Source organism: Sparus aurata, chromosome 23 (genome assembly GCF_900880675.1).
Source record: "Sparus aurata chromosome 23, fSpaAur1.1, whole genome shotgun sequence".
NCBI lineage: Eukaryota > Metazoa > Chordata > Actinopteri > Spariformes > Sparidae > Sparus > Sparus aurata.
In genome coordinates this window covers 2,328,712-2,400,800 of record NC_044209.1, presented here as the reverse complement: position 1 = coordinate 2,400,800, position 72,089 = coordinate 2,328,712, and the positions used below count along the sequence as shown (strand labels likewise).

Genomic DNA, 72,089 nt, shown 5'->3' with positions numbered 1-72,089 from the left:
TTCTCTCCTCTCTCCGTTTCTTGAGTTCCTCGTTTTACTCCGCATGATTGCTCACGTGCTTAAACAAATATGTAGTGTTACCACTGTATTTTACTCCCTTCATTCAAATGATACAGGTTGCCGTTGTGTCATTTTCGGCCTGAAAATATAACCACACGGCTCGGCTTCGGCTCCGTCTCTGTCTCTGTGTTGTTGCTGCTGCTGGCTGAGCTGCTTCAGTGCTGCTCCGCTCTGTGAGGACACAGACAGCAGGTCGCCAACTTAATGAAACCGCCGCAGTGCATAAGGGAGAGAAAGTGAAACTTAAGTATTGATCTCATTACGCTGGTAGCAACTAAATATCAATACCAGCGCTGGTATCAATATTATCAATATTTGGATTCGTTCCGCCCAACCCTAGTTCCCGCTCCCGTCTGCTCCCGTGAACTTTTGATCCTGTACCGTCCCAATCACGTGATTAATAGTAAAGTTGACTCCCATCCCGCGGGAATCCCGTGACCCGTGGGATTCCCGAACAAATGTCAGCCTCTAATGTGGAGGCTTTGTGACGTGTTGATGTGGCAGATGATTCTTTCAGCCACCTCCTCATCTCTGAATCTTTTCCTGAAGTACTCCTCCTTTTGTGGATCAGTGAACCCTCTCACCTCTGTCATGATGTCAACGAAGTCAAGAGGAATCTGACTGGCTGCTGCTGGTCGTGTGGTTATCCAGAGGCGAGCAGAGGGGAGCAGTTCACCTTTGATGAGGCTTGTCAGCAGGACTTCTACTCCAACTGCCTGTGTCACATCTATAGCAGGATTTTTGTTTGAAGTGAAGTTGAGCTGAAGGCGGCTTTCATCCAGCCCATCAAGCACAAAACAGAAGTTTGAATTTGCTTTTGTCATAGTTGGTATTCCCTGAGGCCCAGTGGCGTGCACAGACTTTTTGAAGGGCTTGGGCGAAAAGAAAAAAAGGGCACATACAGCGCGTTCTCACCACTGAAGAGGACACTAACTTCTGTGTGTTGCCGAGGGCACTTTAGACATGTTATACAAATGGCACATTATATAGCCTTAAAACAGACTAACTAGACAGACTACTCAAGTTAATTTGTAGTTAGGATCAGCATCCACGAGAACTGTGTAGATTCAACATTGGACTGTGAAGAACACACAGAGACATGGATGTATAAAGGAAATAAAACCCTGGGGGGTCTGGGGGTCCTCTCCCAGAACATTTTCAATTAAGGAGATGCCATTTCCTGTATTCTAGTGCATTTTAACACCAAATTAGCACAAGAGAATCCAAACTGGTTCTGTGAGATATAGTTCTGGCTCAATATAGATCGAAAAGGGGCCCAACATAAAAGTCATTGCAACAGTAATGTTTCATAGTATTTCTTGATCTTAATAGTCTTCTGGAGTTTAGTGTGTTTTCTTAACCCAATAGGGCTCTGTGATAAAAACACAGGGAACAATACACATTTAAAATATTTATTTGACACCTCAAAAGAAACAAACTATGATGAAGCATGGACATACAGTGTCTTGCAAAAGTATTCACCCCCCTTGAACTTTTCCACATTTTGTCATGTTACAACCACAAATGTAAATGTATTTTAATGGGGTTTTATGTGATAGACCAACACAACACAAAATGGTGCATAACTGTGAAGTGGAAGGAAAATGATACATGGTTTTTAAACATTTTTAAAAATAAAAAACAGAAAAGTGTGGTGTGCAAAAGTACTCACTCCCCTGAGTCAATACTTTGTAGAACCACCTTTCCCTGCAATGACAGCTGCAAGTCTTTCGGGGTAAGTCTCTACCAGCGATGCACATATAGAGACTGAAATATTTGCTCATTTCTTCTTGCAAAATAGCTCAAGTTTAGTCTGATTGGATGGAGAGTGTCTGTGAACAGCAATTTTCAAGTCTTGCCACAGATTCTCAATTGGATTTAGGTCTGGACTTTGACTGGACCATTCTAACACATGAATATGCTTTGATCTAAACCAGTGGTGTCAAACTGATCCAGTAAAGGGCCGTGTGGCTGCAGGTTTTCATTCCAAAAGTGTGCAAGAACACACCTGATTTGGATCAGGTGTGTTCTTGCCTGGTTGGAATGAAAACCTGCAGCCACACGGCCCTTTACTGGATCAGTTTGACACCACTGATCTAAACCATTCCATTGTAGCTCTGGCTGTATGTTTAGGCTCGTTGCCCTGCTGGAAGGTGAACCTCCGCCCCAGTCTCAAGTCTTTTGCAGACTCTAACAGGTTTTCTTCCAAGATTGTCCTGTATTTGTCTCCATCCATCTTCCCATCCAATGGATTGAACAGTGCTCTGTGAGATGTTCAAAGCTTAGGATATTTTTCCATATCCTAACCATGCTTTATTAAACTTCTCCACAACTTAGCCCTGACCTGTCCGGTTGGGCTTGATGATGCTGTTTGTTCAACAATGTTCTCTAGCAAACCTCTGAGGCCTTCACAGATAAACTGTATTTACACTGAGATTAGATTACACACAGGTGGACTCCATTTACTAATTAGGTGACTTCTGAAGGCAATTTTTTGCACTGGATTTTATTTAAGTGTTTCAGAGTAAAGTGGGGTGAATACTTTTGCACACCACACTTTTCAGTTTTCTAATTTTAAAAATGTTTGAAAACCTTGTATCATTTTCCTTCCACTTCACAATTATGCACCACTTTGTATTGGTCTATCACATAAAACCGTGACAAAATGTGGAAAAGTTCAAGGGGGGTGAATACTTTTGCAAGCCACTGTATATGTTTCCAACTGAGCTGTGCACTTAAAAAGGCATTTTAAAGAAAAGCATTTGTAAAAATTAAAATAGAATAAAAAAGCTTTAAAAAGCTATTCCCGCAAGACTTAGCTAGGCTAGCTCCTCAGCCTAGGCTTAAACATGTGATAGGCATCTCTACCTAATAATAGCACTTCCAGGCTACATACACTAGTATTTAGTAATGCAAAATTGGTAACTTAATAGACAGCTTGCTATATTAGCTACCTACCTCACACAGCAGTAGGATGCCGGGTTGCACCTCAGTCAGTATTAAGTCCCCACTGACGTGACCATTTGAGAGAGAGTGTGTCTAAAACTGAATACTTAAATGGATGGAATGGACTTATTTTAACGGGAATGTGTTCTTAAAACTTAAGTTTTTTATCTATCTAGCTGCTATCAATTTATTCCATAATTTACTAAATACAATGAATCTAACTGACCTAGCCTAAATTGTTAATTGAAAATAAAATCTAGAAAGTTTATTAGCCCATCGGCGGTTTGCAAAAAAGAAATGAATAAATACATTTTGAAAAAACAGAAAATATGTGCTAATGGCCATACAAAGTGTATTGAACATAAACAGGGTTTAACTTGTTGAGACCATAAAATGACTCTGGTAAAGCTTGCATGCCTTAATTGGAATCAATATTCTCCATCCAATGGCAGCGCAATGGCAGAGAGCACTTGTGTTTTACCAACCACGAGGGTACTTAAGCACGCGTTCATACCACCCAAGACTAGAGGGCAGGTTATCATGTTTTGCCAACCGGGAGTGCGCTTAAACTTATTTTAACCACCCAAGAGAGCAATTAAGTGTTTTATTTTCACCTAAGAGGACAGTTTAGTGTGTTTTGCCAATGAGGAGGGCACTTAAAGACGCCCTTTTGCCACCCAAGTGGACAGTTTATCATGTTTTAACCAGCCAAGAGGGCAGTTTAGTGTTTGTTTCACCCAAGAGGGCAGTTTAGTGTGTTTTGCCAACCAGGAGGGCACTTTAGCACGTGTTTTCTCCTCCCAAGAGGGCACTTTAGCACACATTTTTGCCTCCCAAGAGGGCACATTAGCACGCGTTTTTGCCACCCAAGAGGGTAGTTGTATTTTGCCAACCAGGTGGGACCTTTAGCAAGTGTTTTTGCCTCCCAAGAGGGCACATTAGCACGCGTTTTAGCCTCCAAAGAGGGCAGTTGTATTTTGCCAACCAGGTGGGACCTTTAGTACGCGTTTTTGCCTCCCAAGGGGTCACTTTAGCACACGTTTTTGCCTCCCAAGAGGGCACATTAGCACGCATTTTAGCCTCCCAAGAGGGCAGTGGTATTTTGCCAACCAGGTGGGACCTTTAGCACGCGTTTTTGCCTCCCAAGAGGGCAGTTTAGCACGCATTTTGGCTACCAAGAGGGCACTTTAGCGCGCATTTTTCAACAACTGGGCCACAAGGAGGGGCGACCGCATGCCCCCCCCCTGTGCACATCACTGCTGAGGCCTGTAGTTTTGTCAATATGTCATTAAGGTCCTCCTTCCTGATGTCATTAGTTTCCATTATACATTTGTGAATGAGCTCAGCAAAACGAAACCTTCTCCTCCTCAGTAAGTTCAGCTGGCGGAAGGTGAACGGGAATGTGAGATGCACATCTTGATTGGCTCGTCCTTCAGCCCAGTTCAGGATGAATTTGTGTACAAGGAATGTTTTACCAACCCCTGCAATCCCACTGGTCACCACTGTTCTTACAGGTGTGTTTTTACCAGAAGGGTGTTTGAAGATATCGTTGGGTTGAACTCTTTGCTCTGTTCCTCCTGGTTCTTTTGATGCCATCTCAGCTTGCCTGACCTCATGCTGCCTGTTGATGTTTACCGTTGTCCCATATGTGATGTAGAGCTCTATGTAGATGTCATCTAGGTGCTTTTTGTCCACCCTGTCTGTCCACCCTTCTTGTGCACACAAACCTGTTCTGGAGGTGTGATTGGAGTGTGCTCTGGTATGATTCAATGAGTTCTGGATGGTCAGGTTTCTGCCTGAGCAAATCTATGAAAAAACAAATTAACATTCAGTAATGACAAATAATCAACGTGTATATCCTCAAAAGGATTCACATGTGGCATCCAATAAAACATATTTCAAGTCCTGTCTTTTCATTCTAAGCTTGAACCAATGATCCTTGAAGACAGAGAAATAAAGGCACATTATTGTGTAATTGGAGCTATTTAGTCATAATAGTTTATTTTTTATTATGACAAATGTAAAATGTTATTTGTTCTCGTTGTTGGTTCAGATGCTAACTATGGAAAACAATATGGACAAGCAACACAGTGGACAGATTTGATTTTGATCAGTGTGCCTCACTTTAACAAGAGAAAAAAAGAAGTTGAAGCAGAAGTAGCTGTTGGCAAACCTGTTGCTATCTGATGCAAGTTTGATGGAAGTTGTAGTGACTTGTTCTTATCAAATTAAAACAAGAAAACGAACCTAAGCCACTGAGGGGCTGCTGTACTGGTACTTAGTAGTAGTTGATGCGTCGTCTTCTGGATCCAATGAATGAATGAATGAAACACTTGAGCGTCGTATGCAGTCACCAAACGTTTATTCATTCTTTGCGCTCTTAATAAGCGACCTCCGCCGAACTGTGCACACACTTACATTTACTCTGTAACTTGAATGCAAATCAAACAAAAGGCTCACATGTTTGCCACAACGCAACAAAAGACGATGAAGATGACGACGGTCAAAAACTGTGTGCTTCCCCAGTCAACAGCACACCTGCTGAGTAATTACCTGCTGTTCAATTTATCAATTTCCTGCACCCCACAGTGCAGAGTGCCACCTACTGTGGCATCCAGGTATTACACCAAAAAACAAACAAATACACACATGAACCAAAAAATGGCTCTAACAGAAGTTTTTGTGTGACAAGGTCCTTGAAGACGGAGCTGAAAATGTCTGCTCTGATTAGAGGGGGAGTTTCCAGTATTATTACATTTGGGCTCTATATTTACATTTTTTTATTTTGTAAATGATTCATACTTAAAGGGATAGTTTGGGTCGTAGTTACTTGAGGGGCGAGAGACGTGGTTCAAAGTTTTAAAATACACTTTATTTTAATATGTTCTTAAAAATCAATTAAACTCATTCACACAAAAGTAAGACAAACCTAATCAGGGCTGAGGCCGAAGTGGATGGACGACGGCTAGTGCAGGGGAGGAATCCACCAAAATAAAGAAACAAACTTAAGTCACCGGGCACACGTGGCAGACACTCTCAGTGAAGAAAAACCCACTCCAAGGGACACAGCAAGACAAGACGAGGGAGGATGCCACCACCAGGACACCAGCAACGCCACCACCGGCCTACAGCAACTGAAAAGGGAGGAAACAACAAATTAGTGGGGTTGCACACACAAAAAGAAAGAAAACCTAACAAAACCATAACAGACAGATCACGTGCCTAAAAACACAATATATCAATTAACTGCCCAATGTAACCAAAGAAAGAAATAAAGAAAACAAAACTCAATTACCTAGCCTACTTTACAATATAACTCAATTCACAAGATTTACAAAATAGATTTACATAAACAAAATCCAGAATGAACTCAAACACACACTCAAAAATAATGAAACAGGATCCACACATTCATACACTCATTCATCCAACATAAGGGGCACCAGTCCCCGGTAAAACAGATAATCGGTCCGGCCTGTGGCGTGTGGCTGACCAATTGCCCTGTACAAGCAGACGTGGCGGTGACACCTCCGATGGCCGCAGGACAACGCCGTAACGGCATGCAGCAGCAGCTATATGAACGATATGAACGTAGTAAACAATGCACAAAGCAGCAGCGGCCCAAGGAGGTTTCTACAGTAACACCTAATTAAGGAAAACCATCATTAGCATTGGCTAAGTAAGTTAAAATGATGAGGTTATGCATTAACGTATAGGCTACATACCTTTTTAGTAGCACAGACACTCACACACTCAAGAGAGGAGGGAGGGAGAAAGGACTCCAGGCAGCCGCCAGCATTTACCTGTGACCACACTAGCATTAGCCACCTAGTAGCATCAACCACAACAGAGAGAGATGACACTTACCACCGCCAAACAATCACAGCGGCGCACACGGACAGGAAGCACAAAGCAGCACACGATCGCCCTACAACACAACACAAATGCCTAAAACATAATGATCGAAAGAAAACGAGCAGCGAGGTGAAGCAGTGTGCGGCCATACCTGTCGGGCACACAACCGCCGACCCGGAAATGACGCAGGTCACAATGGGAGCGCAGAGGACGAACCGGCGGGCGGACGACCGATTTTGTACCGGCCCACCCCAATGCATAGCGGAAATGAGTGGAAACCATAGTAACCAAATGTAAACAAAAAGGGCAAGGGGGGAAACAAGACAAAATGCTTATCCTGCTACATTAAGTGTGCATTCATGGCTATGTGTTTAGTTTTATTTTGACACCTTAACTTGGTTTTTGTTAATTTGTTTTCTTTATCCCACCTGTCTTGACTTTTTGATATCCTTTTTTGTTAATTTGATTTAATTAACTATTGTAATTCATTTGTTTAGGGCAGGTGGTGTTTAATTTTTTTTGCATACAATTTGTGCTATTTGCTTCCTTTTCTTTATAGTTGGTTTATTCTGGGCAATAGATATTTTGTTTGGTTTAATCATAATTTGCCCAGTTTCCATTTTTATACTAGTTCTGTTTCACTATGTGACTATTCTCTTGTTGTTCGTTTTCTTTGCAGAGGCTGGTGGTGGTGGCGGTACTGGTGACCTGGGTGGTGGTGTCCCTTCCTCCCCTGTGTGCTGTGCTTCCCTGGGATTTTTGGTTATCCACAAAGTGTGTGTGAGTGTGTAATTGTCACGTGCCCGGGTGATTTATGATATTTTGTTTGGACCCCTTCCCTCACTAGTTTCCCCACACCAGCGGGCCTCAGGCTGAATAGTCTCTTTTACAATTTGTGGGCGCTGCATTGTTTTAATATTTAATAATAAAAGTGTATTTAATTGAACCACGTCTCATGCCTAATGAGTAACCTTACTTGCGTGTCCTGAGATTGATTGATGGAGTTAAATCTTTGGGTGAAAGTCCCAAGGTGGCGTTGTTGCAGTCCTACTACCCTTTGAACACAGGCTATTCGATATTACTGTGTCTTGTGTCCTCCCTACGCTCGCCACAAAACCTGGCGTTGTCGGAAGGATTTACTCTATAAAGGCAGAGACGTGTGTTCCTTTGTGTAATAATTGTTCTTTCTCCAATTCCTTTTTGTGTCTTAATATTGTTTTCTCTTGTAGGCACATTGGGCAGCTGTAAAAGACAAAGCAGCAGTGGTTTTCAGTGGATCTCCGTGCCGGTTCGGGTGAGGTTTCTTGCTACGGGTTTAGTGTTGGTGGTGCTATTGCACCATAGTATTTACCTGTTGTGTAGTGAGTGTTTGAGTCATGGGGGAAGAGTTACAGGAACTTAGAGCCTTGGTTGCACAGTTAAAAGCTGACAACGACCGGCTGCGGCAGGAGCAAGCTGGCACTAGTGCATCTTCTTCTGCGACATCTACTGCCCCCTCCACTTCTAATGTCCCTGTATCAGAGAGATTAGTCTTCGTACCCTGAGATAGGAAGTGTCCCATCTTTAGAGGGAGGACGGGTATAGGGCTGAGTGAGTGGATAGAAGAGGTACAAGCATGTATGAGGGCGCAGCGTTTATCCTTGTCTGACCGTGCATTTTTCCTGTTTGACCATCTAGAGGGTGAGGCTAAGGAGGAGATCAAGCATCGTTCTTGTGCAGACAGAGAGGACCCTTATAAAATACTTGCTATCTTGCAGGAACTATACGGGTGCACCGAGTCTTATGTCGCTCTGCTGGAGGCATTCTTTTCTAGGAAGCAGCAAGAGGGAGAGACTCTTCAGGAGTTCTCCCTCGCTTTGATGGTTCTCATGGAGAAGGTGAGACGGCGTGCACCTACTGGTATGCTGAATGCCGAAGCTCTTCTGAGAGACCAATTCGTTGAACATGTGTTGGAGGGTTCCCTGCGTCGTGAGTTAAAGCAGTTTGTCAGTAAACAGCCTGATTGCACTTTGTTCGATGTCAGGGCCGAGGCGATCCAGTGGGAGCGTGAAGGTTTGCCTGGCGGGGTGAAAGCCCGCAGTCATTCGGTCCCCTCGGTATTTGGTGTCCAGTATGGCGTTCAAGGTAGCCATCATGGTGCTGTCCGTTCACCCCCAGTGTCTGAGGTGAGTGAGATGAGAGAGATGCTAAAGCGGCAGCAAGAGCAGCTTAATCAGCTCACTGAAAGCATTGCACGATTGCAGGACTCAAACTGGCGCAGCCGTCCTTCTCGTGCAGACCCTGTAATATGCAGGCGTTGTAAACAGCCCGGCCATTTTGCGAGGGAGTGTGACGGTGTGCATGTTCCTTACTCTCAATCTTCTTCACAACCCCCATCTAATCCAGGTAGACAGTCTCGCTCCGCTTCGATGTTGGGGAAATTAGAGCCCACCGAACTGCAGAGCCACAGTTTGGGTGGGGCGGCTATTGGTTCGCAAGCTGGTTCCAGTATTCTAAATGTTCCCAAGTTAATCTCGTCTTGTCCCCACGTCGATGTGGGCATGGGTGGGGTGAAGGTCCCTTGTTTAGTGGATACCGGTTCCATGGTGTCCTGTGTGTCTGAGAGCTTCTTCCGCCGGTATTTTGAGCCTTGGGGTCAGGAGTGCCTCCAGTCATGCCACTGGTTGCAGCTTCGAGCTGCTAACGGTTTAGCTATCCCTTATATTGGCTACTTGGAGCTTGAGGTACAACTTTGTGGGAAGTTGATGCCCAATTGTGGAGTGTTGATTGTAAAGGACCCTCCTGGTGGTGTGCCTGCTCAAGTGCCTGGTGTTCTGGGTATGAACATAATTCGTAAATGCTACCAAGAGCTCTTGGACAGTATGGTGAGGCTTTGTTCTCTCAGTCCTGTGTCTCGGGGACTCCCTCATCGTGCAGGCACTGCAGCAGTGTCAACGAGCGGATGCTCAGACCCATCAGGATAGTTCAGGGAGGGCAAAGGTCAGAGGTAAGAGGGCTTGGCGAATTCCTGGTGGTGTCATGAAGATCGTGGCAGCCACATGCGCTGATAGGTATTCTGGTTCCACAGTGCTGTTTGAGCCCCCTGCTTCTGGTTTGCCTGCTGGCTTGCTTGCGTCCCCTGCCCTGGTTCAAGTGATCAGAGGTACGACTTACATACCGGTCGTTAATGTAGGCTCCACCGATGTGTTGTTGCATGCCCGCACTGTTGTTGGCACACTAGATGCCGTGAATGTCATTAGCCTCCCTTCGGGAGTCAGTGAGGTGCCCCCTTGTGTTGCCACTCTGTCAGCTCAGACAGTTGCCCCTACTGTACAGCAGCAGGTCGAGGACGTAGACCTGTCATCGTTGTCTACAGAGGAACAGCTCCGGGTGAGGTCTCTGCTTGGGCAGTACGCCCCCATCTTCTCAGCCCACGATGGAGATCTGGGCTGTACCAACTTGATCTCCCATGACATCCCCGTGGCTGATGAGATCCCGGTAAGGCAACGTTATAGGCGCATCCCACCCTCGGAATACGAGGTGGTGAGGGAACACATAAATCAACTGCTTTCGTCACAGGTAATCCAGGAGAGTAGCAGCCCTTATGCCTCCCCCATTGTGTTGGCGAGGAAAAAGGATGGTAGCCTGCGTATGTGTGTTGACTACAGACAACTCAGTAGTAAAACTAGGAAGGACGCCTTTCCTCTGCCTCGCATTGAGGAGTCCCTTGATGCGCTTTCAGGTGCCTGCTGGTTTACCACCCTGGACTTGGCCAGTGGTTACAACCAAGTGCCAGTTACTAAGTCCGACAAGCCAAAAACTGCCTTTTGTACACCATTTGGCTTGTTCGAGTGGAACAGAATGCCCCTTGGACTTTGTAACGTGCCCAGCACGTTTCAGAGGCTCATGCAGCGTATTTTTGGGGATAAACAGTGTGAGTCATTACTGCTGTACCTTGATGACATTGTTGTTTTTTCATCGACCGTGGAACAACATCTGGAGCAGTTGCGGGTTGTGCTGGACTGACTCCAAAAAGAGGGCCTCAAGGCCAAGCTCAGCAAGTGCTCCTTCTTCCAGAAGGAGGTGCATTATTTGGGCCATGTGATATCTGGAGAGGGTGTCTCCACTGAGCCCAGCAAGGTTGAGGCAGTTGCTAATTGGCCAACACCCAAGACAGTCTCTGACCTGCGGTCTTTTCTTGGCTTTGCCAGTTATTACTGGCGGTTTGTGGAAGGTTTTGCCAAGTTGGCAGCCCCTCTGCATAAGGCTGTGGCAGAGTTTGGTAACACTAAGATGGGTAAGAAGTCTAAGCATGGGGTCATCGGGCAGTGGACTGATGACTGTGAACAAGGTTTCGGAGTATTGAAGGCTAGGCTCACTACTGCACCAGTATTAGCCTATGCAGATTTTTCCCTCCCTTTTATTTTGGAGGTGGATGCGAGTCATGGTGGCTTGGGGGCAGTGCTCTCCCAAGAACAAGCGGGCAAGGTGCGGCCGATAGCTTATGCTAGCCGAGGTTTGAGGCCCACAGAAAGGAACATAGCAAACTATAGTTCCATGAAACTTGAGTTCTTGGCCCTTAAGTGGGCCATGACGGAAAAGTTTAGAGAGTACCTGTTGGGTAACAAGTGTGTTGTCTACACGGACAACAATCCTTTGAGTCACTTGTCCTCTGCTAAATTGTCTGCAGCTGAGCAGCGATGGGCCGCCCAGCTCACCTCCTTCGACTTCGATATTAAGTATCGGTCGGGGAGGAGTAACCAGAACGCTGATGCCCTGTCTCGTCGGTGCCCACCTGGCCCTGTGGATATGGAGGCTATGCTCCCGGGTACTGCCATGCCAAAGCCTCTGCAACAAGCACTGAATGTGAGAGAGCCTGAGGTAACCCAAGCTGCCATTGTTGCTCTGCCACAGCACACTACCCCTGAGATCTGTACCCTTCAGCAGGCTGATTTGGTTATTCTAGAGCTGCTGAAATTTTGGAAGAAAAAGCAGCGACCTAACTATGAGGAGCGGGCACAGCTGTTGCGGTCTGCCCTGATCCTGCTCCGTCAGTGGGACCGCCTGGTTGAGAGGGACGGAGTCCTGTACCACCAGGTGTTCCGCTCAGATGGTGCAGAACCTGCGCTCCAGTTGCTGCTGCAACCCGGGATCAGCGTGCCTCCACAGTGGCCAAGGTGTTGGTGTCCGAGTGGTTTTATAAGTTTGGGGTCCCCTCTCGGTTACATTCTGACCAGGGCTGTAACTTTGAGAGCTCCCTTATACAGCAACTTTGCAGTCTGTGCGGCATTGTGAAATCGTGCACCACCCCGTACCATCCTGAGGGGAATGGTCAGTGTGAGCGGTTCAATCGGACACTCCACAACTTACTGCGTACACTGCCTGTCTCCCGAAAGGGGGACTGGAACTCGTGTTTGCCTCAGGTCCTTTACTGTTGTAACACGACTCTCCATCAGACTACTGGAGAGTCTCCTTTTTTTCTGATGTTTGGCCAGGAACCTCGACTGCCACTAGACTTTCTATTGGGTAGAGTTGAGAGTCCTGTTAATGGTTCTGTCCATGAGTGGGTCCAGGAACATCAGGCCCGACTACAGGTGGCATTTGAAGGTGCAAGGGAACGCTTGCAACAGGCTGCAGGCCGCCGAAAGCGAGCCCATGACCAGCATGTTAAAGATCTTCCGCTGAGGGAAGGGCAGTGGGTACTCTTGCGGGACTTCAGTGCAAGAGGGCCTCACAAAACTCGGGATAGGTGGAGCTCAGTGAGGTATCAAATGTTAAGGGCACCTGCAGAAGGTGGCTCGGTGTATACAATCGTGCCAGTGGACAACCCGACCAAGGTCAGGCAAGTCCACTGCAAGATGTTGAAAGCTGTGGTTGGCGCAGAGCCACCCAGTTGTGCGTCCTCTCATGACCCACCACCTGTGGAAGAACCACCTGCTGAGAATGACTGTTCATTTGATTATGATCTGTTGGTCCTAAGGCAACAACCCCTGGTGACCTCTGCGGCCAGGCCCGCTACCAGCTCAACTGCTGTGACTCTGACTCCACCCCAAATACCAGTCCTGCCATCTGACTCCGACCCCCCGGTGTGTGTCCCTTTAACAGCTCCACACACTGGAGCATTGAACTTTGTGGCTGCCCCCCCAGTCAGCTGTCCTGGTCCTAGCAACATCGCCCCACGCCGGACCACACGTTCAACTGCTGGTCACCACTCTAACGTGTATCACATCCCACGGCCAGTTGGACAGGCGGAGGCTGCTGGTCCTCCTGCGCCCGTTTCCAATGCAGTTTCTGCTCTATTTAGACCCTAGTTCTAGCCTGTGTTTCTTGCTTTGTTTTGTCCATCGTCGGGACGACGATTCAAGTAGCGGGGGTAGAAGGTAGCAGCAGGATGCTTTCATATCTGGTCATTAATTGAGTGCCAATGGTAGCCACCCATTGTAGGCGGAACGGAGTATAAATAGGGCAGCTCTTCCCGGTGCTTTCTCTTTGCGCTCCTGTCTGATGCGTCACTTCCGGTCCGGAAGTTTTGGCTCTCGGCAGGTAGGATTGTACGCTGCTTGTCCTTACCACATTGCCAGGTGTTGACCCTTTTGTTCTTATAGCACATGTATGTTTTGCTGCAGAGCGGCTGAGCTGACGTGCCCTGCTTGGAGTGTGCTGGTCCCGTTGTGTTGCGGTGGTAAGTGTCCTCTCTGTCTGCATGGTCTTGGTCGATACATTTTTAAGCTAACGTTAGCATGGTTGCAGGTAAATGCCGGTAGCCGCATGTGTCTTTCCCTCTCTCACCGCCGTGTGTGTGTATCTGATCCGGCCTAAAGGTATGTTGTAGTTTTACTGCGGCACTTGAAACCGGTATGGTAGGCTCATTTTAATAGTGTTAATTTTGTGCTTTTTAGATGAGATACAGCCATTGGGCCGAACGATCCATGTGACATAAGAAAAGTCACGATCAGCTGACCACTGCTGCTTTGTCTGCTGTTTTGCTGCTGCTTTGTCTGTTGCTTTGTCGCCGCTCTGTCGCAGCTTTGCCACTGCTGTCGGCTGCTGTGTCGCAGCTTTGGCCGCTGCATTGCCGCTGCTTTGCAGCTGTTCGCTGCCAAGTCACTGCTATCTTAAGTGTGCCTTCATGGCTATGTGTTTAGTTTCATTTTGACACCTTAACTTGGTTTTTGTTAATTTGTTTTCTTTATCCCACCTGTCTTGACTTTTTGATATCCTTTTGGTTAATTTGATTTAATTAACTATTGTAATTCATTTGTTTAGGGCAGGTGGTGTTTAATTTTGTTTGCATACAATTTGTGCCATTTGCTTTCTTTTCTTTATAGTTGGTTTATTCTGGGCAATAGATATTTTGTTTGGTTTAATCATAATTTGCCCAGCTTTCATTTTTATACTAGTTCTGTTTCACTATGTGACTATTCTCTTGTTGTTCGTTTTCTTTGCAGAGGCCGGTGGTGGTGGCGGTACTGGTGACCTGGGTGGTGGTGTCCCTTCCTCCCCTGTGTGCTGTGCTTCCCTGGGATTTTCGGTTATTCACAAAGTGTGAGTGTGTGATTGTCACGTGCCCGGGTGATTTATGATATTTTGTTTGGACCCCTTCCCTCACTAGTTTCCCCACACCAGCGGGCCTCAGGCTGAATAGTCTCTTTTACAATTTATGGGCGCTGCATTGTTTAACAATAAAAGTGTATTTAATTGAACCACGTCTCATGCCTAATGAGTAACCTTACTTGCGTGTCCTGAGATTGATTGATGGAGTTAAATCTTTGGGTGAAAGTCCCAAGGTGGCGTTGTTGCAGTCCTACTACCCTTTGAACACAGGCTATTCGATATTACTGTGTCTTGTGTCCTCCCTACGCTCGCCACAGATGGTTGCATAGTTGGCTAGTAAGTCAGGCATGGTAATATCTGCAGCTTATATTAGAACAGATGAACGCATTTTAGTCACACACAGGAGTGGTATTGATCTGATTAAACATAGGCTTCTTCCAGAAGTGTCGATGCTATTCCTTTAGCATTATATAGTGCAGAACCAGACTGTTATGCTTTAACATTTCTTAACATTTCATAAAATTAAAATAATCAAATTGAAAATTGTGCCGCCTTGGTGAATATATGAGCTCACAGTGTGCTTTGTAGTTATCGTCACATCTTTCTTTGCCTCCCCGCAGCCTCAGGCCCACTTCCTCAAACTACTGCCATTCTTGTCCACCTGATGCACTCGAATTTTCCCTTCTTTCTCCATCCCCTGACCTTCCCCACCCACCTGCTCAGCTGTCTCCACTGTGCTCATCATTCCTCTAGCTGTTTAACTATCCTAGTTTTGTTCACCCCCTGACAGTACATCCTAGTTGCCTTGTTGATTTTTGCTTTCTGTTTTTTGTATTTCTGACTCTATTTGAGCACTTAAATCATCCCTCTTCCTTTTATGGCTGCATCTGGATCCTCACGCTGGTTCCACTCACACACACAGAATGTGCTGAGCATTAATGAACCCAGCAGATGGAAATAGTTTATACGGGTCTATATGAGGCGACATTTTTGCCCTGGAAATATGCCTCCAATGGTGAAGTCGCGAGGGCAGCCTTGTCAATCACACGGCAGTAAGTGTCTTCAAAGCCTTGGTTGGACCAATTGCAACTGGGGTAGGCAAATGATTTTATTAAAAAAAGTATTATTCCCAGTGTGCTAGCCTTGAGCCTTCGCTCCAGCCTGCTAGCTTTCAGTCTTCTAGCTACCAGCCTTCGCTCTGACCTGCTAGCCTTCAGTCTGCACCTCACCATGCTACAACGCCACAAACTGCAAGCATCAAAACCTCAGTCAGGATGCATGTAATATGGATAGAGAGTATTTCTGAAACTATGCTGAAACTTAAAAACCTATCAGTGTAAACATAGCCTCTGTCTGCTGCTGCTGGTGGGAGTCTGAAGAAGTCTGAAATTTCCTCAACATCTTGCACAATTACTGTACTTAAAGATTAAGAAAGAATCAAGAAAGTCCCAAGGACATCATGTTATTTAAACCAGACCTTAATTTGTGGTCAGATTCTCAGATTAAATAACTTACATTTGGGTCCTGAGCCAATGTTGGACAAACCCTGCACTAGATCATTCCTGTTGATCTTTGTCAACACTTTCTTGACCACCTTCACGGACTGCTCACTGTAAGTCTGCACTATCAGCTCTAGTGTGTCGAGCCTGTCAGCCTTCTCAAGATGGCTCTTTGGGATGGCTGGAACGTCTTCGAGGATTTCACCTTGCTGCAGAACCCACTTGAAGATCCTGAGCTCTTCATCTCCAAGATCCTCCAGTGTTTCCAAAAGCAGCTTCGTAACAGCTGCCATCACTGGCTCCTGGTAAATGAGAGCATGGACATGCACATGATTATAGAGGGTCAGGGGCTCATAGTCAGAAAAGGGCAGTACGTGCGCGCGCACAGCGTGCACCAAAACATTTTCCAGGCCTTAATAACACAATATGTAGATTAATTGATGTAAAATTAATAAATAAAGTACTTATAGAAAGCTAACTACTTAGCTGTGTATCCTGTGTAGCTGTGAGTGATATGCAATTGTTGCCAACATGAGTTTATTCACATTATCATAATACTGAGGTTTGGAAGACATGCAATTCAGCTGCAATTCTTAAAAAACCAATGAAACACTAGTTTATTAATAGGCTATTTATTGGAGGGCAAGTGCAAACTAGAAATACAGGCTACACAAATAAAAATGTGACAAAACCAAGAAATGACTACTGTGACTGTTAGTAGGAACAACAATGTTTACAACAGCAATGTCGCAGTAAACTCAATATTTGGAAGAAGTTGAAGATTTGTGGCAAAATAAACAGCGACACAGACAGCTGTCAGATTAGATTATTAAATCTCATTAACAAGCAGTTAGTTTAACAAGCACAAATGGACACTCTTCTGAAATATGACTCATATTTAAGCAAGTTGATTATGTGGAAGATGAATTTTTAGCCCCCACAAGGAAGTTATGTTCATGGAATTATAATTTATAACTCACAAAGGTTCAAGTCGCTCCACTGTCAAGTCTCATCTACATGCATGGTGGAGTTCTTACGTTGGCCGGGAGGTGCAAACCAAAATTACAAAATGTGAAACACTTTTACGAAGCTTGAGACAAATTTACATTTTGGAAAACATTTTTACATATCATAAAACAAAATTACATTACCGAAACAAATTTACATTTCAGAAAACAAATTAACATGTTACAAAACACTTTTACAAACACAGAAACACATTTATGTTACAGAAAATAAATTTACATGATACAAAACACTTTTACAAACGCCGAGACAAATTTACAAGTGGTGAAACACTTTTACAAGTCCCAAAACAAATTTACAAATAACATCAATCGGAAAAGGAATGTACCAACTCCGGGGTTGAACCGGAAGTGATAACCCGGCAGCGGCCAATTCGAGTTGTTGGCTGTGTCCCAATTCAGGGTCTGCACACTTCGAGTGCGCATTTGAAGTGCGATTACGTCACTTTGCCGCGGCGAAGGGTGTCCCAGTTCAAAGTGTTCTCATAATGCACCCCACAAATGCGCACTCCTTTTACCTGTTTTTGGAATGTGCACCGCTACTACACTTCGTGGTCTCATATATCCTAAGATTCATTGCGCACCCGAAGAGAAGAAATAAATAAATAACCTCAAGTGGCGCAGATCTCGTATTTAAATGCAAGTATTGGGTATATACTTTACTCCTTTGAACATCCAACGCCAGATATGTTAAACTTCAAGGTAAAATACGTTAGTGATGCTCAGCTAAATGCCTTTGGAAGTAAAACCTTAAAGGCTTCACTTTCAAACGTTAGATGTTCAGAGGTTGACTTGTATTTTATACCTTATTGTGACTGTGGAGATATTAGAGACTTGTTTTACATAAATGGACCAAGAGGAACAGATTCAGATCAGGCTGTGATCCCTGCTTTATTTCTAGACTGTAATGTAAAATCTAGTTAAACGTCTAAATGAAGAGCTAAGTTTGTGATTATCGTGTGTGTATGTGTACATACATACATACATACATACATACATACATACATACATACATACATACACACATACACACACACACACACCAAAGATTAAAACACTGTATTGCAGTTATGGTTACGGTGTGCACTGAAATACTCACTTCTCTTTCTAGTTTCTGGATTTCCAGGTCCAGTTTCCCCGAGTGTCCCACGTTTGAGCTCAAGCTCCAGCTCCATTTCTTGGAGCTATCTCTTCTTGAATTTGATTTTAATGTCTGCCAGCTCTATCTGTTCCTCCGGGTGCTTTGCATAGTCTTCTGACAGTTTGTGAAGTATGTAAAAGAAATGTCAATTAGCATAGCAGGTTTTGTGCATAATGTAGATTTACTTTAGCCAATACTCACAATGGGCCTCATTCACCAATATCTTCTTAAGAATCTTCTTAGATTCTTTCTTAAGTTGTTCTTAAGAGGATCCTTAAGAAAACCCTACGTCAGATTCACCAACTTGTTCGTAAACCTCAGAATTGTTCGCAGCTGTGTTCTTACATTGATGAAAGCCACAGGAGCAATATATATGCCATTGTTTTGCGGGCCTTGGATGGAGAAATGCCACGTATAAATAGGCTGGGGGGGTTACTAATTGATGGCATGTTTCCAATTTACTTGAATTTTTCAGTAATCATTTTATCATTGGCACATGTAATTTATTTTAGAGTTTAAATTCTTTGTAAATTACCAAAAATATGAAATAAATAAATAAATGAATAAATATGACAGAATTATCACTGTAATATTGCATTTTATTGAACTACACAAGAGAAGAAAACACAACCATGCCAACATTTCGGCACTGAAATGTGCGTAAGAGTACTCCTGAGTGTTCGTAGGATTTGTTCTTGCCTAAGAAAAAATCCTACATAAGAAAAAATTCATGAATGCCACAATCTTCGTAAAATCTTCGTAAGTGGAACTTAAGAACACATTTGTTCGTAAGAACGGTTCATGAATGAGGCCCAATGTTACCAGGCTGCTTAGGAGACTGTGCAGCATTTGGGTCCTGTTACACATATATTTTCTATTAGCACCACATCACTGACTTCATACTTTATGGACTAAATAAGCAGAATAAAACTGAATTGAATTTGAAATTAAAATCCATAAAATTGACATACCGCAAGCCTTCTGGAGTCCAGTGACATGGTCTCATCTGCAGAAGTGCATTCTGCAGCTGCAGATGTGCCTTCCCCCTACCATATACATACATACATACATACATACATACATACATACATACATACATACATACATGTATTGAGAGAACTTGAATTAAGATTTCACAGGACATACCAAACCTGTGATTTGAATACAATGTACTAACCGGATCATCTTCTGGCGCCAAGAGTGTAACTGTGTTCCCAGACACTGTGAGGAGTCAGACAGTATAATATATTTATTTGACTGTGTTCCATGTGCAGTAGTACTGCAATATGTAACTTGGATGAAGCGGACACTGGCCTCCCTTTATTTAAATGGAGTGCCAGCTCCTCCGCTGGGGTCGTATCCTGGTTTGGTGGGCCGCCCCCTGTGCCATTTAACTGCTACAATCATACAGACATTCAACATGTCAACAGACACCTAATCTATTCACCTCATTTGTTCACTGTTATCTAAAGTCACCAGCCAGCAAAATGTTTTTGTATTTAATTTTAACTTGCTGCCAGGTCATTTTATAGCCAGACAAGTTTGTTCTTTATGAAGGAGAGAAAGATAAAATAGATACAAACATAACATGAGAAATATAGATTAAACGACACACGTTGTGGATAATTGTTTGCACTTAATCATACTCTACATTTCCTGAGTAACATGCAAAGTGTACAACAGTTGATTAGTGGACTTTAAAGGTATCTCCTTTAGTCCTTTAATTGTGGCCTAAATATGACAGTTCCAGTGGAGCACTGTTTATTAATTGTACAGTTTTGAACTACTTACGCATTAAGCCGGTCCGCTATTGTCTGTCAGGCTTTCTCTCGTTCTTTAATTATGGCACTGGTGATGCCTTTTTTTTTTATAATGTCTTTCACCTCTTCACAGACCTCCGTCAGGAGCTGTTGTTCAGCAGCCGTGAGATATGAAGCGCGACTCTTATCCACGTTCCCATCGGTGATTCTGTGAGCGATCGCGAGGTCCATTTAAGTATGCCGTGAACACGCACTTATCCAGACTATCTACACCTGGCTTGACATAGCCGCGCCTTTTCATCCTGGCTTGGCAAACGTGCAACCAATTAAGCCAGGATGCGCCGAGCAGACTAGATCAAGCCGCGCTTGCTCAGTTATCCTGGATTTCTTTATCCTACTTTTGTGCAATACCCCTCTGATGTGAACACCGTGTAAACATTACATCATGTCCACGATTACAGCGTACGAGTGTACCTCATTAAAATATTTTATGCACTGCTGCAGCATATCTGGTCCGTCGATCTGGTCCATGCCCCTTAAAAACTCTAAAGACGGACCACACGAAGAACAAAACCGCGATAACGGGCAAAACCTCACTGACATCTTGAACTCACCCTGAACGCCATCAACAACAACAACAACTCGAATTGGCCGTTGCCGGGTTATCACTTCCGGTTCAATCCCGGAGTTGGTACATTCCCTTTCCGGTTGATGTTATTTGTAAATTTGTTTTGGGACTTGTAAAAGTGTTTCACCACTTGTAAATTTGTCTCGGCGTTTGTAAAAGTGTTTTGTATCATGTAAATTTGTTTTCTGAAATGTAAATTTGTTTTATGAAATGTAAATTTGTTTTCTGAAATGTAAATTTGTTTTCTGAAATGTAAATTTGTTTTCTGAAATGTAAATTTGTTTTATGAAATGTAAATTTGTTTTATGAAATGTAAATTTGTATTGGCGTTTGTAAGAGTGTTTTGTATCATGTTAATTTGTTTTCTGAAATGTAAATTTGTTTTCTGAAATGTAAATTTGTTTTCTGAAATGTAAATTTGTTTCGGTAATGTAATTTTATTTTATGATATGTAAAAATGTTTTCCAAAATGTAAATTTGTCTCAAGCTTCGTAAAAGTGTTTCACATTTTGTAATTTTGGTTTGCACCTCCCGGCCACCGTATGTGTTCTCCATGAGGCAGCGGCTTCTCTCTCTCTCTCTCTCTCTCTCTCTCTCTCTCTCTCCGTCCGACCGTTCGTAGAGAGAGAGAGAGCAGAGCCGCAGCGAACAGAGAAGCGGCTTTATAGGCTCAACACACACACACAACACCATATAACGCACGAAATGCGTACGATAGACAACAGTGGCGTTTTTATAAAGCCGTTTTTTTGATATCCCTTTGCACAACTGGATTTTATTTATTCATTTAAAAAACACACAAAAAGGGCACTTTTTAATACGAGGTAAAAAGGGCAGGGGCTCAAGCTCCCCTTGGGCCTTATGTGTGCACGTGCCTGAATGAGAGGGTGTTTTTGACTCAAACAACAAGGTGATTGGAAAGGAATCATCTCACAGCACAGCATTGGACTCAGTGTTTTCAATATGTCAGTCATGTTTATCATTCCATTACATTGTAATATGCAATATCAGTAATATCAACCATATGTTAAATGAGTCTAAAAGGTTATTTTTTGCTGGCATATGTTTACAGGAGATTTTCAACTGTCAACAGGATTTTTGCACCCTATTGACAGCTTTTTGACATAAAACCTTTGACTTCAAAAGTGACACTATTGTCCATACCTGTTACACAGTTAGCTCAAAGGTTAGCTGTGAGAGACTTCCAGGGGTTTCATTTTCCTGAAGAATTTGTTAATTGGGAAAATCAACTAAACTTGAATGCTTTGGTATCATCTATTACAAAAATCATTCATGAGTGGCTTTGTGCGTTTTTTGAACCGCCAACCTTAATGTTAAAACTACGCTTGTGTTTTTTTCTTGGTAGCTTGTTATCTATTTAATAAACACCTGCACCGAAATAACAAGCTACATTATATATTCATACTGTGTGCTGTGTCTGCTCAGTCGCACAGGAACCATTTCAACTTGCAGAATGCATTTGTGTTATTCATCCATTATTTGCATCCGTATTCATTGATTGTGAAATCATCCTTTAATATCCCAGAATGTGACTATGGTTTCTGTTGAACAGTGGCAACTGTTGTAAAACTTCACATGTGTAAAACAGATCATGAAAAGAAACATTTTTCTAATAAATAAATAAGCTGTTTGTGGTCCTTGCATTCACCTACGATCAGGCTTAAACATTTTAACTACATGTTGAATCAGAAGACAAAATCTAAAATTTCAGAGTAAAACACTAGAGTTTGATATGTTACAGTAACTGTTATCACTGTGGTATGGAACTCAACTGATGTTCTGATGTATGACATCAGTTCAATCGTCCAATCACTAACTGATGTCCAGTAAGGGGCCTATCAGCTGGTAAAAAGACTTCTGTCTGTCTGTCTTCTGTCTCTTCTGTGTGCTATCGCTCATCGCTCCTTAGAGATCCCCCCTCAACCCTCAGAGCATCAATAACAGGTTTGCTTATAGGTTGCTCACTTGTGCGTGGCCTTTATTTACTGACAACTGTGGAGTCAAAACGAGCAGAGCCAGGACTGCAGTTGTAATGGAAAAAAGCCCCCCCTGGCCCCAGTGGTCCTAGTCACATAAAATATGCGTAATTTGTTGCAAATTTGGTAGTAGAATCTCTGGTTGGTTCCTTAAAATAGTAAATGCTGAGGTGGTAATTTGTATGGCAGTGTGATGCATCAACTTATTACAACTGCTTAGTTGAATATAGGGAAGTAAAATAAAAGTAACTCAAGCCACTCCAATGTAATATATTTCCACTGTCAACTGTCACAATATGCCTTTGCACTTGTACCAACTCCATAAGTCATACTCTACATATCTGTCGTTGCCACAGTCTACTGTGTTTTTAGATGTATCTGATTTCGCTGTCACGTCCTCTTCACTTTTCAAGGGTGTAACTGGAAAGGTGACACTGTGCAAGTCTGAGGTGGGGAAAAGGGAAGTTAGCTAAGGTTCCCTGACTCAAACCTTCCAGGCAACATTTCCTTGGATGCTGGAGTCTGGCCGCATTTAGTATGATTGGCAGGTACCTCATACTTTCATTATCTATCTCAAATATTTAATTTCTGTATATTATTATCTTGCTGGCAGCAGTATATGGAAGGGAGAAAATGAAGCCTGGGAGGCTGTGCTCAGGGCACAACAATTCCATCTACAGTTTATCTCTCTCTTTTTGTCCACTAGATGGTTGTCTAAATACTTCACAGTGTAGTACCTACTTGGCTTACAGTGTACTCTTCCTCTACATTCCTTGTTCAGACATTTAGTTGCCCTGATTGAAAGCAACATAATGTAACTTTGTGACCTTATAATATCAGCATCAGAGTCATGTTGATGGTTCAGTGTGGTGTAACAGGGTGAATGGTGTCTCTGTCTGTTTCTGCCCCATGTAACTTCAGTGAGAGGGAATGATGGATAAGATATCTGCAACACAACGGTTAGTGCTTTATTGGAACATTAGTGGCATTTTGGTGGTACTAGAATTAAAATGAATCTGCTAGAGATACACAAAATCCCAGAAACAAGTGAATGACATTGACATGCATGTTTCTTATCTTCATAGGCAGAGACTACAGATGTAGACTGCGTACTTGACAGATTAAGACAAAACTGCACCTAAAATTCAAATGATGGGTCGTACACATTGTTTGGTAAACCTGGATAGAAGGCCCATCAGTCACTTGTGGCCAAGCAGACTGTGCAGGTTGCTCTGGCACATTCCTGAAGGGAGGGAGGGAGGGAGTAAAAGATGGAGAATAGACGTGTGAGTGAGAGAGAGAGAACCAGTCTGTTTGGGTCTCGGCCCTGTCTGAGGTGACATCATATAGATATGAATGTGATAGAACACATTGTTCTTACTGTAAATCAATACCATCTGTTAATTTGGTTTGGTCAGGTTGTCAATGGTTCCCATAGCTCCTCTGTTTGCAGACTCACTAGAAGTGTTAGCTGTAGATATAACACATATCATTTTATACTGGATATACATCTCATACAGGAGTGTAATGTCACTCCCAGGCGTGTTGTGTTTCTGTTGTGGCCCTGCACATAACAAGTAATTTCCCTCATAACCTGGATTACAAATTAAGGAAATTCATAAACATAATATCAATTAAAGCAGATGCAAGACATGTTGTTGTAGAAATGTCTGATGTGCATTCAGTGTTTGAGCAGTGAATTCCACACATAGACAGTAGTTGGGTGGATTGGTACATACAAAGATGTACATTTTCGTGTGTGAACACACATCAATAAAATCTAACAGTAATAGCTATAAGCCCATCAAAATTGTTTGGACTGTACATCATATTATTTGTACTAAGACAAACTCAAAGGCATCAAACTACTCAGGCAGGTGTTTCTGAAACTGATGCGTGAGAGCAAATAGTCAAAACAGGGTAAATCAGGTTTCCCTGAGTCTTCTTTTTCCTGGGATCGTTTTTCATTGCTTGTTTCCCTCATGTCTTACAAGAAAGGGACTAAAGCCCAAAGAAAAAAGACACAAGTGCAGGAAACGAGGAGACGAGAAATGAGAATATAAGAAGAGTCATGTTGGCACAGCTACTCTCCATTTGATAGCATCAGTCACTGTCCTGCTGACTGTGGCCATTGATTAAACATAGCAGGAAAATCTCTGTGGGATGGACCTCAGTCACAGCTGGGTACTACATCGATACCATATCATCATCATGACACTATATATCATTATAGATTTTGGATATTGTTATGATGTGATATGTCTTAACTGTTTTGTTTTTTCCTTCCATTAAAGGCTGCATTACAGTTAAGTGATGTCAATTCAATCAATTTATGTACTTAGCTCACTTCTTGTTCTAATACTTGCCTTTCCCAGATTGTTGCTAAATAATCATCAGTAATGTGGATATAATGACAAAGTGGAGTCATTATATCCACATTACTGATGATTATTTACCAACAATCTCATTGTGTCATTGTGTGAGGAAGCTGCCCTCGTAAAGGTAACAAAATTACAATTTTTTTAGCTGCTGTCACAGAGGAGGGCACAATCTTAATTATGTAAAATTGAAGTGCAACTTTTAACACAGTACACAGGAAAAAGGGAGAAAAAGACTCCCGCACACTGTCCACTTCACTTGCAAATTAAAGCTGCAAGCAGCGTTGAACGGGCCCTTGCAGTCCATGCGCGTTGGGGCGTGCTGTTGTCGATGCATGCTGCCGTCGGGGCATGCTCAAGCAACACCTTCTGCTGAGGAAGTCGTTGCTTTATAATTCAGTGGCCTGCTATTGCCAGTGTGAAATAACGTACGCTGAAGTCAGAAAAACTGTGTGAACTGCTGCATGATTCCCCGGACAAAGACTAAGTCGATGGTCCACCTCTGGAGCTGGCTGAAGAGAATGTGCACACGAGGCATGATGCAATGAAATAGTTTCAGGAAGAAGCTGAAAGCATCATCCTCCAGTAGCCTCACAAACCTTCCAGCTTCTCGCACAGTAGTAGGCTCAAACTCCCCTGATGGTTTCAAAACACTGGGTGATGTCACCTTTGTGCTAAAACAGTGTTCACTGCACAGATATGGAAGTTCCATCTTACTCTGTTTGCTCTTGGGAGTCTGTGTGCCACCACTCTGTCACACACACTGGTTCTCTTGGGAGATCTTGAAAAAAATCCAGAGAATCCAGCCAGGTCAGAGAAGAACTGATTAACTGATGGGATGTGAGATGTCACCTGCTGCATGATGGAAGCTGAAGAGGAAGAAATTGCAGCTCATGGGGGAGTTGCTGTTGTGCTTGTCCCTCTGGGGCTTTAACAGCCAAAAGTGTAGGTCTGAAATAAGACCATCAGCTGAAAGCCAACAACATTTCCTACATTTCTATGCATATATTGTCTATGTCTTCCATCTGCTCTCCACTGTAGCGATGATGTCACGCATCTTGCGTAGCTTACGCAATACACACCCATTATAAAATCAGAAGACGGCCTAAAAATACTTAAAACTAAAACTTGGATGATTTGAAAACCGTACAAGATTTTTGAAAACTGAATACATGCCCAATAGTTGAGGTCTTCTGACTCTTTAAAAGTTAGAATGGTGTGTCTAGATCAAAGTATGAGGGACAAGGAGAGGTTGAAGTTCGATGAGTTTTGAAGAGGACTTGAAGATTTCCCCATTTAATCCCATTGACACTAATTAGACTGCCACCAGAGCGCCGCCTATTGGCCGATTTGCACCAAATTGTACACAAAGCCTCGTCAGGCCATACCACACAATGAGGAACATTTATGTGATAATCAGACAGTATTTTGTAAAGATATGCAAGATTGTCTGTTTTCAACACAATATGCAGGAATTTGTCATTTTATATTTCGGGCAGTTTATGGACTATCAGAATTCTTTTGGTAACTTTTAGTCAGGAGGGTCCACAGATGCTACATGCGAAGTTTGGTGCAAATTGGTGATATCGTCTAGGAGGAGTTCGAAAAAATAGGTTTTTAATTTGTCATAATTTTGTGAATTGAAATTTATTGCAAAGTGGGCGTGGCCAACACCACACAATTTAGCTGTATTGAGGGAACATGTAGATATAAGGTTTAACAATGTGCGACACATTATGTGGGAGTTATGGGCCAAAAACTCTTTCACGTGTAAAATAGCGGAAAATAGCGCCACCTGCTGATGATTTTTGGTGTGTGAGTCACAGGGGCCATTCTATAGCACCTCTATGAATTTCATTTCCACAAGTGTTATGGTGTGGGCACAGGGCCAAATATAAAATTAAACTGGCACCAGAGCGCCACCAAGTGGCGGATAGGTAAACCCTTTATCAGCTGTCCTCAGGACGGCACTGACAATAAATGTAGAAAGTTTCGAATTAATCTGATGAACCGTTGTGGAGATATAAAATACTTCAATTTAAAGAGTGCCACCTTGTGGTCATCACCTAAAATTTTGCACAGGGCCTCAGGGGCTCATGGGGAAGTAGTATCCTGAGTTTCATGTCATTAGACCTGACCACTGTGGAAATATCCAACACTTCCTGTTTTGAACCAAATCTGCAGGAAGTTGTTATTTAATAACTTTGAAATTATTTGTCCTAATTAGAATCCTTTAATAACGTTTTCGTCAGGAGGGTCCACAGATGCTGTGCGCCAAATTTCGTGCAAATCGGTGAAATCGCCTGGGAGGAGTTCGAAAAAGTAGGTTTTCGACATTTTGCGAAAACGGAGGCGGAAATGGGCGTGGTCTATACCACGAGATTCAGCACAATTCACTGAACGCATGGATGTAAGGTTTTTGAATGTGCGAAAAAGTATATGGGAGTTATTAGCCAAAACGCACTTTCCTTAATAACAGCGCCATCTAGTGGTGGAAATTCAGGACGACAATAGATTAATAAAATTTTTCGCCAGGTGTGACTTATATTCCAAGTTTGGTGAATTTTGGGGTATGTTTAGGCAGTGAAAAATGTGATCATTTTGGACAAAGGAAAAAAAAATAAGTAGGAAGAATAATAATAATCATTACGATTACAATAGGGACCTTGCAGGTTCCCTGCTCGGGCCCTAATTAAGTTAAATGACAACGGCGTTTCAGTACTTAGACCTTCATCTGGTTATCTGATTATATTTAGATTATCTCACAAAATATTCTATTGCATTCTATATTGAACAGCAAAACAAAATAGTAACACAAAATCTCTTGATATACTTTCTTATATGCAGAACGTAGGTCACTGGTGGACACAGGTTTTAGTTGAGACACATGAAAGGTGGGGTGGACCGGTAGGGATGCAGGCAACTTTAGGCGGACAGCGGAGGGGTTGATTATTCTTTCCACCTCGAAAGGGCCGACAAAACGTGGAGCCAGCTTGTGGGACTCCGCCTGTAGAGGAAGATCACGAGAGGAAAGCCAAACCTTTTGTCCGGGTTGGTAGAGAGGAGCGGGGAGGCGGTGGAGATCTGCAAGTCGCTGGCTCCGCCGAGTTGAACGCGTAATCGCCTCTCGGGCCATCCTCCAAACCTCCTTGCACCGGGCGACGTAAGCTTGGATGGAGGGAACAGCAACCTCTCGTTCCTGCGCAGAGAGGAGGGGTAGTTGGTAACCATAGGCAGCCATGAAAGGAGTCATACCGGTGGCGGTGCAGGAGAGTGAATTGTGCGCGTACTCCACCCAAGGGAGGTAGGAGGACCAGGAAGAGGGATTACGCGCCGTGACGCAGCGGAGAGCAGTCTCTAAATCCTGGTTCGCTCTCTCGGTCTGTCCATTGGACTACGGATGGTATCCGGACGTCAAGCTGCAAGTAGTACCAAAAGCCCTGCAAAATGCCCGCCAGACCTGGGACGTAAACTGCGGGCCCCAATCCGAGACAATGTCAGTGGGAAGTCCATGCAGCCTGAAAACGTGGAGAGCTAAAAGGTCTGCTGTTTCAGCGGCGGACGGGAGTTTGGTTAGCGGAATGTAGTGAACCATTTTCGAGAAATGGTCCACAATCGTGAGGATAGTCATGTGGCCATTGGAGGATGGGAGCCCGGTGACAAAATCCACTGCAATGTGTGACCAGGGGCGACTCGGAACGGGCAGGGGTAACAGGAGGCCTGCGGGGGGACGATGAGATGGCTTACTCCTCGCACACACCATGCAAGCTGCCACAAACTCATTGACATCTCTGGCTTGGCCCGGCCACCAGAAATGCAGCCGGAGGAACCGTAACATCTGCTGGGCTCCAGGGTGACAGCTAAGCTTGGACGAGTGCCCCCACTGGAGAACCTGGAAACGAACCTCCTCAGGGACGAACAGGCGATTTAGGAGGGCTGGTGACGGGATCAGGATGAGTGCGTTGGGGCGGCTCCTACGATCCGGGGGAAAGGCACGATGGGTTCGGGGTCGAGAGAGGTGTCGCCACTCTTGTAAGGCTAATACCACCACCAGCAGCTCTCGATTACCTACGTCATAATTTCGCTCGGCAGGGGTGAGCCGCCGAGAGAAGTTTGTGAGTGGCATCGCTGCGCTGAGAGAGGATGGCCCCCACACCGGAGTCGGAGGCGTCCACCTCCACCACGAACTGGCGAGCCGAGTCTGGGTGTAGAAGAACGGGAGCATGCGTGAAAAGCCACTTGAGTCTCCGGAAGGCTGCCTCCGCAGCGGGAGCCCAAAGGAAAGGTGTGCAGGGGGAAGTGAGTTGAGTGAGGGGGGTGGCGACATGGCTGAAGTCGCGGATGAATCTCTGGTAAAAGTTGGCGAATCCCAGGAAGCGTTGCAGCTGCCTGCGGGTGGTCGGTGTGGGCCACTCCTCCACCGCTCGGATCTTGGCTGGGTCCGGCTGAAGCTGCGATGAGCGATGATGAGCGATGACGAAACCCAGAAAATTGATTTTAGGAACATGAAACTCACATTTTTCGGGTTTGACGTATAACTTATTGTTGAGCAGCCTCTTCAGTACCAACCTCACATGCTCTATGTGCCTCTCCAGCGTCTCAGAAAAAATAAGGATGTCATCTAAATAGACGAATACAAAATGATTGAGCATGTCTCTCAAAATGTCATTGATCAATGCCTGAAAAACGGCAGGAGCGTTCGAAAGTCCAAAAGGCATTACCAGGTATCCAAAATGACCCAGGGGAGGGTTAAATGCCGTCTTCCACTCATCTCCCTCCTTAATGCGGACTAGGTGATATGCATTGCGCAGATCGAGCTTGGAGAAGACGCCGGCATGGCACAGTGGCTCGAAGGAGGGGTCGATCAATGGAAGTGGGTATTTATTCTTTATAGTGATCTCATTTACACCTCTGTAATCAATGCAGGGTCTCAGTGTCCTTCTTTCCCACGAAGAAAAATCCTGCCCCGAGGGGGTACGAGGAGGAGCGAATGGGACCCAAGGCCTTGGAGCTGTTAATGTACTCCTCCATCGCCTCCCTCTCGGGGCACGACAGATTGTAGAGACGACTGGATGGAAGAGGGGCGCCGGGAAGGAGGTCGATCCCGCAGTCGTATGGGCGGTGAGAGAGTAGTGAAAGAGCTCTCTCCTTACAAAAAACGGGAGCCAAATCGTGGTAAACTTGGGGCACAGAGGAGAAGTCCAGAGGTGGGGGAGCGGCCGGGCTTTCTCTCCTCTCAGATGAGATGGAAACAGTGGGTGTGGCAGAAGGGGCTCCAGCTGGAAATGGTAGCTGCGATCCAATCTATGTGAGGGTTGTGGAGTCACAGCCAGGGGAGCCCCAGCACTACAGGTAAACAGGGAGACGGTATAACGAAAAGCTGAATTATCTCCCGATGATTGCCAGAGATAACGAGGGTGATAGGAAGTGTGCGGTGAGTGATTTCGGCCAGCCTTCGCCCATCTAAGGCGTTCACTGTCCTGGGGCTGTGGAGGGCTTCCACAGGGATGCGGGCTTGTTTGACCAGGGAGGAGTCAATTAAATTGTCATCGGCGTATGAGTCCACAAACACCTGGACGGGTAGGGTAACCTGAGGCCACTGGAGAGACGCTGGGAGATTTATATGGACAAAAGGACTGGGGCAGGAGGATGTGTGATCTCTTTGGCATTGTCGTTCTTCAGGCGTTAGGCGAGACCTCCCCAGCTGCATTGGTTCCTCCGGCAACGCCGGGGGAGCTCTGGGGACCCCGGAGGGACGTGGGGCGCTTGGGGGAGCCGGCAAGGGATGTGGGGACTGGCTGGGGGAGGAGCTAGCTGACCTGCGGCTGAGGGAATTTCTCTCTCTCAAACGATTATCCAGGCGAATAGCCAATGAAATGAGCAGCTCCAAGGAGACTGGCTCCTCCTGGGTCGCTAACTCGTCCTGTAAATTATCAGTATACCCCTGTCTGAAGAGGCTTACGAGCGCAGGCTCGTTCCAGCCCGTCTCTGCCGCTAGAATGCGGAATTCAATAGAATACTCTGCAGCTGACTGAGATCCCTGTCTCAAGGTGAAAATCCTGCTAGCTGCCACTGAGCCCTGCACCGGGTGGTCAAAAACCTTCTTCATTTCTTCTACGAAGGAGGCGTGAGAGACTAGGATAATAGAATCCCCCTCCCATAACGCGGTAGCCCACTGAGCTGCTCTTCCTCTTAAGAGGTTCATAGTATAAGCAATATGGGACTTATCAGAAGCATAACTAAGGGGCTGCAAATCAAAGACGTGGGAACACTGGGGCAAAAAACTACTACAGGAACCTGTGTCACCTGAATAATGTTCTGGTGGAGGAACGAACGGCTCCTTAGTTGGAGGAGAAGGGGACTGGACCGTACCAGCGGCGGGGGGGTTACTCACAGCGACTGTAGAGGGAGGGGAAGGGCCCTGTGGTGGTGTGGAGAGAGCTGAGACTTGTTGGCCCAACTGGGAGACGTTGGTTGTAAGCGTCTAGAGAGCCTCCATGATCTGCTGAAGCACCTGGTCGTGCCTCCCCACGATGGCTCCTTGAGCGCTTAATGCCTGAGCGATGGAAGCTGGGTCCGCTGGGTCCATTCTGAGGCCAGATGATTCTGTTGCACTTGGTGTAACGAGTGGGACCCAAAAGCGGACACAACGCAGAGATTGAAGAGGACTTTTTATTAGGCACTGGCAGAGTCACTGTGGTCGAGGTCAGAACAGGAGAGGGTTGGTGCCGAGCTTTCGAGATGGAGGCGAGGCGCGGAGGCGCACGCCGGCACTTGGAGGGTAGCAGGGCATGTGGATGACAGCAGAGGTGCCAGCAAGTTCTGAGCGGGGTTTGGCCGAACGTCAGTGGCTGACAGTCATCATCACCCACTGAGCCCTCTCACATTGTACCATTGTGATTTAAAAGGCCACCAATTACAAAAGTGTGCAATAAAGATAGCACGTCCCCTCAGAGTTTGTGTAAGGCTGGATTTTGTTGTTGCAACTGTTGTTGCTGGTCAATGCATGTGTCTCCATGTCCTGTTTATTACTTTCTTATTAACACTGCCCAGTTAGGCAAACCCAAGATGTTTAGTTACATTTGGGCAGCATTTATTTTCTCCGGGCCACTGTTTGTGCGTTTCTTTCAGTCCTGACGCTGTTATTTGCACTTCTGTTTTCCTAGCTCAGCTTCCTCAAAATAGCTAGCCTGCAAACTTTGTTTCAGTTCTCAGAGTCTGAACATAACTAGGTTACAGACACATGGTGCAGTAAACAAAGACATTTTTAAGCTTGACACAGGAGTGTATGTCAGACACTGAACTACCTGGTTAGCATTCAGCCTTGGTAGCTGCTGCTTGGGCAAAACATACTTGACTGCATGTTCCAGAGTCACAGTGATCAGCCGTAAGACGCTGAGGATCTTGTTTGTGATGGCACCAGAAACATGTTGTAGAATTCACCGCCAGATTCCACAACTGACACATGACCTTGTTTTTGTGCAGAAGGAAAGGTTATAGAGGTGGCTGTTGTGTCATGCTCTCAGGGCTGTATCTCAGCTCCTGCTCTCTCTCTGGTGTACTGGTCGGACCACATACCTCTCATGGTTGTTCTAAACTCCTTCCTCTGTCTCAGTGACTCAGCATATCGGAGTAATGAAATCAGCTGTGATGTATTGTTGCAAAGACATGTTAGTGTGGATGTCCACCAAAGAGAGGCAGACGGGGACAGTTGAAGGGTGAAGGAGCTGTTAGTTAAATAATCCATTGTCCTTGCTGCTGGAATTAATCTTTTGCAAATATATTTAGTTCCCATTGTTTCTAGTTGAGTGATCACACGGAGTATGTTGGAATTCATAGCAGTGAAGCTTTATCAAAGGTGCCAGTGGTGACAACACCTACCACAGCATGCCCAGTAATTGCGTATGTTGCATAACATTGTATTCTTAGAAATCATTCAAGGACCGCACTTGTAGTTTTTGTTGTTCAATGTAATCCTGAGTATGTTTTTGGCCCTGTTTTTGCCTGACTGAAGCAGAAACCTGCCAGCACAATTAGATTATGTGTACCATGAAACAAATTCAGGGTCTTTATTGATTGTTTCCTTCATCAAGTTTCTTAAGTTCAAGTTCAGTTCTTGAGTAAATTCTATCTCTAACTAGTCTACAATCTGACACCAAAATTTCTACTACTAAAAAATGTTGTCTCCTTGATGATCAATTATCCATCCATCCATCCATTTTCATCCGCTTATCCGGTGCCGGGTCGCGGGGGCAGCTGCCTGAGCAGGGACACCCAGACCTCCCTCTCCCCGGATACTGCCTCCAGCTCTTCCGGGAGGACCCCAAGGCGTTCCCAGGCCAGCTGGGCGACATAGTCACACCAGCGTGTCCTGGGTCTTCCTCGGGGTCTCCTCCCGGAGGGACATGCCAGGAACACCTCCCGAGGGAGGCGTCCCGGGGGCATCCGAAACAGATGCCCGAGCCACCTCAGCTGGCTCCTCTCGATGTGGAGGAGCAGCGGCTCTACTCTGAGCTCCTCCCGGGTGACAGAGCTCTTCACCCTATCTCTAAGGGAGCGCCCTGCCACCCTGCGGAGGAAACTCATTTCGGCCGCTTGTATCCGGGATATCAGGCCGGAGATCAATGATCGACTTTGTGGTCGTGTCATCTGACCTCCGGCCATATGTCTTGGACACTCGGGTGAAGAGAGGGGCTGAGCTGTCAACTGATCACCACCTGGTGGTGAGTTGGATCCGCTGATCAATTATTGGCCCTGAAAAAACAATATCGGTTAATGTCCAGATATCCATGTTTACCATTCAGGCCTCCGCAGGTGAATGAATTGTGATGCTCGCAGTTTCGAAAAATTGCATTTTAAAAAATACCACAGCAATGTCATTGAAATCAGTCAAATGGATATCTAAAAAATGTAACTTTGCATGGTAAAATACCATTAAAGGGATATTCCGGTGTAAGTTTAATCCATGGTCTAACACACTGTGAAACTGTGTTAGATTCCCTCTCGAGAGATCAAGTTAGCAGACCGCTAATTTACGGAGTTTTATCAACCTCAGAAACGACCGCATGACAACAATACACTGCAGTAAATGGATCCAAATATAAACCGCCACCAAAAAGCCACAAATAATGCTCAGAACAGCACCAAACTTCAGCAACAGTACAAATAGGGTGTTAGCACATAGTCTGGGGCATCTAACCTCTGCTAGCTTAGCTGGATTTCTATTGGGAAGCTAAAAACAGATGTCAACTCTCCTCCATCAGCTTCCGGGTCGGGGAAGTCCCGACGCGACGATTACCAAGTGCGGTTAGCAGAGATGGGACCAAGTCACATATGTGCAAGTCTCAAGTAAGTCTCAAGTCTTAACCTTCAAGTCTCAAGTAGTTCCCAAGTCATTTTTTCTTGGGCAAGTCAAGTCAAGTCAAGTCAAGTCACAGGTTATATCAAGTCGGGTCAAGTCAAGTCCTGTACTAGGTCAAGTCAAGTCCAAGTCAAGTCACCTTATTATTGCAATTTAACCCGTAGAATCTGATCTTAATAAAGTGAAAAGACAAGATATAAGTAACTGTCAGTATATATATATATACATATACATATATATGTATATATGTGAGCATATATATTTATATATTTTAAATTAATGTATTAATTTATATTCAAACTGAAATCATGAACTGAATAACACTCAAGTCATTCAAGTCATTGTGTCTCAAGTCAAGTCAAGTCTCGAGTCATTAACTTCCAAGTCCGAGTCAAGTCTCAAGTCTTTTATTTTTTTTCAAGTCAAGTCACAAGTCATCAAAACAGCGACTCGAGTCGACTCAAGTCCAAGTCACAGTGACTCGAGTCCCCATCTCTGGCGGCTAGTAATTCTCATTTCCCTTCTTTTCCCTGTCCGCTCTCGATAATAACCAGGGCCGCTGGAAGTCATTTTGAACAGGGGGTGCTGTGAAAAAATGGACAAAAAACCAATGAGCCTATAGACCTATTTAAAATACATTTTAAAAATAAATAAACAGATTGAGATTCACTACTTTATTGTCATATACACTTCAGTGCACACAGCCAGGGTCTGTAACACACAGACATCATCAGTTCTCAAATGAATATGCGCTATTAATTAAACTTCACAATAATGCCATAACAATGCAATAGATTTGGTCAGCTGGCATGAACCTGTCACTGCACCATCTACGTTTATGTCACACACGACTCTATTAGCTCCAAAATCCTTTTACGCACACCACAAGGAAATATTATCTAACTATTTAAGCACGTTATTGAACAGCTCTCCACATCCATTACGCAAAGATCACACAAACAAAATAACACTTTCCGACTCCATCTCAAACCTTTTTACGCACACCACAAGGAAATCATCTCCGACTATTCAAACGTTATTTAACAGGTCTCCACATCCATTAGGCACAGAACACACAATCAAAACAACACTCTCCATCTCCATCCCCACCGCCTTGCAAAAATACTCTAGTGTGACGTTAAACTGCATGAATATATGAAGGTGCGCGGCGGCACTATGCTCTTACTTTGAGCTGCAGGCAGGGTGCCCCGGTTACAGGGGTCAAAATGTCGAGGTGCGCTCTTGGGTCGTGGAGATAAAGTCTCTCATGAGGGGACGAATGTCAAGGGAGTTCAGAATGTCTGTGTGCGCATGCATCAGCGAAAGGTGTGTGAGTCTTTTCTAGGACATGGTGCTGCGTACCCATGTCTTCAAAAGACGCAAGGCGGAGAAGGTGCGCTCGGATGAGGCCATGGACATGGATAGGCACAGGCATAACTCGATAAGTTTTTCTGTCTCTGAAAACATGGCTCTTGTTTGTGGCTGGAGCTTTGTCAAACATGATGCTACATCTTGGACTGTGACACACTTAGACCCTCTGTCTTTTGTGACATCGGCAAGCTGCTTGGCGATGCTTGGCCCAAGCATTTTGAGCTGGAGTTCAGGGCGGTCTGCGTCAACTTTTGTCCAATCACGCGAGGTTGGGTTGCGGGTGCTGGGGCTGGACCTGTCGGTGCAACTGCAGGCAGAGGCGGGCGGACAGTCTCTTCACTCCAGCTTCTCTCCGTTGTCGAGGTTGCGGTACTTGTGTTCTTCTTCACTGGTGCTGGTTTTCCCAAAAAATCCGAAATGCGTTTCTGTGCCTTGTTTCCTCCTCGTTTCTGTCAATAGACTATGTAAATTTACTAGTCTGCTGCTGCCATGGATGTATATGCTGCAAGGAGCGAACGGGAAACCTCTTTACTTGGCGGCCGACCACTAGCCTGCCTGACGTTGACAACATAACTTCCATGAACCTGTGTTGATTAGGCCTAAAAATAATTAAATTAAAATCCAAAATACATGTAATAGCCTACGTGTGTCAAAATCATTCCCCAAAATATTCATAAGGAATTTATAAATTGTGCAAAAATATTTTTAATACATTTTTTAAAAATTACCCTCTCGCCACTTCCCGCGGTGATGATAATAACTGTTATATACTGGCAGGTAAGACACATATGAACTTTGAGTGCTTTTCCATTGAGTCATAATCTCACATTTTCATCCATGAGCCGTGGAACTACTGCACTCGGTAATCGAGTTGTAGGGACTTCCCGTCAACTGGTAGCTGCTGCAGAAGAGTGGTAAATTTTGTCAGCTTTTCAGTAGAAATCCAGCTAAGCTAGTGGAGTTTTAATGACTTACTTGAGCCTTGAAGGTTAAGACTTGCACATATGTGACTTGGTCCCATCTCTGCTAACCGCACTCGGTAATCGTCGCGTCGGGACTTCCCCGACCTGGAAGCTGATGGAGGAGAGTTGACATCTGTTTTTAGCTTCCCAATAGAAATCCAGCTAAACTAGCGGAGGTTAGATGCCCCAGACTATGTGCTGAGACCTTATTTGTACTGTTGCTGAAATCTGGTGCTGTTCTGAGCATTATTTGTGGCTTTTTGCTGGCGGTTTATATTTGGATCCGTTTACTGCAGTGTATCGTTGTCGTGCGGTCGTTTCTGAGGTTGATAAAACTCCGTAAATTAGCGGTCTGCTAACTTGATCTCTCGAGAGGGAGTCTAACACAGTTTCACGGTGTGTTAGACCATGGATTAAATTTACACCGGAATATCCTTTTAAAGGTAAAAAAAAAACAAAAAACAGACAACCCATGGGTTTATTTGTAATTAAAGCACACCAAACTCTGTTATCAGTGCCATTATAACAGCTTCACATCATCATTGAAAGTAGCACATCTTAAAGTGAAACTCTCCCCAAAAAGCAGCCGAGGCTTTATTTGTGATTGAATATGTGTCAAACCTTCGTGTAAAAGCATAATTACGACAAAAGAGGCACTTTTAAGATTTACCGTAGTTTGGTTTTTTTCAATGGGGTGCAGGGGCACTTTTACGCTAGCATCAAAATTGCTATTTTACACTAAGTAAGGCTCGACACAACATTAACTTTGCTTGTAGTATCACCAGGGTCTCTACACATGAACACGAGCATTGAGAACATTGTTTGTGTACACAGAGTTTACTAAAAAGAAAGATTTTGAACTATTCACGTTAGTAGCTTTATCTCCGGCGCGCTGCTGTCATGGCAGACAAAAGTGTCGATCCTACGACCTAACAGGCAGGAGAGTAATGGTGGACCTCCTACCTGTTAGGTCGCATTCAGCAGGAAGGAAGGACCCTGCGATACCCTGCGATACCTCTCCTTCACACACTTAGACACCCTAAGTGTGTGAAGGATAGGTATCGCAGGGTCCTTCCTTCCTGCTGCTGTCAGACTATACAACCAGCACTGCTCCATATAGACCTCACCCTGTACTCTGCACTGTGCAATAACTCTGTACAAACTCATTTCATCACCCATATTTATTATACATATTTAAAATCTGTATATAAAAATGACTGTCCATTCTTGCACTATATCATGTAAATATGTATATATGTCGATTTGATTCTATTTTCTTTCCTTTTTAATTATATTGTCTATTATATATTGTCTATTTTGCTATTGCTCTTGTTCTTGTAATATTCTGCTGCTGCGACAAACAAATTTCTCCGTCTGCGGGACATTAAAGGATTTCTGATTCCGATTCTGATTCTGAAATAAAGCCTTGGTTGCTTTTTGGCGAGAGTTTCACTTTAAAGAGAGAGAGATACAAGAGATATAACCAATTCACTTCTATAACTTACGAGCAGGAATAAAAACGGCATGTCAGAGCCATCAGAGGTCCCTCATATGGGTGTATATCACACAGCCTCTTAAGGCTTGGTGCCAACAATACACCAACTCTTAGGACATTGTTTTGACAATGTTTTGTACAGTGAGTCTGTAACCAAGATATGTCACCACACGATGATGATGTGTAGTGCAAGGTATGCAGGGAATGTTTTAGCCCACATCATTACAGAGACCTGTCTCCACCACAAACTCCCGGAAAAGCTGCTGCACTTGACAAGCGAACTGTATTCCAAGCCGACAGAGCGCAGGATTTCAGCGGGAAAAGGAGAGGTGGATTCAGTGTTGACATCATTAGCCCCATTCACATTGCCATTTGCATGCGGGGATCCTGCGCCAATTCTCCACACCCTCCTCTGTGTGAAAGTTTCAGATGCGGAGAAGGGGAAAATTTCGCTCTGGTGCTGATCCGCCTCTGGAGGTAGTATCAGGGCTGCATTATTGGTGAACCACCCCAGTGTGAACGGATAATCCAGAGACGCGGAGCGGGGGGGTGTCGGTCTGACAGTTTCTGAGGTTGCTGTTATAATGACACATTATAACAGCATCCATATGATTATAAACTGTCTGCGGGTTTAGATTGATGGGGGGGACGCCGGGAAACACTGACGTCATCAAAATGACGTGTACCGTCACGGCTCTTTAGGAGCCGCAGCGCCGGCTTTCTGTGTGAAACACGGCATGACGGCGGAGATGCATCGCTCTGTGTGAATTACCATCGGCTGAGAATTGGCGAACCACTGCTCCAGAGTTAATGCAGAGATGCTGTGTAAAAAGGGCTAGTAATGCTTGGTGCTCACATGCTCCTTTCCTGTATGTCTATGGTATGTCCTATGTGTGTGCTCTGTGGACTTTCCTCATCAGCAGCATGTTTTTTTTCACCCTGTGTTTTGGATTTTTCACTTGAGATTCCCTCTTAACTAAAACAGGAGAGCTGCGAATGGAGGAGGCTTGTTTTTCAATGACACAGCCTCTAAAAATGTCCCATACAAATGTGATACTGAACGAAATGCACTTAAAAAGGCCTAAATTTAAGAGGAAACGCTCATGATCATTGGAGGGACATAATACCAGGGCTAATTCCGTTTTATGGTATCAGCCCTGGTATTGTCCCTCCACTGATAAAAAAAAAACATAAAACGGTATCAACCCTCCCTCTGTGCTTCTCTGCAGAGTGCCGGTACCAGTGTAGAGGGGGAGTTTGAGGGGAGATTATCCACTTGTTAATCAATCACAGATGGTGTTGTTCTCTCACACAGATGAAAAAATTTAAATAAGAACCATTGAAATGGGTCCTTTACATTTAGCAGACACTTTTTTTCCAAAGCGAATTACAGTACTTACCCATGCAGGGTGCCGACCAGCACATCAGGAGCAGTTTGCGGCTCAGTATCTTGCCCGAGAACACCTCGACGTGCAGACCAGGGGAATCTAACCACCATGTTTAGAGCCAGTGCCTATTCAGTGCTTTGCTGAGCTGCTGCTGCTCACTACCGTGTTTGTCCACACAGACAGTGTTGCTCCTGCCTATGTATGATGACGTGATTTTCCTTTACCCTGCTGAAAGAGGCCATTAGGCCATTATTCGTCTATGTGTGTGTGGGAGAGTGAGAGAGACAAAGGGCTGTATCTCATGCTCGGCACAAAGCACAGTGAAGTGCAAGTGTCATTGCTAGTTTCAGACCGAAGCAGTCGTCATTTTCACATCCAGCGCCCACGTTGTGTAAATAGCAAATGTACTTATGCTCACGTGTGCGCCCCTGGGTTTGTTCATACACTGTGGTTTTATGATTTGAGAGGCTGCTTTCAGTTATGTTAAATCTTTGTACTATAAAATATCATGGCACATTTAATCAGCAAAACTAAAAGCTGTCACTCTCTAAAGGAAACGAGTCAGGAGTTAAAAAAAAATTATTAAGTTCATCAGCTGGTCCTTGCGTGCAAACGCCCATGTTAATGTAGAGATACACATATTGTTTCTGCTGCTGGAGGATTGCTGCAGGTGATGTCATTAATATCCGCCTCATTAAGGATGGATTTAATCCTCTAATTTCACAAGTTATTGCTCAGAATGATTGCTCCCTCCTGATCCACAGACTGCGATCAACACACAGAGGGACAGCAGCACAGATATTAGTGTATTTTTTCATATGCAGTCAAACAGAACTGTTAGTAGGACAGATGATTGTGAAATTGCAGGGAAGAGGGTCAAGCAGCCGAAGACCACATCCCTTTCCCTCAGTGTTAGGGTTAGGGTTTGAGTGGAGTGCTACTGTGTAATATGTGTTAGGGATGTGCATCTTCAACACTGAGGCGATACGATATGCATCTAGATACACTGCCAATGATACGATACATTAAAGATTCATATAAAACAACCACCGATAAGATACGATACGATTCTCCCACCTACTGCGATACAGTGCGATACAGTACAATTTGGTTTAACACAATGCGATACGATGCGATGCAGAAGAATATTGTACAATGGAATACAAAGTGGTGCAGATAGTTCATGTTCATTCTTTATTTCTACAGTGTGCTTCACACTTTCAACAGGGACAATGGGAAACTAAACTCTAAGCAGTGCTGCCTTTTGGCAGTTATAAGCTGCTGAATGAATGCAAAGGTTGTACAGATTGACACACATGTTGTCACTGCCCACGACTTGTTTGAAATGGGTCTATATCTCTAACTTTCCTCCTCCTTTTTTTCTTTACATCTTTAAGCTCCATGTTGCACTTAAGATACACAATCAGTGATGCCAGTAATGTGTTACCTTAATCTGACCACTACGAGTAAACTAACGCATTAATATTTCCAAACCATTAATCAGATTTAAGTACTTATTCAAGTCACTTTGCCTTACTATTATTTTTGTCACTTTCCTTCGAAAAAAAAAAATATTTTGGCTTTCTTTTTGCGTCTCGGTGAGTGACGTCATGTATGCGAAAAGTCACGTTTTCAGCACAAGGACAACTCACGTGTAACAACGCTGCAAGACAAACACTAACATTGTGTTAGCAGCAGTACCTCCGCTGGTGCTAACCACTGGAGCCGAAGGAGACCTCTCTGTCACATTAACGCCATGTCGCTGCTTCAGGTGAGAGCTTAGATTGGTTGTGCTCCCTGTGTGTTTAATCGCGGCACGGCACATTTTACAGATGGCATTTCTCAAGCTGACCATCTCTTTATAAAAGCCGAAGTGTCCACAAACACCAGACTTGTAAGTGACCGGCGAGTGTATCTCTTCTTCATCCATGCTTACTTTGTCTCTGATCGGCTCAGATTTCCAGCCTGCTGTTTGGTGCTCTGCTGACCCCACCTCCAACCCGCGTGAGACGTGACTCTGGCTGAATTGGCCGATCGCGGCCGTGGTGATGAGAACGGAAACAAGCACTTGGTCCTACTTCTAAATTTGTTTATTTAAAGTATAGAGATTTTATACACGATACATCTCGAGTTCATCCGGATTTTTTAACTGATGCACACTTCTGTCATCGATGCAATCACATCGTAAATGTTCATACGAATGTACCGATACGAATCGGTGAATCTCACCATCCCTAATATGTGTCAGGCCGTTGTGCACCTGGCTCTTAAAGGGAATGGGAGACAATACTGGGATTGGTTTCATTGGTTTGATTTATGTTCCGCCCAGTGGCGGTTCTAGCTTGCATGACGCCCTTGGCGAACTTCACCTTCAGTTTAAGGCAGCCTATATGGGGTCAGGGCGATCTGCTGAGATGAGATAAGCCCAGAAGCGGCTGTTACAGCTCGGGTTCGTGTGGGCACTCATGCCACCCCTCCACAAATGCTGCCCTGGGCGGCTGCCTATATTGCCCTTATGAGAAACAGCCCCTGGTTCCGCCCAAGACATACCCATAGCAAAATGGACTTGGACACATCCTAAAAGCACTAGCGTGCTGTACTTGAGAACATGCACTATCGACCGTCTAAATCAGTTGATCACACTTCTTAATATTGTTTGAAAAATTTAAACCTGGCTTCATAAACTGCATTCCTGAGGGTGAGAAATCACCTCCTACTTGTAGCGGATTCATGGTACTGTTCAATTCTGAGCATCCTAAACCTAAGCTCCGCCTTGGACACCACTGATCACGCACTCCTCTTAAACCGTCTGAAAGTCAACATTGGCATCGCCAGTCAGTGCTCCAGCTCCTATTTAACAGAAAAACAGTTCTCATCTCCAGCTATGTGCCACTGTGGCATCCCTCAAGGCTCAACTTTAGACCACATCCTGTCCGCCATACACGATCCCCCTGGGTGATATCATACGGAATCACAACATTCAATTCCATTCATATGCAGATGAAACACAACTATATCTTCCTATCAAACCACATGACCAAACCTCCCTCCAAACCCTTCACAACCACTTAGCAGATATACAAAAACTCTCCTCTTTGCCCCCTCCATGTCAGGACCCAGTATCACCTCGATGTTCCACTTCCCTCCAAAACAAAAAACTCAGCCACAAACCTTTGTGCTTTATTGACTCACAATGTATTAGTAGTGGAAATACACTTTGAAAAAAGGTTGTCCAGTCGGGGTTTCATCAGCAGCACAATCTTGCAAAAATTAAGTCATTGCTGTCCCATTTATTTAATCTCGCCTTGACTACTGCATCTCCCTGTATGCATGCCTTCCTCAGAAATACCTCTATTCCCTTACAAAATGCCACAGCCCACCTTTAACAGTTTTAAAATGTGTAATTTTAGCATTTTTACGTAGGTTATCTGTGTCTTTTAGAATTTATTTCAAAATTATTTTAATTACTATTAAGGCCTGGTTTGGTTTGGTACCGCCTTCCATTTCAGAGCTGCTTTCTCCCTATGCCCAAATGCGCTACCTAAGATCATCACATAAAACCTTTTTATCATTTCCAAAATTGCACCTTTACATAAAGCTGCTTTTAACACCTGATTTAGATGATTTCAGCTTTTTTAAAATCCAGATTTTACTTCTTTTATTGCCTTGTGTTACACTGTCTGCTGTTAATATTTGTATTCCATTACCACTTCAATTAATTTATTTTTTGTGACTTATTGTTTGTTGATAAGTTGCATGTAAAGCACTTTGTAAATCTGTTTTCAAAGTTGCTATATAAATCATTATAGTCGGTTATAGTCATCATTATTACTATAAATAAATCACCTTGAACCTTGATCTTATTGTAAACTTCAGGTTATTATTTTTATTATTATTTTATTTATGTTCTTTTTGTTACTGGATTCTGTTTATTTGGACATTGTGAGGCATTTTGTAACTGTGTTCAAAGGTGCTATACAACAGTCTCCTTCTTCTTCTTATTATTATGATTATTATGATTATTTATCAGCCTTTGATACAGACACAATACTTGTTAGTACATACAACCAGTGCTGTTTTAGCTCGGCAAGTGAATTGCTGACAAAAACAACTAGAGACAGTGACCTGTTCCCTCTTCCTGTGACCTACTTCCGTTGCCCTTGCTCAGGCAAAATCTGCCAAAAGACAAACAAAGCATACCGACCTGTTTTTGTGGTAGTTCTACTGCACACACACACACACACACACACACACACACACACACACACACACACACACACTCACACACACACACACACTCATTGCCAGACTTATCCCTAAACCTTCCTTCTCTTGACTTTGTATAATTGCTTTGTGGACTGAACCTTTTTTTTTTTACATTCCAAGAAAAACCTGTTCTGCAAAAGGAAATGTTACAGTTGATCATGTTTAAAAGTGTGATTTATGCTTCTATGAACTGCAAAGACAGTTTTTTCCCACCTTTACTGTTTGATGGTTGATGATAATTAAATACGATTTGGGCAGTTATTTTTCTAGATAAGTAGATCTGCTGGCAGTGAATCTGCTAGAGTTCCTTGTGATGACAGAGCTGGCAGGCCTGTTGGGTCAGGTTGAGAGGGTATGCTCTACTTTCAGCCCCGCCCAGATACCTGCTGGCTTTGATATGCACCAGTCTGACAAGCACACCATCAGTCAGGTGTGGCACTGCTCTCAGTGGAACACAGATAAGAGCAGAAGGGACTTTTTTACAGGACATTTTGAAGCTAAAGTAATGTGCAGAGGAAATCTCTTTTACGGTGTGACTCTGCTGTAACACGGGAACTTTGAGGGGTTTTTATATTTTGATTTATTTATTCTTTTTACAGCTCTGCAGTTATTCCTGAAGGAAAGTTAAAGGAATTGCTTTCTGGACTACTGAGGGAGCAGCTCGTTAGACATCAGACCAACACAGGTGTGTTTAATTTGTTATTATGTCACTCAGGCTTTCCTGTTATAGGTGTTGCTTTCTATTGACAACTCATGGTTTTACTTGTTGTTCATACATTGTAATCAGTGTTACCTCTTCTTGTCGTTGCGTGCTCTTTTCCATTCAAATCCAGGTGAGGAGTGGGGGCTATGGTGAAAATCAGTATATGTTAACATATGATGTGAGAGAACATTTTAAACAGCATTTACTTCCCTAATTAACAGTTCCCTAATTCAATCTCAGAGCTATGACAAGGGAAGCTACTAGAAGGACAGTATAAATGGTATTGTAAAACCTCCTGAAGGTTGACAAATTTATGTAATGCATTTTTTTTTTTTTTCTTTTCATCCGTGTGTTCCTTGAATACACCATCATGTGATAATGGCTGCCACCAGAATCTGGTCAGGCTTCTCAAAATGTTTGACTGGAATTTCAACATGGAGCACTTCCTCTTATGTCAGTTTTCAGCGGTTGGATGAGAAAAAGGAATGCCAGCGATTGGAGAGGGGGTGTGTTGTGTTTTAGTTTTTTTTTTTTTTTTTTAAGAGGAGCTAGAGGAGCCTCTACATATTCAATGGGCCATTTGTTCACTGGTTTCATCCTAATTATGCATTTCATTGTCTGACTGACCTAATGATCGAGCAACTTTAAGACTACATCAACACTGATATAAGGTGATGGCAGTTTTCACTGCACTTGTATGAATGTGCATAGCTATAATTTAGTCAAGCCTGATGTTATATACCATAACTAGCTCTTCAATTAAATGTTGGACTTTTCCGAGCCAGTAGACGCAACCAACATTTAGAACTACAGAAAATGATAATTCCTTAAGGAACATGCTTCATCCTTAGTAGGAGCCTCAATTTAAAGGAAAAGTTCACCGTCTTTTGAATGCAGGATCTTGGGGTTTCTAGAATCTTGTACTATGCTGGATGAGCTAAACAAAATCATTTTATTTTTTTATTTGTTTCTTTTCCGCCCAGCTGCTTCAGTTGTTTAGGAGAGAGGTGTAGGGCTGTTTTGCTGTGACACTCCAGAATTGTTTTGTGCACTATGACATTTTTACCTGACTTTACATCGGCAAGGGGTTGTACGGAAGAGGATTAGGGCCACATGTGAATTTTTTTTTTTTTTTTTAGTTCTGACTTTAAAGTCAGAATTCTGACTTTTTTCTCAGAATTCTGAGAATAAAGTCAGAAGTCTGCACATGTAAATTTTTTTTGAGTTCTGACTTTAATCTCAGAATTCTGACTTTTTTTTCAGAATTCTGACTTTAAAGTCAGAACTGAAAAAAAAAATTCACATGTGGCCCTAATCCTCTTCCGTAGGGTTAAGTAGATGAGAACCAAATGTTAATTTTTGGGTGAACTTTTCCTTGAAGGCATATCTTGCTCAATGATGAAGAGGAAAAATTGTCATAGAGATCTACTGTCTGTCTGTCTATCTATATCTATGTATATCTATCTCTTTATCTATCTGAGAAATGTGACGTTACACAACACTGACAAATAAATACCCTATTCTTCTCAGCCCTTACACAGATTTTCCAGTTTTGGTTGTAAACACACATTTACCTGCTTGAGCTTGTTTGTGAATGCATTGTTTTCTGTAGTGGAAATGTTAATGCCTTTCCTTTCTAGCTGCAAAAAGAATTCCAATCTGGCTTCCTTAGTTTTTAAATAAAGGTGACTTTTTAGGAAAAAGGTATGTGGAGCAATGCATGTGTCCTTGTAAACTACAAGGAACTTTATTTTTCTGTTTGTGGTGGTGCCTTTGGACAAAGCTGACGAGGGTTACACACATTTAACTTTGTTTTAGTGCTTCGATGTACCACCAGAATTCAGAGCAGCTTCTTTCCTCAGGCTGTGAGTCTCCTTGATCATCCTCAGCACATGTTTGAATTGTAGGACTCTGTGACAGGCATTTAGAATAGCTATGCCTACATTGACAGTTGTCTCACTTTTGGTAAATTGAGACTGTTTCATAACCTATTAATTAAAAGTTATTCATAGTATGCTCTTGTACACTTTGACATTTGTTTTAGGGTCTTATTCTGTTGAAACTGTCATTGTCTGGATTATTTGGTTTATCACTGTGCTGTTGACGCTTTTTCTCGACTTCCACAGTGCCGTGTACTTTGCCATGAGATACAACCAGCTCTGAAAGTCTTTAACTTCCATGCAGCGCTTTCCTCATTACGTTGCTCCAATGGACCCTCAGGTGTGTCCGCCCCCTCTGAGCAGCAGCCAGTCCATGATCAGTAGCCTTGACAAATCCCCAGCCAGCACTTTCAAACCTGGTCACTCACGGAGCAGCAGTACTGGCTCCTCCAAACATTCAAAACAGGTAACAAGACCCACAGGTACAGAATCTTTTTAAAAAATGTTTTAACTCCATTTAGTATTCCTTTTAATTTGCCAAGGTTTGAATAATGTCCATTCCAAATATCAGCATCATAAAATATTTTGCCAGAGAAAAACTTCAGCATTTCAACTTTACTTCTTCACACATACAGAACAAACCTTGGCCGGATATCATTTTGTTGTGGGTAACATCACTCCAGGGCATATAATGTTGTCCAACACTGTTAGATGTTGATACAGGATATAAGTTTCTGCCAAACTGTTATATTTTGGGGAGAAAAAAAAAAGATCATAGCAACAGCACGGACCAAACACTCTGTCAGGCATCTGGTTTGTTTTCTAGTAATGAAAGTGTTTCCTCTGTGTCAGTCTCGTAACTGGGAGGTGTTGGACGATTTGCAGCATCCGGATATGTGTTCAGTTCCCGGCTCCACTGTGGACCTCAGTATCCCTGGGATCTGCGAGGGCTACTTAATGAAGAGGAGGAAGTACCCGCTCAAAGGCTGGCACAAGGTGGGCACAGACTAGACAGCCCGTGAGCAGCTCTGTTTGCACTGATTTTCACTGTTATCGTCTATTTTATGTCTTTTTAATCTGCCGAGCTACCTAGAGCTATTTACCCTTATCAGTGACATCATGCATTTCAAACATTTGCTGGATTGTCTAACACTTCACTGTGATTGGTCCTTTTTCAGAGATACTTCCTGTTGGAGAAAGGAATTCTCAAGTACTCAAAGACGCAGCAAGATGTAAGTCATAAAAACACCACAGCTGCCAACAGTACACTGTCTCACAACATAGTGATGGCATCAGCAATGAACTCTGTTGTGTTATTCGACTGATTCATGTATGCTCTTAACATCTCTTTGTAAATGTTTGGAATGGTAAATTAAAAAAACTTGTTAAAAGACACGTGGTGGCTGTGTTTTTAGATTCAGAGAGGGAAACTCCATGGCTCTCTGGATGTCAGCCTGGCTGTCATGTCCATCAACAAGAAATCCAAACGCATAGACCTGGATGCTGGAGACAACCTCTACCACCTCAAGGTACCCTACACAACACGTCAGAGATTCCAGGACACTTGAGGTGTCTGTAGAAGGATATGACCTCACGCTCCTGAGCTGCGGACTGTCGTCTGAAAAGCTTAATTTCAGATCACTTTGTCCCTGTTCCTCTCTTTACTGAATTCCTGTTTGCTGTTTTCTCTCTCTCCTTCCTCCCTGTTAGGCAAAGAGCCATGATCTCTTCTATATCTGGCTCACCAAGCTGTGTGCCCACCGTGTGTTTAGAAAAAACGAGGCGATGAGTGTTCATCATGGGGTCCTTCATGCTCTCTCCATCGGTCAGGGCACCCTGCCAACCATGGCCTCCCTCGCCCAGAAAAACAGAGCAACTGTAAGCAAAGATTCCTGTTAATCTCACACACTTTAGCATAGAACTGTTTTTAAAAATATACACATTTGAATGAAACGACTGCAACTCCCTCCACTCAAATTTGTGTAATTCTTAAGAACCCTCTGAGTGGGTCGTTTCTGTGCGGTCAGCAAAGCACATAGATTTGTGGGAGGTGATTGATTTGATTAGTGACATCAACATAATAAAGATATTTCCTATTTATTAATTGTATTTGTTTTATACTCATTCCTCTCAACGCATGTAAAAACCCTGGTGTAACCTCTTTTGTAAAACTCATTGTCATTATATCATATTAAAATTTCTTTTTATTCATGAATTAGTTGAGTGAGTGAAAAACCATTACATAGTTTGTTACAGTATTGCCCATGATGGCAGATAATGGGAGGACATTTTCTTTTCTTTGGTTTCACTTTTTGACTTTGTGTGTGTGTGTGTGTGTGTGTGTGTAGCTTCCTCAATACGCCAGCTCAGCATCAGTGTACCAACCAGAGATGGGCAGCCCCGCCCCTGCCATCACCTCTCACCCAGGAGTGACCAACAAGGTGTCAGCCTGGCTGCAGCAGACTCATGATATTGATGCAACTTCCAACGGTCAGAATCACCTGTCTTTGTAGCCACATAGTGAATCCTGGTTCAGTCATATTTCATCAGTCAAAATGCTTGCATGCGTATGTTGACATACAGAAAAGGAACACACTGATGTGATGGTGACTTTGGTAGGATCATGTGCAAAATGTTTTTGTGTGTGATCTCGGAACCTGACCTTTTTTGTTTGGCAGACCTGGCTCGCTGTCAGGCAGAATTGACTGAACTAGCCCAGCTCATTCAGCGACTCCACTGGCTGGAAGGAGGCCTGCCAATCACAAACACAGATCTGGAGATGCGGATCAGCATGCAGGTGAGTGTTTTGGTGGCAACTGTGAGTGCGTCTGCTTCTTCATAGTATTTTTTTTTTTTTTTTTTTTTTTTTAATTTGGAAAAAAAAAAAAAGACTGAGCTGAGATCACTTGTCTTCTATTTAAACGTGATAAAATGGACCTCCTACAGGGGGCCCTGAACTGGCCTCAGAAGATTTCTGATGGTCCCTGTTGAAATGATCACAAATACAAATGAATCAAATGATCACACCATGATGGCAAGAGCATTCATTCATTTTGAAGCTAAAAACTAAAGCTTTTGTCTTTCATGTCATTACATTGTACATTTGTGATGTGTCATGAGTACAGAATTTAAACAACAAATATGTTGGTCTAAAAGCAAACATTCAGTCATCAAAAAATGTGGTGTTGTCTTTAGAGAGAAGTTATAACCCTGTTTCTGTTTTAGAATCTCTCCCTGGAGAAACCTAAGAGGAAGATCGGAAAAGCAATTGGCCATGCCAGGACATTGTCCCGTGTTGATGGGGGACTGGTAAGACTGACTTTAAGCTCTTATGCATTGTTGTGATTCATCTTAAAACATCATCTGTTGAACAAGTTAAACCTCTCAGTTTTACACCATACCAAGCCCCTCTGTCCTGTCCAGTTTACTTCCAGCCACCTGAGTACAAACAGCAGCTCCGGTCTGGGGTCGTCAGTTCAGTCCATCCCTGACTACGTTTACTCTCAGCTGTCCAACCCTCAGGTCACCTCACCTGAGGCCAAGAAGCTTCACCAGGACATCTGCACTGCTTCCCAGAGGGGTACAGAACTCGCTCACCTTGTAGTAATATAATAATAATTGAACTCATCTTGAAAGAAGACAGGGCTCAATACACTGGATCTTTCCTACTTCTGAAATAATTCCTGCAACATGAATAAAGTGGGGTCAATTCTTGCATCCCCCCCCCTTTTTTTTTTTTTAAACGGGCTCTGTGAAACTGCTGTGCTGGAAGCTGGTTGTTGGTTTATGTTGGCAAAGACATTTCTAAGCTGATGTAAGCTGCCATGGCTACATGCAAATTGTTATGTAGAGCCCCTTTTTTAATGTAGAAAATAGTTTTGTAATATAGCACTAATACGAGATGTGTTATGACATTTGTTATTAATTTTTGGAATAAACTAGAATGACAAAGTTTGTAAAAATGCCCTAAGCTGATACCTGCTGCTGTCTGCCACAGCGTCACATGACCATAAGTTTCTGTGTTATGTTGCAGTTCACGCTTCTCTTAAATCAATTCATGATGTTTTGACCCTGGAGAGAGAGCGAGTGAGGCAGGCCTGGACGGGCCCGGACCTGAGGCAGAACACCTCACACCAGCTCGCTACACTATGCAGCACACTGTCTGAGGTAACACACAAACACACACACGCGCACAGCAGCTTAACAGGAGAACATGAAATCAAAACTCAGAAATGTTGTTGACGACAACAAAGACCGACATGAATTTATAAGTGTCTTTCCCTGTCGGCTCACTTCTTTACCACCTCACCATTTCTCCCGGAGTTCTAACACTGACAAAAAGACAATGGAGGCTCAACCCTCGCTGTCTGTTGGTGAGGCACTGTGTGAAACTGTTGAGCAGGTTTGGGTTGTTTCTAAGCGAACAGACACATGTTGTCACAGGCGCGTCCTGAAGGAACACACCTCAAGTCTTTTCTCACCCTGTTTTCACACAAAGGCACAAGGCACGGCTGTTGTCACACACTGAAACTCAGACTTGCCAGTAGATTTCAGCTGTCAAACTGACAGCACTCTGTAATCCTTCCTGTGTGGTGCTGCATGAGGTTTCTTCTTGTTTGCCTGCTTGTGATCTGTCCGTGCTGCATGTGACTGTTCTCAGTTGTTGTGACTTTGGGCTTAATTTTGGTGTTTGCCTGGCAGCTGTCGTCCTGCATTGTCACTGTTGGTCAGTTCAGTTCTGCTCTCTTGTCTGCATGGAGAAGAGGGCAAGGATGGCATCAAGCCTTAGTGGTTTAGTCATGTTTGGCTGCAAGACAACAATTCAAAATGACCTGAATTACCTTTTCTTAGCCTACACTACAGTTTGGGCATATGGAGTTGGGGGGGGGGGACCCCAAAACATGGGGGTTGACCCCAAAACATGGGGGTTGACCAGGCAGCCAGGCAAAGACCTGATTGACCCATTTAAATGCCTATAGTTCATAATATGGAGCCAGAACAGTGACTTTAAAATTTGGCATCCAAAAAAAAAATTGGCATTGAAAACAAAACCAGTACTGAAAAAAGAAACATTTTCATTGAAACATTTGTATTGAAAACAGTTGTATTGGCATTGAAAAAAGAAAGTAATTCAAATAATTCAAGTCCGAAAATCTTATCATTTTATTTTATTGGGATTTTTTTGTATTTTTCAATGACAATCTTCAGATTTTTTCTTCATGTCACTTTTTTTTTAGTGACAGATTTTTTTTACCATGTCAGTTTTTTTTTCAGTGTCACTGATTTTCAGTTTCAACTTTCTGTCACTGTTTTGGCATCAAGAGGGCGGGGCCTGAGGGGAGGGGCAAGTAGAGCGTGGTTTGCATATCATTTAAGAAGGTAATGACAGCAGCCTGCGGGAAGGCGGGGCTGGACGGTCCAGCCATAATACACCATTTCAGGGCCCGTGTGCTGGCCGTCTCTGGGCAACACAGAGTCCAACTAGCTCGCGGACTTTTCTTCAAGCTCTCTCCTGATATGCCCAAGTCGCTGTGTATCTGGTTCTGTCCCGGAGCTCCCGAGCTCTGGTCTCTATATGCGTATGGAGTGTGGTAGTAGTACCAGGGCGCCGAGCACGGAGTACTAGCCACAGTTAGCACAACAGTAGAACAGCCTGTTGCTCCGAGCTGGGGCTGCAGCGCCGACAGCAGCGCTCTGGTCTGCTCCCCGAGCTCTGTGCCACCTTACCGCTATCGGAGACCGGACCTCCCAAGCTCCAGTATCTATATGCGTATGGAGTGTGGTAGTAGTACGGAGCTAACGAGCATTAGCCCCAGCTGTGTCGCTCCGAGCCGGGGCTGCCTCGCCAACAGCAGCGCTCCGTCTGCTCCCCGAGCTCTGTGCCACCGCACCGCTGCCACAAAATACAGAGACCAGACAATAAAGGAGAGTGCTTGGAGAAAAGTCAGTCAGTTATGAAAATATGTGTCTGTTACTTGATTACAGCCGTCTGTTGTACTTTACTATGAACCACAGTAGCACAATCACAGCTTACTTTACTCGCATACTGACGTGTTGAGTTTATTCGCTCTGACTCAAAGGAGTCATTGTAGGAATAGTGATATTATTCACATGAACTGAGTTTATAGGGGAGCTCCGGTCTCCGGTCTCCTGTAGCGGTACGGTGGCACAGAGCTCGGGAAGCAGACCAGAGCGCTGCTGTCGGCGCTGCAGCCCCGGCTCGGAGCGACACAGCTGGGGCTAATGCTCGTTAGCTCCGTACTACTACCACACTCGTACGCATATAGGAGCGGGGCTCGGGAGCTCCGGGACAGAACCAGATACACAGAGACTTGGGCACATCAGGAGAGAGCTTGAAGAAAAGTCCGCGAGGTAGTTGGACTCTGTGTTGCCCAGAGACAGCCGGCTACAACGGTATTGTGGCTGGACCGTCCAGCCCCGCCTTCCCGCAGGCTGCAGCCATTACCTTCTCAAATGATATGCAAACCACGCTCTACTTGCCCCTCCCCTCAGGCCCCTCCCTCTCGACGCCAAAACGATGACAGAAAGTTGAAACTGAAAATCAGTGACACTGAAAAAAAAATGACATTGTAAAAAAAATCTGTCACTGAAAAAAAAGTGACATGAAGAAAAAATCTGAAGATTGTCATTGAAAAATACAAAAAAATCCCAATAAAATAAGATTTTCGGATTTGAATTATTTGAATTACTTTCTTTTTTCAGTGCCAATACTTGTTTCAAAGCCAATACAAATGTTACAATGACAATGTTTCTTTTTTCAGTACTGGTTTTGTTTGCAATGCCAATTTTTATTTATTTTTTTTTGGATGCCAAATTTTAAAGTCACCGTTCTGGCTCCATATCATAACGCTGTTGCAGTTTTGTCCCCTGGTGACAGTTGAACAACAGAGCCAAACGTTGATCCACTCCTCCTATTGTGTGAAGGTTATGGAGTCTGCGTTAACCATATCACCATTTGTGTTTGATCCACTGTCTTCCCTTCCTCTTGTTTCTTGCATGGCTGGTCCGTGTGTATGTGCATTTCCATGCATGTGTGTTTAGCTTGACATACAGTCACGTCTGACCAAAGTCCACTCGCTTTCCCTGTCCTCTGACTCTACTGAGGAATCCTTCTGCACCGTTCGTCCTGACCAGGTGTGTACTGCCCTGTCTGGATGTGTGAAACGGTTTCTTTTCGTGCATGTCCGTTTCATTGTCTCACTGTTGCCCATGTGTATTGTTTTTTTGTTTTATCTTGCATGTGAAATTAGTTAAAATTATGAAGAAAATCAAGTGGTTGGTGCAGCGCAGGTTCATCACTTAATGCTACATATTCCTGGCAGGATAATGCGTGTTGACATTTTGTGTGTGTGTGCATTGGGTGTTTGCATTTTTCATGTGTCCTGTCTGTTTGTCTGATACTTCACATGCCTGTTGGCTAGTCTGGTTCCAGTTCTTTCACTGTCCAATCTGTTCATTTTAGAAATTAAACTAGTTTGAACCATAGATCCTTTTATCCTCTGCTCCCTCACAGAGGACTCCTTCAATGGGTCGCCACAGTCATCGTGCTCCCTCAGTGGCAGACTCCATGGCAGAGTATTTCGATGCCAGTGAAGTGATTGTGTGCGAGACCTCATCAGAGGCAGAGGCTTCGGATGAGTCGGGCCTGAGTGACATCACCACCACCAGCACCTCGGAGCCTGAAGAGGGACACAGTGAGTGTTGACCTACCATCCAGTCGCTGGTGGCACACTGATCATACTGCCCTCCACTTAAACATTTTCTGTGCAAAGAAAGACTAAAGATTTACCATCTCCTCTACTACTCAGCTGCTGCCACCATCAACTACCGGGCCAGTCTGAACAGTGCTCCTAACAAGCCGAGCCCAGTACCCACCAACACTGGTAACACCATCCTTCTTTCGTCTCATTTTAAATCTGAGTGCAGAGCATGTCGACTATGTACTGCTGGTTCACCAGTCCACCTTCCAGGACTGAGTTTAGACCAGAGATGGAAGACGCTGCTTCCTGATGGTGCTGTGAGAGGAAGCTCAGCAAGGGCACAGCTATTCATTACAGCACAAGTGTGTCTGAATTCTTGCAAGCAGTCATTCGTTGAGTTGCAGAAACAAACATATTCATGACACCTGGTTCAGTTTCAGTAAAACTTTGTAAAATACAATGATGCATCACTGAATGCAACATACATTTGATCCAGCTGTCACTTTCTTACGGATGTATTGCAAAAAATTGTGGGTAATTGTAGTCCACACCTCTAAACAGACTCTCTGAAAGTCTGCAGAAGGTCCTCTTAAAGGCTCTTGTGGACTGGATGAATTGGATAGCCCTCAGCACTCCTGCAAAGTCCACAAGTCTAAGAGTAGTGAAGTCTAGATATCTTGATGCCACGATTGACGGGGCCAGGATTGCTCATTGTGTGCGCAGGCATTTTTTGCCAAGAGGCAGTCGATGAAGTACTGCACACAACGCCAAGCCTCCATAACCTGAACCAAAGATGATATGCTGCAAACACCAAGTTAAGACATGCTGCCAGTCAAAATTGGTTAAAAAAATAAGTATGAGTATCCAGGGCCGTTTCTGTCTTTTTGGGGGCCCTATGCAAGATGTTGTTTGGGGGCCCCTATTTTGTCAAACTAGGATGGATAGATTCTGAGGAAGAAAATACAAATTTGGAGTGACGGGGCCCCTTGACACCCTAAATGGTGATTCCTGTCAGTCTCCTATCCCTTAATCAAAAGACATCCAGGGCCGATTTGATCACTATGTTAAATGCGATCAAACTAATGTGATCAGCTGTGATGAGCTAATCACACTCCCCATAGCCCCCCCCCTTCCTTTCTTTTGTATTCCCATTGATTGAACCTGCCACTTTGTCTCCTTTGTTCTTAGTGTATAAAATGCTGTTGTTTCATTTGCTCTGGGTCGACTCACCGGCTCAGACCTGCTCTGTGCCTGTCGGTTCACCAGTTTACCGGTATTCTTTAAATAAACACATCACCACAGCAAACTGATAAAGATGCAACAATCTGTTACATTCTAAGAGGAAAACCTCTCTCAAATTAAAATCAAACATCTTAAGCTGACCCACACTAGTAAGTTGAACTGATAGAAAATGATAATACAAGGTAAACAATAGGGATCCTTGATATTTCAATAAATTAAACTGATGGAGTGTTTCTCTATTTTATTTTAAGTTGACATTAAACATATAACATACATACACACAAAACTAAAGTTAAAGTTGTAGAGAAAATAAAATAGGCTATTACTTAGAAAAGAAAATCACAATGAGCCAGCATCCATATCAATATGCAAACAATAAAAACAAAAATACTAACAAGAATAATATACACTACTCACAATAAGTTAGGGATATTGTTATTTACATGAGTGCTTTTCCTATTTGGTCTGAATTTTAATGAAATGAGTAAAAGTTCCCTTTGATATTACTAATAATGAATGAGAAGAAACACCATTTTCATTAGTTTAATATTTATTACCCCAAAAATTTAGACAATAACAAGGATAGCCCCAAATTACAAAAATTGACAATGTCAGTAGCGGGTGTTTCCACCATTTGCCGCAATGACAGCTTGACCACGACGTCTCATGCTCCTCACTAGCCTCATGATGTTGTTCTGAGGCAATGCGTTCCACTCCTCCACAAGTGCTACACGCAGTTCTGCCAGGTCACGTGGGGGTGGGGTACGATCATCCAGTCTCTGCTTCAGCTGGTCCCAGACGTGCTCTATGGGGTTCAGGTCAGGGGACATTGCTGGCCATACCATATGAGGCACTCCGACTTCCTGAAGTCGAGCTGTGACAATTCTGGCACAATGTGGTGGAGCATTATCATCCATGAACAGAAAGTTGGGGGTGTGCTGGCGGAATTGGGGGATGATGATGGGTTCTATGATGTCTCTGAGGTAAGAACGTGCAGTGACTGAGCCATCTACAATAACCAAATCTGTTTTGCGCTGACTGGTGATGCCTGCCCAGCCTGTTGCACCTCCTCCACCAAAGGGAACCCTGGGGACCATGTTGACCTCAGCGTATCGCTCACCTCGCCTTCTCCAGCAACGCTGACCACCATCATTTCTGTGCAAGGTGACCCGACACTCATCAGTGAACAGGACAGTAGACCACTGCTGCATTGTCCAGGTCACATGGTCTTGTGCCCACTGCAAACGTTCACGGCGGTGTCTTGGTGTCAGTGGAGTGACCTGCAACGGTCGTCTGGCATTCAAGCCAAAGCGGTGGAGTCGGTTTCGAATGGTTTGTCTGGAAACCCTAGTACCCCTCACATCTTGTAACTGGGCCTGCAGCTGTGTGGCAGTCTCATAACGATGTCTGAGTGCATAGGTCCTTAGGTACTGGTCATGGTTGCGGTCTGTCACTCGTGGGGCTCCACTCCTGGGTCTGTCACGAACTCTGCCAGTAGTTCTGTGTCTTGATGCAAGTCTGCTGATGACACTTTGAGACACACCAAGTTCACGAGCAACATCTGACTGCCTGCCACCGACCCAAAGGTGCGCTATGGCCAGGTGGCGCTGCTCTTCCTTTAAGTGACGTTGTGTGTTCATGGCTGTTTGAATGATGAACTAGGAATGACTTACTGACCATACCAGCTTTTTATACCCACAGAATGTTGAAATTTGATGCCACATTGAAAAGGGTTGTCTTTTAGTTTTTTGGTATTGGCCCCAATATGTAAGGCACACTGTACACAGTGAGACCATTACGTGGAAAACACAAAATGAGGTGTGTCTATCACCCCAATACAATTGCCTCCCTATCCCAAAACTCTCTGAACACCGTATGTATGAAATCCACTGAGTCTCTCACAATATCCCTAACTTATTGTGAGTAGTGTAGTTGAGGTAGTAAGGAACCTCTGAAATGTAACACAAGCCCTTCAGGACCAACACAATAAACCAGCATACAATAAAAATGCAACAATGAAAACAATACTTTGAAGGAACAATACAGAACTATATAACACAATAACACCACTTTGTGATGATTATCAGTATCATCTGAGTCTTGTGTTTTAAGCAGATCTACCCTAAGCCCCTCCTCAAAATCTCTGCTTCCTTGCCAGCATATGAGAGCTGCTTGCCAATCTCTGGTGCTGAAGCCAGCAGTGCTGCTTCCTGTTCTGCAGCTCCAAAATACTTCAGAATTGCTCCTGCAAAGACAAAACTCCTGAGGTTACCAAGCAAAACAGATCCTAAGCAAATATTCATACTATATAATTGAGTTATGTTACACTAATGGAGAAATTCATAATCTGTTTTTATTTTAAACCTTGCAATATACAGCACAGTGTCCCTTTTAAAGCATGCACCCAATTTCAAAGTTGTCCCTTTTTAAGCAGTTTCAAAGAGTTATAAAACAAAGATAAATGACTGATGAGCTTTGTGTGATATTGAAGGAATATCTTAGTTTATATTTCACAGAGTATTACAAAGTGAACTACTTGCTTAACTGATGATTTGGTCTTAACATATATTCTGTGGGCAGAACTAACGGTCCTATATAGTATAGTTCACTTTAAATTGCCTTTACTTTGTGTTATTATGATTCTTCTGAATAAAACAAAGTAATGCATCAAAAACATAACAAAACACTAAACTGTAGGAATGTAGGCAAATGTGTTCAAATTATATTGTCACAATAAATATTCTAATAAATGTGGAAAAGAAAGATGCAACTAGCTCAGTAGAGTTAACAATAATCCAGTCAGGGCAATAATCTACTGCCACAATAGTCCATAATCATCCACAGTAGGCCTGATATGTATATGTGTGTTGTTAAGCACACTTCACATTAGAGACCTACAAACTGAGGAAACACTAAAATTGATACATTAATCATAAAAACAATCCTAAAGTAATGTTATGTGACAAATATTGAAGAGCAGAGGAGGTCTATGATGGAGCAGCAGCTCCACTGGATGAGGATCCAGCAGACATGACAGATATCTGCCTAACACACACACCCTCCCTCACAAATATAATGCCAACGAACTGGACCTGCTGTGATTCAACAAAACGGGTTTCACTTCAGTCAATCAGTGTTATGGCATTCACATGTGAGATACATTTATTTTAGCCCTCTCCTAAAGCAAACACTTAAGCTAGCTAAATAAATCAGCATTTAAGCTAGCCCCTCCAACCCACATAATGGAAAAAAAACTTGCCTTTATCCAGCGAGCGTTTTTCTTCATCTAGTTTCTTCTTTTTTCTGCGCCAGATGAATACGCTAGTTTGGACGCCATGCCGTGAATGACCTGAACTTGAGGCTCGGCGCAATTCCCCGCCCCCTCCTAGTTTAGTAGTACTGGTCGTCATAGCAACGCGGCGTGGAAGACACCAGATCTGACCAATCAGCGGGCCAGGTGTCAGGTCCTTTTCACATCTTTTCCTTCGGGTCATTCCTCAGGTATTGCAGCTGGCCTTGCAAATTGAGGGGGCCCCCTAGTGGCGCGGGGGCCCTATGCACCCGCATAGTCCGCTTATAGCAAGAAACGACTCTGCGAGTATCCCTCCCAAATGCCCCCCCCTTTTTTATTTTTTATTTTGCCAATTTGTCTTTCTATGATCCAGGCCGTCGCACTGCCATCCCCGCCCCAGGAGCAGACAACAGCCACATTGGCATCATGACCATCCTGTACAACAACATTGGCAAGGACCTGTCCAGAGTCTCCATGCCGATCGCTCTCAATGAGCCTGTGTCTTTGCTGCAGCGACTCAGTGAAGAGCTGGAGTACAGTGAGCTGCTTGACATTGCCAACCACATTGAGGATCCTTTTGAGAGAATGGTGAGTTTTGCTCACTTGGAATCCCGACCACCTGGAGCTAAGATGCAGTGGAGTTTAGTGGGTAGTTCATTAATTTGAAAAAAAATGTCTACAGGTTTATGTGGCAGTGTTCTCCATCTCTGGATACGCCTGGGCATCCTGGAGGTATCGCTACAAACCCTTTAACCCTGTGCTGGGAGAAACCTACGAGACTCGCAGAGAAGACAGAGGCTTCAAATACGTCAGTGAGCAGGTAACCAGTGGCGTCTGATATAGAAACATGATGACCAAACATGAGTTTTGAGCTTACTGTTATGCTTATTTTCAGGTCAGCCATCACCCACCCATCTCTGCCTGCCATGCAGAGTCAGAAAACTTCACTTTCTGGCAAGGTAGGAAGGAGTGGAGTGCATCAAGATGAGTGCTGGGTCCCACCTATACCTCTTTATGAGTTGAGACAAACCTAATGCTCTGTCTCATTCTGTCTGCTCCCAGATCAGAGATGGAAGTACAAGTTTTGGGGAAAGTCAGTAGAGATCCTCTCTTCTGGACAGGTCAACATTACCCTGCCCAAGTGAGCCACTGCTTTTACTACTTAACAATAGCTGGAACACAATGTAGCATCTAGATGTACAACAGTTGTAAAAATGACAGAATAAGTACAGAACCTTCTAATACTGAAAACAGTGTGCTGGCATAATCTACATACTGTACAGTCAACAGTAGTTGATTGTATAGACACAGAGGTTTGTTTTCTTGCCAATGAAATCACACACATTTAAGATGGCAGGCTATGATTGGTTGTATAGGCTGTCATGTCTCTTGGTCACCGCAAGAGTTTTTGGCTCTTTAATCACCTAACCTGACAGTGACCATAACACACTGTTTGTGTAGTCTTAACCAAATATTAGACATTAAATAAGGATATTATGTGCATGTTAGAGCCATGAGCCATGTGGCTCTAGCTGACTGTGGGATTTAAAAAAAAACCTGTCTAATATCAACCCATTTGTGTGCAGGTACGGTGATCACTATGAATGGAACAAGGCAGTGACGTGTATCCACAACGTGCTGAGTCAGCAGCGCTGGATAGAGCACTATGGTGAGGTGGTGATCAGAAACACACAGAGCGACATCTGCACCTGCAAGATCACCTTTGTCAAGGTTGGGACACACACACACACACACACACACGTCTTCATTTAGCCAGCCTGTCCTCTAAAGTTCTGTTTTTGTATCTTGTTGTTCAGTTAGAAGACAGGATAATTGACATGTACTTTTCTTGTCCTCCTCCATTACTGTAACCACCCTGAGCCCTTCCTTCCTATGTATTTCAGTCACGCTACTGGAGCTCAGACAACAATAAGAATGAGGTGCAGGGTGTGGTTCTAAATCGGGCTGGAGAGGTGGTTCATAGATTTGGAGGCCTCTGGCATGAGGGCATCTTCTGTGACACCCTGCTTGAACCGAAGTGCATCTGGAAGCCAAGTGAGTAGCATCCTCATCTGAGCAATGGAAATAACTTGAGAAATGCAGCCGTTGACCTCAGCTATAGAGTCACATTCTAATTATATTCAGGCTTACAAGCCAGCTACTGTCTGATGAAATTCTAGCAGTGTTGTAGAAGATGCATAATAGATTCACCAATACAGATGAATTTCACTGACAAAGACATGGTTTGCTAATGGAATGAGTTGTCAACCACATAACCTTCCTTTAGGAATTAATGTATGTTGTAATTTCTGGTTTAGATGTGCAGCCTGATGACCACGTTGACTTCTATGGCTTCTCGCGTTATGCCAGAGAACTAAATGAACTGATGCCTGAGCTCGAGGCAATCCTACCGCCTACAGACACACGCTTCAGACCGGACCAGAGGTACACACAAGATCTTTATTCATTTGAACTAATAAATGTGGTGTATTGTACACAATATATTTCATTTATTTTTTCCCATACAATTGCACCATCCTTAATGTTGACCAGTTGTTTAATTCCTGGCCTCCTTCATCAGGCTCCTGGAGGAGGGGAAGGTAGCTGAGGCAGAAAAAAAGAAGGATGAGGTGGAGGAGAAGCAGAGGGAGAGGAGGAAGGAGATGGCAAAGAACGGGGAGGAGCACATCCCGAGGTTCTTCAGGTTAGGAGCTCTGCTTTTTTAACCTTTTTGGAAAGGAACATTTCCCAGTTGTACATTTATTCACAACCTGCCTCCCCTTGTGTATGAACAATATATTCAAGGATCATCCCAGTGATGGGGTATTTAAAAGACACAGCAGTCATGGATATTCAGACTTGATATTCCAATTAGGATTCAGGCTCCATCAATGCTTGATCTTACTTTTCCCACAATACAACTGGTTACATAATTCCACTAGACTCCCCATGCCCCATAAATTCCCACCTTAGTTTGTAGCATGCTCTCTGTCCATGCTGAGATAACTGACATCATCAGGGGTTAGATCCCCAAATTTGACAAAGAGAAAGCGAAATTGGCCTACCAGCATCTCCAATGCAACTATTTACTAGTTTTAGATCACTGTACTGATTTCAATCTACACAAAACCAGTCCATCAATGAAACTGTGGTTTTCAAATTCATAGTTTTGTAGTGTGTATATACTGTGTGGAGTGAACTCCCCATTACACCACTCATTTATTCACTTTTGCACAGATCAAGCAAATACAATTTGACATCTTAAGTGGATTTTAAAGGTGCTGGTGGGTGTATTTTGGTAGCTGTATCCCCATTTCCAGTTTTTCTGGTGAATTAACCTTGCTTGGTGTTGCCATACCAGTTTCTAAATGCAAGTTACTCTTAAACATCTAAGTTCATGTTTGATTTCCAGTGGGCTTAGACCAAATTGCCTCTGGATACATTGGACAGACCCACAGCCAATAAGCGTTATGAAGTGTGTGATATTGCAGTGAGCAAGGGGGAAAAATGTGAGCAGACTACAGCGTGCAGAGATGAGCTGTGATGCTTCAATCGCTGCACAGTAATCTTCAAAAGGCAACTGTGCCTGTCAACTGTGTACAACCTCTACTGCTGTTTTTGTCACCGAGTGGCTCAGTTGTTGTTCTAACAAAAAGGTCCCTCTAAGTCCCTCCTACAGCCATCTTATTTGTTTCAGATGAAACCCACATCATATTAGTTGTGATCGACCTGACATCAGGACATTTCATTGAAATGTTTGATGTTATTATGAAAACAGAAACTGCATTCAATTTCCAAGAGACTTGCACAGAAGCAACCATTTTCTTTTGTTTACTATCTCAGGAAAGCTCTGGATGAGGCTGGCAGAGAGGTGTGGCTGTCCAATGACACCTACTGGAAGCTCCGCAAAGACCCAGGCTTTGCCAAGACTGAAAATCTTGACCTGTGGTAGAACACTGCACCCAACTTTAGTTGAGGCTACATAAAACACATGTTAATATGATAAGGATGAATGATATGCCCCTCTATTAGTAAAACTGATTTAATTGTACCCATGTTAGTCTTATAATCTGTGCATGAATATACTCAAGAGGTCTGCTGCTGAGCCCTGCTGCCAGCATGTAGAGGAGAAACGTGTCTGGAAGCATAAATGAACCTCTCATGTGGTTTTCTATGCCTTGAAGAGGTGAGGTGCCACAGTGGAACAAATGAAGACTGATTGGACAAGGTCAGATGTCTTTCCAGCCTTTCACCCACCTCTTACCATGATGGGGACCTTCAATGTAATTGTTAATAACTCAAATTAAATCTGAACCCGAAAACTAGTTTTATTGCTCCCCTTGAGAAAATTGTTTAAAAATCAAGTTTTCCTGTCAGGATTGAGGCCTTTCTCTGTATGTAAAGTGTCTTTTTTATTTGTGGGATTATGTCATACTTTTTGTTAGTTTTAACTTGTTTTTTATAAAAAATATTTTTGTTGAGCTCATTTTTATGACATTGTGATGAGTTCAGAAATGGTTTGCGATGCTTGCTTCAATTGGAGGGATCCGGAACATACGCAAGGTGTATTCTGGTGCTTGTGAGGTGTGTTCCAGGTGAAATGGTGCTGTCCTACTTGCTTTCTCACTGGGTCTTACTTGTCATTATTTTCTTGGTGATACTGTTTTTTCTAAAGTGTCCTTACCCTGGTTAAATCTCAGTCCTGTTAGCCTTGCATTTACCTCTCGCCTGTATGATTTGTCAATGTTCAAAGTGAGCTGAAAGACTAGTATTGCGTCTCTTGGATCTCTCAGTTGATGCAATGAAGTATTTTTATTGATGTTTCAACAATGGATTTTTCTAAAGGAAAAGAGACTACTGTTAAAACCTCGTTGAAATTGTTATTTTTTTTTTCCTTAATGACTTTGTTTCAAATTAAAGGTTCCATAATCAAATTTGCTTGCCATTTTGTCTTTTGGGCCTCCACAAGATCACACTATGAAAAGAAATCTAGAAATGCACATTACATTGTAAGAAATGGCTTTATTTTCAAATCGGTCAATTACTAATGCTTTTTAAATCAGTAAAAGCATCTCTCTCTCTGGTTTCACGTATTTTGATCATGTTAACTGCTGTTATAAAAATATGGTGCAGGAAATACTCAAAATATGAATGTGTGTGATATTTAACAATAAATAAACGATTTAGATAAACACTTTTGAAACGGATTCCCAGGCTTGCCTCACTCTGATATTTTATCTCAAAAACATTGTCTGAAATGATTAATTTACATATCTTTCCTTCACTCTTCTTTCTGAAGTTGCACAGTGCTAAAACAAGTGCTAGTGGGGCTGATACAGAGACACCATTAACTAATCATAAATCAGTGTAACAGAATGATTTTGAAGCTGTTACTTTAAGTTAAAAAAATACATACTGTTGCTTTAAGGTATTTGTAAGACCAACAGTTAAAAATAAATTCAACTCCTATCAATAGCAAGAGAATGACTTGTCAAATTCTTTGTGCACTAAATAAATGTAATATTGTGCCAAGACCTAAAGTCTCTCAGGCTGTTTGACACTCAACCAGTAATTTCTACTCCTCATTCCAGATCACTACAGCACAAATCACCATGCACAGTTATAAGATATTTTCTTAAAGTGTTCATTCTGCTCTCTTGCGGATGTTGTAAACGGTGAAGAAATGGTGAGGTATTCAATGACAACAGTGAGTGGAGCGGACAAAAACTGTCCCCTGCTTCATATCCTCATTCAAGCAAGCAAAGAAATTGAACAATCATTTTAAGTAAGTAAATCATTTTCAGTGAAACCTATGACCACAACTGCATTCTACAATAAACAAAACAGCAAAAAAAAATTATAATTGGAAAAACTTAATCTTGTCTCACAACACACTGATGAAAAGTAAATTAGTTGTAGTAGAATGAAGGGATTAACTCTTCCTGCCTTGAAAGCATGGCAGTTTCTCTTCTTAGAAATGAAAGCAAAAAAGAAGAAATGTTGGCATCTATAATGTGTACAGTTAAGACACCGATTTTCAGTTGTTTGATATTGAAGAAAATGGTGAGAGTTTTTACAGGTTTCTAATTTTGGTGTGCTTCTTTGTTCTTTGTTCATTCGTTTTCTTTTCCGCTTTTTCCATCAGGGTTGCGGGATGTTGCCGCTTTTTATCCCCCCCTGGGCCAAATCCAGTTCGACTCATGGGCGAAGGCCAGGGTACTCCCTGAACGAATCACCAGCTCATTGCAGGACCCTTACTGATGGCAGTGGCTGCCCCACAGGGTGCCAACTGCACATCAGGAGCAATTCCGGGGTTCAGTATCTTGCTCAAGGATACTTCGGCATGTAGCTCAGTCCCACCCCAGAGGAGCAGGGGATTCGACCAGCGACCTTCCGATCACTGGTCCACCAGCTCTACCCACTGAGCTACAGCCGCCCCGATTGGTGTGCTTCTTTACTTTTAGAAATGCCAGATTGCCTGCTGCTGCACGTTACATTATGTCTGTGTTGGTAGACATCTAGCTGGGTGGATGTCCGTACAGCCACATACTGTATGTATTGGAGACTTGAGATGCAGAAGTTTATTTCAAGCTTTGGGCTCCATTCACACCATTGCCTCAGAATGTTGTTCTTCTGTGAGATTAGATTTTTGTATGACTTTACATCTTATTTAGTTTGTAACCTCATGACAAATTCAAGGTACTGTGATTTTTATTTAATGTAATGTAACACTGCTCAATTTATAATCCTTCAAATCAGCATAAAATAAACACGGTGATGATATTGTTAATTGTCTCAATGTTTTCAACTATGGATATTATCTGCTGAAACAGTACCTTTCTTTGTTAGTGCAGAGTCCATCATTTCCGTGCTGGATGCAAATTGCCTTCACACACAAGGAATTGACAGGAAATGATGATACATGTCATCCAGAATTAATGTTTACAATTAGATTTTTTTAGATTTGTTTGTGGCTCACTCTCCTATGGTATCAGGGCTATATTAAGTTCCTACCAAAGCTGAAGTAGCATTTCTTACTGCTAGTATTCAATTTGGTAAAACACAGGTTTGTTTTTTATTATGAAGAGGTCAAAAGAAACACAATGCATTGTCACTGAGGTTAGTGCATACCACAGTTCTTCATCATAATGCATCTGAGTGTCTTGTACTTTCAAAGTTTTGAGGCTTCAGTAAGAATAACTGATCTTAAGAGTTCACTATGATTCATGCCGTTTAGCTCAGTTGGTAGAGCAAGCATCCCGTGGGCAGAGGCTTTGTCCTCGCTGCAGCTGCCCCGGGTCGACTCCCGGCCTGGGGCCCTTTGCTGCGTATCACTCCCCCTCTCTCATCCTGTTTTCTGTCACATCTTCCGCTGATCGATCAATATAGCCATATAAAGGCCAACAACACTTAAAAAAAAGGCCTTTGTTAAAGAATGAAGCAGCCAAATAGGACCTAAAGTAACAAAGCCAAGTGCTCACTTTTCAACATTACCAAAATAGAAAGGAGGAAGAAATAAGAGAAGCCTATTGCCTCCTTCAATTTCCCAGAGGTTTTCCACAGAGGTTAAAGTGACAAAGATTCAAACGCCATTAAGAAACACATCAATAAATAGGATTTTTCATATGACCCTAACCTAGTATATTTGTACTGTATGTACAATTAGTGTATATTGTACACATATCTTGCTATTTACACCAGTGTACCTGCACTTAAAATCAAAAGGTCCACATTTTCAGTATGGGACAGTGTACACGTTTGTAATTCCACCAAATGTGTTGCAGAACAGTTTAAATGAAGAGTATGCCAGTACGCATTCATCACTATAAAGAATGTAGTGCTGAGAAGAGTCACAGGTATGATCTGTGCCAAACAAGAGTCACACTAATGCATCGCTTCCTGGGCAGACTCATGGTGACAGTGTCATATCCAGGTGTGTATGTTGTAATTCCTTGTCCCTTCACTAGGTGGAGACAGATCACCACATTGAGGCTAATGAAGCAGAGTGAGTTCAAACAAGCACAGAGCATCAGATAAGGTTATAAGTAATAATGTTTTGTTTTTTAGGGAATCCTCGTGTTTTGTCCATATTCACACAGCCATGAGATTTACAACCTAAAATAAGTTTATTAGCAAATGTTTGGTAAGGTCTTCCATTAGCAGTCTCAGATATTTCTGCCTCCAACCCAAGTTTTCATGTTATACTTGGCATAGACATCTGTATACAGTTGGAAGTTGCAATAGATTGCTAGGTCAGTTTGTTGGTTAGTCGGTCTGACAAAACTGGTCCAGACACCAGACTGAAATATTTAAACAACCAATGGATGGATTGCCTAACATAGACATTAATTCCCCCCATGAGTGTGAACCCTAATGACTCTTTTGATCTCCTGACTTTTCATCTAGAGCCACTTAATGTGTTATCCATTTTAAAATGTGATAATGTGAAGTGTCTTTGACCAACATGAAAATTATTGTTGTTACCTGCTTTTTAAAGTTTTTAATTATCCAGTTAAAAGGTCTGAGCATTTCCCAGATGGAGTGTGACTAGTGTTGTGTCATACAAAAAGGAATGAAATACAACTTTGTATCGATATACATGTGATATATTTTCCTCGGGTTTTGCGATTGTCATTTTCATGGCATCAGCTGCAAAAAAAAATAAAAAATCATTAGCGACACACTCACAAAAATATGCCTGCATTTCAAAATGATAAGCATGTACCATATTGACTCGAATATAGGACGAGGTTTTTTTCGATGATAATTATGTGGAAAAAGTGGGGTCGTCTTATAACCGGGGTCTAACCGTTGACACATGCTGATAGTTGTCTGGGGTCGCTACACGACCACAACAGCAGAGGGCGCCAGCTTATTGTAGAGACGTCACTGACACTGTGGCTGGGGTTATCTGTCAATCACAGCGGAGAAGAAGTGACAGGAGATGAAAAATTAAGAGGCGCGGTGATTGTACACAGCAAAGTGGATCAAAAGTGGGGCAAGTTTACAGACATCTGAGGCGGAGCTATGATGCTGATTTTAAGATAATGGTGGTCAATGCAGCGGAGGCGCCAAACAACTGTCAGCCAGCCAAGAAATATGGAGTTACGGAGTGTATGTCCGAAGATGACGAGTCCAAAAAGATCGTCTGAAAACGCTAACAGTAAGAGGAAAGCTTATCGTGGTCCTCTAAGCGGCCGCTTCCAAGAGATTGACAGGAGGGTATGTGAGTTTGTTATAGAGAATGAATTTTGGTTATCGGAGTCTTTTTCTGAAGTCTTGAAAAGAGGAGTCGTCTTATAATCACGGTCGTCCTATATTCGGGTCAATATGGTATATTTCGTATGAGCTCACTCATGCGTGCTTGCGCCCTCCCAGAACTCCCATTCCCCACGCTGGCTTACTTTCATTTTTAAAAATTGCGTCAGTCTAATTTTGCTTCGGATGCGGGTCGGGCGTCGGTATCAATTTATAGCGGGTCGGCTCGGGTGCGGAATGTAATTTGTGCTACTGTCGGGAAACGGTTCGGACGCGGTTTTAAGTACGACGGGTACGGGCGGGTGCGGGTTTGCAAAATAAGACCCGTGCAGGACTCTGACCTACAGCTATACTTTTGTGTTTAGTACCAAGCACAAAAGTCTCCTGAAGACTTTTCAGCTCTCATCCAAAGGGGCTTCTTCAGTTCTAACTAAGTGGAGGGGAGTTACAGTCTTTTATACCTTGTGTGGGAGTGTCCTTACAGAGTCATTAAGGACAGGTGTGAGCTCTAAGATTTAGTGTTCCTAGGGCCACTTGTGGGTCGTTGACCTAACCGGCCTTCGTCTGGATGATTATGTCAGTACTTTTCAAGCAGTAGGGCAATAGCCAATAAGAGAGAGCTGCTGATATTGTAAACACTCTAGCTCTTGAGTACATTAGTGAGCATAATAGTGTTGACAGGCTAATGAAATTGACGGTTACAATTTGGACTAATTTGTCCTGCAAAGTATTAAAGTCGCCATCACAGTTTTATCTAACTTCCTGTCCATTTTACAGTTAGCAGTCCCCCCCTCCTCTCTGTGTCACCACAGCTGTAATGGGATGACATACATGAGCAGCGAGAAGGAGGATTGTGCTCTCTGTGCATTCACAAGCTGTCAGGACTGTCTCTTTATGGAGTTCTCTGCCCTGATTGAATAAAGTGGGCAGGGATACCACTGCATGAGTAGGGGGAGGAGAGACATGACCAAACACTGTATATTTTTTTCAACAGCCAGTTGATGTGCCACAGTTTGCTTACGTGAGCTGGTGTGTAATGTGCCAATATTTGTCAAGCTTGTAGTTTGAGATTATGAGATGGAAATCTGCGAAGAGTCTCCCTATGTACATGAAGCAACTCCTGACATAACTCCTGTAGTCTAAGGCACTGGTGTTTCGAAGTACAGCTTCACAGTTATGACAGCATGGCTTTAGACTTTTGGTGTGTGCCTATGGATGCTGTGAAAACAACAAATGAAAGTTATCTCCATTTTATTGAAGTAGAGGCAACAAAATCAACCAACTGAAGAACCACTTTATATATACACACACATATACATATATATGTGTGTTTGTGTGTTGTTTGTTTGTGTCACATTAGACCACAGTGATCTGTATTGCTCAGTACCACTTGGGGTAAGGCTTCTGCCTCAGATTTTGAAATGCTCTGGCATTTTGTGTATGGATAGCAGTTTGACCTGTGTGTGTGTGTGTGAGAGAGAGACAGCAAACACACATAGCTAATGCTAAGGTAGTTAATCCATTTACACTGTGACAAAATATACACACATCATAGACTCACCCGGAGGTTAAACTGTGACCAGTGTTCCCATCTTAAAAACTGAACCCTAACTATGACTTTGTTGAGTCTGATGAACAGTAATGATGGAGGTGTTGCACAGAGGCTGATCACGAGTCCTCTCTGCTCTCCCACACCTTTCTGTTGCCTTCATGGAGGAAGAACTCAGTTGATCAGTGAGAAGTGAGAAGTGCCTTAGGCCTTTGGGGCTTTAGCCCCCCGGCCCCCACTTCTGGTGAAGTGTCCTTGAGCAAGGTAGTGAACTTCAGTCATGTCAAATGTGTAAAATCACTTGTGACACAATGTGCAGATATAATGAAAATGACTTTGCTTCATTAATGTTAGAATCTCTTCCTTTTTTTTGCTTTATAAGTTTGGCTTTCATCCTTTCAAACAATAAGAGCTAAAGGTAAAAAACTAAACAAAAAGAAAACAGTTTCAGTCTCTGTAGATATCTGCCCTTAATTTCTCAGTCTTTTCAGCACAGTCGCTCTGATGCAAACAAAGTGATGACAATGACAAGTGTGATAGTTTTCTGGCCTCACTGCAGGTTGCTGATCTTTTACTGCTCAAAGCTTGCTCCTTTATGGCTATGGAGCCGTAAAGGAGCTCAATGAGAGTTCTCATTTCAGTCTCATTGTAGTCTTTTTTGGTCTCAAACATTTCTCATTTGTTTCTCCTAAAATTCCTTAGGAGCAATAGGTGAGACTTGAGACTTTACCGCCTAAACCTTGCTCCTTTCCAGCACTGGGGAGACATTCTGAGACTTCATTGAGAGCATGATGAGATCTCCTTTGAAACTTACAAGGAGCCCAAGTTGAGATTTTCTGCGCCTGTTTCTCAGGAGAAACAATTGAGAAAAAGTAGAAATCAGCCACAGCCTCACTTTGGTCTCACATAGATCTCATAGTTGTCTAGGAGAAATGAATGAGACACTACTGAGATCTCTTTTCCAATTTTTGTTTCCTCTGGGCTTTCACTGTCTTTTTAATACAATGGGAAACCTGCATTTGGTACAAAGCAAAATATTTAAACTCATGGGTGTGCCCTAATGTGTGAAACTGGATTGTAAAATATGTTATGACTAAGCTCATCTTTGTTAGGTAAAAGACAGATGTATGTGCATATACCTCTCAGCTGAATCTACTGGTCTATCACACTATCGCCCTTTTGCTGGTAAAAAAATGTATAAGGAGACAGGACAGGCCAGGGCTAGCTGGTTAGCATGCTGACTTCAGTGGACATATCTGCAACACAGTATATGATGTCTATGCTGTTTTGTTTTTTTTCCACACTGTTGATGATCTTATCTTTTAAATTTCTCTTTTAATCTGATGATTATGAGATACAAAGTCATATTTATGAGGGAGAGAAAGCAATAGTGAAAAACATCTGGATAACAATTGATAATGGAAGTATCTCATTATGTGAAACGTTCCCAAAAGTGTGAAATACTTAGTCACAGTTAAGATAATATTCAACAATTATAAGTGGCGAACATGGTCCTCCACAGGTCTCTGCCTTGTGGGTTTAACCATGCACTTTCATTACGACAGCAGGTGCTCGTTTTCTCATGTTTGTTTTTATTATTTTTCTAATTAGTGGGCTGTGCTCGCCAGCCCACTATTGTTATTCACCGCGCCTCTTCTTATTTTTCATCCTACGTCCTTTTTTCTGTCGCTAACTCGTCCCGCACCGTTGAGCGCACACACACAAAAATTATATTAAAACGTGCGGCTCGATCGGACTCGGGTTGCTATTATTTTTCTCACCAGAATATTAATTCTTACGTCTTACGACGCGAAAAACTGCGAAAAATTTCCCATAAGGAATGAATGGGACGAGGTCAAAAAAGTCGCAAATCTGCGACGTCTTTCAAACATCTCCTGCTCTGGCACACGTTCACCTAGAAACACCATTCAAACTTTAAAATGTAGGCATAAGTCCTGAGTATTTTAGTTGTATTTGAACTTTTTTCCTACGATGTGTAGTTTTTGAACTGTGACCCTTGAATGACGGTGAGTGATTTTGGAAAAATTCTGGGTTTCCAATGATTGTGTATGGCGGAATGTTTGTGCAGCAGAGTGGAGGGGGCCAACTGACAGAGTGGCCGAGACTCAAAAATTCTCTCAGAAATTTTCTCTTTCCGTGACGATCCCGGCCACAAATTACGCTCAAAATCAGTGATATTTTATGATATCATGTATGATTTCGAATAAATAGCACTAGTTTGACGTCCAAGATGTGAGACTGAAATGGCTCTCAAATCAGCTGTCCCAGGCCGTTGCTATGGGCCCTTGCCAACTGTCACCTAGCAACCAAGATCAGCTGGGCCAACAGAGAGAGTGACAGACAGACAGACAGACAGACAGACAGGAGACACACATGATACAGACAGACAGACAGACAGACAGGAGACACACATGAGACAGACAGACAGACAGACAGACAGGAGACACACATGAGACAGACAGACAGACAGACAGACAGACATCAGACAGACAGACAGGAGACACACATGAGACAGACAGACAGACAGTCAGACAGACAGACAGACGACAGGCAGACAGACAGACAGGAGACACACATGAGACAGACAGACAGACAGACATCAGACAGACGGATAGGAGACAGACGGACAGACAGACAGACAGACAGGAGACACACATGAGACAGACAGACAGACAGACAAGAGACATACATGAGACAGACAGACAGACAGACAGACAGGAGACACACATGAGACAGACAGACAGAGAGACATGTACAC

General features: G+C 43.3%; 1 protein-coding gene and 1 long non-coding RNA gene across 7 annotated transcripts; one reads left to right on the top strand and one right to left on the bottom strand.

The window, feature by feature from the left end:
- Positions 1 to 4,156: 4,156 nt before the first annotated feature.
- LOC115574878 (uncharacterized) lies at positions 4,157 to 18,352 on the bottom strand. 4 transcript variants are annotated; one of them, XR_003982581.1, is made up of 4 exons: positions 18,018 to 18,352; positions 16,099 to 16,195; positions 5,936 to 6,140; positions 4,157 to 4,812 (listed from the first exon to the last, which is right to left on the bottom strand). It is a non-coding gene; the product is annotated as an uncharacterized LOC115574878 (long non-coding RNA). The 4 variants fall into 4 exon arrangements; XR_003982582.1 differs by lacking the exons at positions 16,099 to 16,195; positions 18,018 to 18,352 and adding exons at positions 6,874 to 6,934; positions 7,013 to 11,469 and having other exon boundaries at positions 5,936 to 6,809; XR_003982580.1 differs by lacking the exons at positions 16,099 to 16,195; positions 18,018 to 18,352 and adding an exon at positions 6,874 to 11,469 and having other exon boundaries at positions 5,936 to 6,809.
- Positions 18,353 to 44,082: 25,730 nt separating this feature from the next.
- LOC115575913 (oxysterol-binding protein-related protein 7-like) lies at positions 44,083 to 63,437 on the top strand. Of its 3 annotated transcripts, none has more exons than XM_030408334.1 (23): positions 44,083 to 44,350; positions 46,495 to 46,714; positions 47,134 to 47,244; positions 47,427 to 47,480; positions 47,664 to 47,777; positions 47,959 to 48,126; positions 48,597 to 48,738; positions 48,927 to 49,045; positions 49,474 to 49,557; positions 49,672 to 49,828; positions 50,282 to 50,415; positions 53,311 to 53,403; positions 53,783 to 53,963; positions 54,078 to 54,152; positions 58,877 to 59,091; positions 59,186 to 59,323; positions 59,399 to 59,462; positions 59,566 to 59,644; positions 60,090 to 60,234; positions 60,408 to 60,558; positions 60,822 to 60,948; positions 61,085 to 61,207; positions 62,347 to 63,437. In XM_030408334.1, exons 2-23 carry the CDS (start codon positions 46,547 to 46,549, stop codon positions 62,453 to 62,455), a joined length of 2,751 nt encoding a protein of 916 aa, XP_030264194.1. In that variant the 5' UTR covers positions 44,083 to 44,350; positions 46,495 to 46,546; the 3' UTR covers positions 62,456 to 63,437. The 3 variants fall into 3 exon arrangements, with proteins under 3 accessions (XP_030264194.1, XP_030264193.1, XP_030264195.1); XM_030408333.1 differs by having other exon boundaries at positions 47,101 to 47,244; XM_030408335.1 differs by lacking the exon at positions 53,311 to 53,403 and having other exon boundaries at positions 47,101 to 47,244.
- Positions 63,438 to 72,089: the final 8,652 nt, after the last annotated feature.

Bases quoted from the DNA above. Each gene is read 5' to 3' on its own strand.
- LOC115575913 (XM_030408333.1), top strand. From the start codon at position 46,547: ATGCAGCGCTTTCCTCATTACGTTGCTCCAATGGACCCTCAGGTGTGT. The intron at 48,739-48,926 runs GTCAGAATCACC...TTTGTTTGGCAG, and splicing joins TATTGATGCAACTTCCAACG to ACCTGGCTCGCTGTCAGGCA. The intron at 50,416-53,310 runs GTAACACACAAA...ATGTGTGTTTAG, and splicing joins TATGCAGCACACTGTCTGAG to CTTGACATACAGTCACGTCT.